At 32.6% G+C, this 58,478-nt stretch overlaps 3 protein-coding genes across 3 annotated transcripts; 2 read left to right on the forward strand and 1 right to left on the reverse strand.

The window, feature by feature from the left end:
• The first annotated feature begins 5,463 nt into the window (after window positions 1-5,463).
• LOC111050710 (protein takeout) lies at window positions 5,464-20,725 on the forward strand. The gene is made up of 7 exons (XM_039440005.1): window positions 5,464-5,607; window positions 6,235-6,455; window positions 14,609-14,701; window positions 15,716-15,854; window positions 17,145-17,278; window positions 18,210-18,359; window positions 20,365-20,725. Exons 2-7 carry the CDS (start codon window positions 6,326-6,328, stop codon window positions 20,514-20,516), a joined length of 798 nt encoding a protein of 265 aa, XP_039295939.1. The 5' UTR covers window positions 5,464-5,607; window positions 6,235-6,325; the 3' UTR covers window positions 20,517-20,725.
• A 1,355-nt stretch (window positions 20,726-22,080) lies between these two features.
• Window positions 22,081-39,867, reverse strand: LOC111050709. The gene is made up of 8 exons (XM_022337060.2): window positions 39,535-39,867; window positions 38,808-38,941; window positions 36,865-37,037; window positions 35,027-35,112; window positions 29,846-29,949; window positions 29,199-29,247; window positions 27,940-28,099; window positions 22,081-25,793 (listed from the first exon to the last, which is right to left on the reverse strand). Exons 1-8 carry the CDS (start codon window positions 39,802-39,804, stop codon window positions 25,459-25,461), a joined length of 1,311 nt encoding a protein of 436 aa, XP_022192752.2. The 5' UTR covers window positions 39,805-39,867; the 3' UTR covers window positions 22,081-25,458.
• Window positions 39,868-41,211: 1,344 nt separating this feature from the next.
• On the forward strand, window positions 41,212-54,491 carry LOC111050708 (transcription factor Ouib). Its single transcript, XM_022337058.2, has 7 exons — window positions 41,212-41,617; window positions 42,025-42,302; window positions 42,959-43,054; window positions 43,592-43,690; window positions 44,288-44,646; window positions 48,079-48,342; window positions 50,155-54,491. Exons 2-7 carry the CDS (start codon window positions 42,036-42,038, stop codon window positions 50,222-50,224), a joined length of 1,155 nt encoding a protein of 384 aa, XP_022192750.1. The 5' UTR covers window positions 41,212-41,617; window positions 42,025-42,035; the 3' UTR covers window positions 50,225-54,491.
• Window positions 54,492-58,478: the final 3,987 nt, after the last annotated feature.

A 58,478-nucleotide genomic window follows, 5' to 3' on the forward strand; every position in this document is an offset into this window, starting at 1 on the left:
TTTTTTCATGATCACTGATTTATTAAAACAATTTGAGATAGGCTACCAGTTTCGGTTGTTACACAATTGTCAATTTCCAGTAAACTAGAAGTTTAAATGTTGAGCAGCAGAATATCTAGTATAGGTGAAGCCCTACGATTGTCTATTAGTTGTCAACCAATTAAGGCTGAGCTCCACTGTCATTAGTCTAGACGTCAAATACTTGCGATCGTGTCTAGTCTCGGCCAATGACAGTGGAGCTCAACCTTCATTGGTCGATCAATAGCTGATGTAATGGCTAACACCCATACTAGATATTCTGCTGCTCAACATTTAAACTTTCAGTTTACTGGAAATTAACAATTGTGTAACAACCGAAACTGGTAGCCTATCTAAAATTGTTTTAATGAATCAGTGATTATGAAAGAATGAAGTAGTTTTTATTCAATATGAATACCAATAAAATCTACCTTAATTAAAAATAAATCGAAACAGTTTATTATCAAAAAATATAATACATTACCGGTACCCTATTACTGCTAAACATTTGAGCTTTAGTTTTGAGTTTACTAGAGATTTATAATGATGTAACAACCGAAACTAGGATCTCAAATTGTTTTAATAAATTGCTGGTTTTGAAAAAATTCGTACCAGTCGTATTCATCCAATATTTCATTCATATGGTTGTATTATTTTTAGAAGTGAATGAAATTTGCCCAAAAACTACACGTAGTGGAGTTCATGTATTTACAGTTTCCAAATCAAAGCCATATCTTTGAAGATTCTTACGTCAAGTTTACTGTTTAAAAGTAACGTACATCGATTTGCTACAATATTTGAAGGTCAATTTGTCAATGACCTCAATCTATATGGGATTAAGAACTCGCTAGCTTGTACTAAACTAAGGAAACTTGACCACTATTCTGTATTGTGAGAATACTTATAATGTGCTTAGCATTAAATTAATTGCAAAGTCACTCTTGACTTGTCATGCTGATTTGAATTACCGTTCATAAAAAAAAAAATAATCGTAATTTGAATTACCGTTCAAATTATAGGTACAGTTCGTGATAGCTATTATACCTTGAACTTAATGGTTGTGGATTAATTTGAATTTCTCTAATGAATCAATTGAAGCAAAATTTAATAACAAATTGAATTTTTTATCAATATAATAAATAATTGATCTATCAGTTAATTGGTCTTATCAGTGAATAGATTGAAATCCATACTTGGGAAACTTGGTGGGTTGATGGAATATTCTAAAGGTAATGTCAGGGAGCTTAAATGCAGATCTTACTTTGATAGCATACAACGTTAGTAGACAGAATTTCTACTAACTTTGGATAGCATAAACGTCGTCTTATAGGGCTAGAATAACATCAATGTTTCTTATTCAACCAATGCTTACTTGCTTATAATGAATTTTTCGCCACACTTGGATGTAATGAGCTGGTTTACGTGCGTCATATGGAGGCCGAAAGTGATTGTTTTCCGACCAGGCCGGTAAAACTTTACGGCCCTAGGGCTGTAAAATGACCTTGAATAACAGCTGATCGTGTCCGATCTCACAAAAATCATAGAGAGATAATCTCATAATGACTGTAATAATCTATATAATTATGTATCGTGAATCGCGGTATTATGTCTATAATAATATATTTTATAAATTTCTGTTTCTTAATTTAATATTTATTATTGTGTTTTTGATATCAAGCAATAGAATACGATGATATATCTCCATAGCCTCAACAATATAATGTTGGCTACATTGTCCATTGTCAGAAAGGTACGTATCGCAAGTATTTAAAAGTGAAGAATCGAATTTGAATTCAAAGTACAATAATTGTATCAATATTTAAAAGTGAGGTAGAGTAATAATTGTTTCTTTGTTATTATCGAATTCCACTTCTTAATGCAATACAATCAACAATAATAATAAGCAAATACAGCACAGATCTGAAGTTTAAGGTAAGCCTACTGGTGAAACTCAGCCTTGACTGAAAAATTCCTAGTAATTTTTCCGTAATTCATTATTAAAACTTTTAGATAATTTTTCTTCAATATTAAACCATAAAGAGAAAACATTAGGCCCACTCAAGATTGAATCTTCGAATGTTTTCTCTATGATTTAACTATTTTCAGAGCAATATTTTGTTGTGAAAATGCCAGCAAACCGGCTTCAAATTTGTGCTATACTCTATTATTATAGTAGCCTACATAGCCTACGTTATCTGACTTAATTCAGAGTGAAAATTTTATTGTGAGACAGATAATAATATTAATTTTAATAATATAAGTCATGAGTCATGAGCCAAAGTCTGTTGTACGGTACGCTTTTTAGGAGTGAAGTAAACTTTTTTAGAAGTCTAGTATTACAGTATTACGTGTATGCTAAGGGTTATCAGTCAGGCCGCATCGTTCAACAGTACGGAATGGCCGAGAGTGTAAAGGCGTAACACATCAGTCAGAACTCAAAGTTCAGTGAATAACATGATCTAGGTTCGAATCTCGGTCGATGACTTTTTTTTTGTCGATGAATTTCGACTTTTTTTACCTATTTTTTATATTAGTTACCGTAATTTAAATTTCAATCAATTTTTTAGATATATTTTGAGACAAAACTGTGAAATATGCAATTATATTAATTTTTTCATCACATTATTTCAAAATAGTAATGAAAATTCTATTCATCCATCTATCCATGATATTGCACCGGGCGCAAAGCTCGCGCCTAATATTAATAGTATAAAAATATGGTCATTATTGTAAATTATTAATTAATAATATTGAAATTAATTGACAGTAAAAGTTGTCATAACCAAGATTCAAACTATCAAAATAGGCTGTTTGAATTTTATTTATTTTTTAATTTCTTATATATTGGGAAGTTTTTTTTGGGTGTGGCGAAAAATAGCGTTCGCACCATGGGCAAAAATGTATTTCCGGCTCTCAATCTTTTCTAGTCCTCGGCCTACGGCCTCGGACTTAAAAACCGATTTCGAGCCGGAAATATCTCATTTTCGGCCCTAGGTGCGAAATATACTATTACTATAAGTGGGAGAACGATTCTCCCACCTTTCTGTAGTGAGTATAGCAACTGTTTACCAACACTCATTAGCGTATTTTGGAAGCTTCGGATATTTTGGTTTATTTTTCATTTTTCATCAAATCATCGATTGCATACCAGAATCTCTTCAACAATCCTTAACTTTTCACTTATGTCAACGATTTCTCACTTTTTTTGCAACAAGTTTTGAATTTATTATGGTTGGACTACATGATTTTTTCAATATTGTTAGCGAATGCACAATATACTTCATGAATTTGAAACTGTCTGACAACCCGGAAATCTTGAAATCTTTGTTGATTTTCCTATTTTTAGGGAATGCATAATATACTTCATGAATTTGAAACTGTCTGACAACCCGGAAATCTTGAAATCTTTGTTGATTTTCCTCTCAATAACTGCCAATCAAAACATCAATCCAGTCACAAAATAACAGCTTCACCCTCAAAATTCTCAGATTTCCACATTCTGAGCTTTGCAGCAAATTTCGCAGCTTTTTGCAGCTAGTGTTTGACTAATTGTGCATCGACAACATTCCTTTATCAGTGAGCTGGGCCGGCATTCAAAGGCTTGCCTGGGTCAGGTCTGGCTCCTATAGTCAGATTCATGTTAAACTGTCTGCATTGGTTGGATGCCTAGCATTGCTATCAAATGATAAGGCAAGCTGTCAGTTGAAAGTGAATCTGGACTCCTAATAACTTGTTACTTTCTCTTCCTATAACTGCAATCGATACACAACAACCTCATCGATACTGCAGAGGATCGACTTCATATTTTTTGTACCCAACACTATTTGTTGAACATGAAATATACTTACGTTGAATGAGAATTTATATTGTGGAATTTTTTTATAATTGAAAAAACACAGTCTTATTTTTGTCACATCCACATTTATTATACTTTTACATCACTTTAGCATTATAATTCAGCATCACTACAGCTGAAGATGTGTTGGTTTCAACACGAAATTGCAGTCCTGTGAAAAAGTATAATAAATGTGGATGTGACAAAAATGAAACTGTGATTTTCGAGAAATTATACGTTTTCCATTATTCATTTCTCAAGTAATTGATTTTGTTTATACAGTGATAAAATTTCAAGAAATTAAGAAATCAAATCTATTTTTGTTCGGTATGTGTTATATGTCTGGATTAGGAAAAAAATAATATTTAAGGGTTCGTATGTTCTATCTCTCTCTATACGGTAGCTTTACAAGTTACCACAGTGCCTTCCAGGCTGGAGAACTCGGTAATAGACTATTGATTTTTACTAATTTTGAATACCGCAACTTGTAAATTTTTCAAGAGAGGTTTTGAAACTGGAAAGATGGTATTAAAAAAACATGCTCAAAGATATAGTTCGTCATATCTACTGAAAAAGTGCAACATCCAAATAAACTATGCAACTTAATGATGTATGCATAACCATCAAACAGATAGACAAGAAGAAGCATTCTACACTCATAAACGCAAACTCATTCACAAATTCAACCACAAACTAGTAAATTTATAACTACCAAGTTTCAATCGGTAGGTTCACAAGATTGATTTTAATGGATGAGTTTTGTAATGATAAATCAGTAGATCAGTACACATTTTTTTTCTTATGCACTCTCAATAGGCCTATTAACCTGTTATGTCCTCAAAAAGGATGAAGGGTTGAGACAATTTCGTTGGCCACCGAACACGATCAAAATAATGGTTCAAAGAATATGGGTTTGAAAATTTGAAGTTGATTGAGAGAGCAATCGAAAGTTATCCTTGAACATACTAACAAACACACCCACAAACAGACGACGATTCGAGCCTCTAGCCATCAGTAGGAGCTCGCTACGCTCGGTCAATTAAATGAATCATTATTTAATTGAATAAACGAATCAGTAAATGAATGAGTAATCCTCTACTAAACACAGGTTCAATTCTTTAAACTCTCCTCGACAATGGAATAGATTTCAATCAGGTACCATTATGAGAGCACGAATTCAGACCAGATGTGAGATGCGAGATTAGTTTCATTATCATCATGATCCATCAATGAAACTAGAATATGACTAAGCCACTTCCAGCGCAGGCCGAAAACAAAATACCAATTACGCAAATTTTATCCAAGTACAGGTTGAACGATTAAATGATTGGGGAACGATAGAATAACGTAACTCTGACGTCAGAGAGACAGAAGAAAGAAAGGAGATGTGAGAAACTGGAGAATGGAAAAGAAAGAGAAAGGGTGAGAGTGAAAGATAGTGAGAGAGTGTGATACTGAAAAACTAAGAGACTTCGGTTTTATTCCAGTGTTTACACCTTTACAGCTTTCAGCGTTTTTTGGAGAGAGATACCTTCTGAGAGAGATTGACTTATAAGTGATGAGGGAGAGAAGATATGAGAGAAGAGATGAAGAGAGAGAAAAGTTAAAGTAATCATCAAACAAGTCAAGAAACAACTCGGCATCCTGTGAGCCTCCAGTTACTTCTTTGCACTCTTGGCAGCTTGTGCACTCTCGGAGAGTCAGTCGTGGTGATCCGCTGATTGACTCTATCCTTAACACATCAAGTTCACACTGTAATCATTTGTTTCAATTCTCTAGCTATATCACACGTTTCATCCAAGATTGCCTACCTCTAGAATCCCTCAAACATATATGAAGATCACCCTCATCAACCAAAGTTTGAAAAAAAACTTTAATCTTCTTACAAATCTCGGGTTCATGGATTAACTTTCAGAACTATCAACAATAATTCATTCCTTTTGTTAGATTAACCTTGATTAAATCAACAAAATATTACTTGATTCTCGTGAAACCTTATGAAACCTTATAAAGAACCTCACCTTACACTAGATGCATTAGAACAAATACCTACCTCTCTATCATATTAAAAAGTTCTTGAACCTCTAAAATGTCTTCACATTGAAATTTCCATCTGAAGATATACCTTCTGTACGTTGAAATTTCTTTTCCATACAAACATAGATTACTCTTCCCGTATAATCTTCTAATAAATTTTCCAAATTCCTCCCCAAAAACATAGAACTATTTGAAAACACATTCATTCCTAAATTTCCCCAGAAAAATATCGCCACCTAAGCAAAATTTCATTCATCTTTTGAAAAATCACTCTTATTTTGTCTATAACTTGTGGCAATCTCCTGAAACCCAAAATCTCAATTCAACTTCAAAACATTTTGCAGGGATCGTTGGAAATCTTCAAGGACCTCCAGAGAATCTTCTCCATGAAAGTTTCTATCTTTGATACGAATTTGTGTTGAACATTCAGTGACAATGAGTTATTTTTCGAGTCGTGATTTGTTAACGAACTGTTTGTTCTCGTTATGTTTGATGGTAACTTGGATTTCAACAGAAAGTGAAGCCAATGATGCAAAGGATACAAGACCCGATGACTTGAGAATACGTAAGTAAATTCTTTTTGAACGATACATTTGAGGCAATTCATTCCAATATTATTCATTTGTTGATTTGATTTGTTAATGAGCTTTGTCAGAGCTATTTCCAAGAGGAATGTCAATTTGTGACTTATTAGGTTGAAGCATTATCTTTTAGACTTTAAAACTAAATACTAGGGAATACGTTAGTAAATTCATTCGAATTGGAAACAATTATATCCATTCATATTAATATTGATCATTTGCAAATGGGATGGTTATCTGTTAGAACTATTATCGAGATGTCAATTTGTGGTTTTTTGTTTCTAAGAAAGATGATAATAATATTATTAATAGAATAATATAATAATTATATTATAGTTATTATTATACATAAGTATAATAGAAGATATAATAATAATTATTATTATATCCTAAGAATGATATATTGCAGACTTTAAACCTGAAAGCTTCAAAATACGTAAGTCCGTTTCAGTCCATCCATTTCAATTCTAATTAACTGTTAGATGATTCTTTGTCAAAACTTCTCAATTTGTGATTCATCGGTTGATTATAATTATCTTGAAGACTTTGAACCTGAAGTGTTCATTTTTATTTGACAGCTAATACAAGAATTGCGGTAAATAGAGCTTTGAGAATTGAGGTAATTTGCAAGATGCCTTATAAAACGAATATCAATGGAATGTCCTGAATAAGGAACGATAATCTTTCAAGTCATACGTAATTATTTGCATTTCGATTCAGTTTTCAACATTCTAAGCTTTATGTTATTGAGGCTGTCTCAGTTATTATTTGATAGATTAACATCTTGCGAGGCCAAACTCCATGTTTTTAATTTGATTCTTCAAAGAACTATTATGAGAGAAGATTCCATTTTGTAATATATCAGCTTAAACAATCTATATTCATAGTGAACTACTCTGCAAAAATCAAATCTTGATTTGGAGTTTTCGCGAAAAATTGAAAAAGACCTTCAAATTGAATAAAGAAGCGTATAAAAAGTGGGATACTTGTGTTCGTATTTGTGAAAATAGTCTATTTCAATTGAAGCATTTAATTTGACAAGATTTGGAAGAATAGGTCCAAAAGTCAAGTAGGATTCCAACACGCAAGAAACTTCAAATCTGCAGGTATCATTGATAATAATGTGGGAAAGCGATCCATTGTTATTTGATAAAATGACAAAAATTGTTCGACATAAAGCCGGGTCCAGACGCTCAAGTTTGCCATCAGTCTTTTGCTCAAGCAAAAGACGGATCGTTTGGTTAAAGAAAAAAAATTGCGTCCACACGCATCCGTCTTATGTCGCCCGTTTTCCTATTTTTGTGCTCACAAGCTCGGTTCGTCATCAATATCTACCATGTATCTGGTAGATGAGTAATAATTATATCGTATTTTTTCGCTTATTCATTCAACTGGATAATGCTATTTAACAACACATTGACAAAAATATTACTGTTAATCGCTAAATGGCTTTGTTTTAGATGACTCATATCTCGAGACACTGTCTTACAATGATCCATTGTAAATGGATTGAAATTTTGTAGATAGTATTCTTATCAACAATATAGTACATCTTAATATATCATGATAGTAAATCATAATATCAACATCAAATTCTGAGAGTATCATGAGAATCAAGAAAGAAAAAAAAGGTTAAATGACGTTATATACAATCGATAAAAAAACTTGCTTATTTTCAAGTACTCGCGAGGCATTTTATTAATTTGAGGGCGCTGAATCGGAATCTGGGATCACAATTTCTCCATCACCATTTTTACGCGAATCAGGTTTTGGTGGATAGGCAAAAGACGGACGGTTTGTTGGAAAAAGATTCCCGGCCGATACATGTTAAGTTTGACGACTTAAGCTTGAAGACCCATCCGTTTTACCGTCCAGACCGTCGGACTTACAAGTTCCGACTTTTGCTTGAGCAAGATACTGAAGCTAAACTTGAACGTCTGGACGGGCTTAAGACATAAAAAGCATTCTGTGAGAGAATTAAAGTAATAGAAAAGATGTTGAATATCCAATATCCATCACCAATAAAGGTTTTGATATAGTGTTACAAAAGATTATGATATATACTTGATATCATAGTGAACGTTTCAATTAATTACAGTTTTGATAATAATAAACCTGAATAAGTTGTTCACAATGGATAAGTTGACTATGGTGATTAATAAAATGAACATGAAAACACTGCCACTTCTATTTGATAATTCATATAATATTCAATTTGAATTGATAATTGAATCATATTTATATTGCATTAATGATGGATTTGAACTTTTACACATAAGGCACATAAGGAATATGATTCATCTATTCACTTATTTATGACACATCATTATATGAGAGTGCTACAGGCTAACCCCCAAACCCACTCAAAGGAATTAAACTACGCTGGATTTCTGGATTTCCCTTTTATACATTGAAGCTAATACGTTTTCCGAAAGGTCTGTAATTTTACATGAATTATTAATAAAATCAATTGAGAAATAGAATAATCAAAGCTATCCATATCTTAGAGAAATAAATACTATTTATATTATGTTTGCTTATAAGTAGGCTAATGAAGGCGTAAAGTAGGCTAACTGCCGAACACACTCTTGAAATGACCTTGAAATAGTTAATGACCCTGACTGAACGTGGAGAGTATTCGTCGAGTCTTGTTCTTCCGTAGCATCGTAGCCTATATTGTCAATTATTAGCTGCATCGGATGGATGATAAACTTCATTGTATTTGCCATTCTATTTCATATTTCATAGATTCATAGACTTTTCCAAAAAGTGTACGTTTGATTTGAAAAAGTTGGAGAATCTGTATCTGATAATAACTTGAAAATTCGAGCAAACTAACCGATTCAGTGGGAGGTTCACGATTCAAATAATTAACCAATAACAATTATTCATCTTACATGCAATTTGAGAAGTTTTTGAGAAAGGATTATGGAGCTTGACAAGTAATAAATTCAACATCTTATGGTTTTCTGAATTACGTACTGTTCAAATCCTAGATTCGAATATTTCACAATTCTCTTTTCAATTTGCATTGAATTGGAACAAATTGTATTGAGAATTGTTCTGTTTATACAAAACAAACTTGTATTGTTCGAGACAAATTGTATTGTAAAAAACAAAAATTTGGGACGGATTTTGCATCAATGAAGGGAGAAAAAATAATGGTGGTTGAAAACAATATTGATTGAAGAATTTGAAATGATGAGATCAAGAAGTAATTTCATTCCAAGGGTAGCAATAATTTCTAATAATTATTTTGTTTTCCGGAAAAAAGAAATACTGTAATCAACAGACAATTCCTTTGATTATAGTCATTATTCAGGGTTCTTCAATTAAAATAAATCCATGATTCATCCACTCAATTAATTATTTGTGATTCATTCTTCTGAAGATTATCGATTATGCGATAGGCTTATGATTTCATTCAGTTCATATTCTATTGAAGGACGCGTACGGTTCACCTTGTCTTCAAGATTATACATATATGTTCATTACTTCAAATGTGGTAATGATGTTAAAATATTCTCTGTGCGATAATTGTATCACAATTTCCATGAAATGCTCTCAAATGTAGTCCAATGACCCATGATTACCAAATGGCAATTCGTTCACATCAATGATACATCATTTCGAACAACTATACCGACTCTTATAAGCTGCAAATAGTCACATTAAGATTTATTTATCGTTTCCCTTTGTCTCTCTAGTATGAACTAACAGCAGAGGGAGATGTTAAGACACCAGAGAAAAGGAAAATCCAAGAATAAAACAATATATTATTTTTAATTTGAAGAAGGCTATTATTTCGAGAAAGACCAAAAATTCATTTATGAAATTATTCCTGAAATTTTTACAGATATGGGACTTGTGGCAGTTGATAGAGCTTATCAATGACTATTTTAGGTATGAATTTGATCAAAATCGTTGGAGCCGTTTTCGAGAAAATTGCGAAAAACCCTGTTTTTGACAACATTTTCTCCGTTTTAGCCGCCATCTTGAATTGCATTTGATCGAAATTGTACGTGTCGGATCCTTTTATTGTAAGGACCTTAAGTTCCAAATTTCAAGTCATTCCGTTAATTGGGAGATAAGATATCGTGTACACAGACGCACATACACTCATATACACACACACTATATAGACCAATATATAGTGTACACATACAACGCACTATACAGACCAATACCCAAAAACCACTTTTTTGGACTCAGAAGACCTTGAAACGTATAGAAATTGGGGTACCTTAATTTTTTTTGGAAAGCAATACTTTCCTTACCTATGGTAATAGGGCAAGGAAAGTAAAATAATTATGTAAATCAATACGGTACTCAAATAATTTGTTACGGCCAGTTTTGTTATGTGAATTCAAAAGAAATGAAGGCTGCACTTTAGTATATGGAATGAACTTACACGCATTTGAAAAGTATTATAACAATTTATAAAGATGAAGAAAATCATATCCATACGTTACAAGAAACAGAACTTGACTTGACATAGTATTAATGTCAACACACTTCCGTATTTTGCTGAAAATAATATTGTAACAGTGGTTGTAGTGATTAAAACTACTTGTTTAATTGTAATTGTTAGTATTATTAAATTAAAAAAACCATCATTAATTTAAAAAACGATGACAACTAGATCCTTTAAATACAGAATAACAGAATAGAGTATATGTAAACAACATTTCACCAATGATTTATTCGCATTAATGTCAACACATCATATAAGTTCAGCACGATTGGATTCAGTCCACAAGAATAGTCTACGGAGAGATCCACTTTACACGATCAGCATTCCTTATGAACGAGATCAATGCTTCCCATTCCCCTAATGCTGATAGTCCAACTGTTCAAAGTGAAGTTCTCCATATCACTGCACGTGTTTTGCTTATTTGAATACAGTGCACAACCAGATTTCAACAGCATGCTAACAATGGGACAAGAGCTGATTACAACTTACAACCTGAAGCTTAATGTTGCAATATTGCAGTAAGAATGGTGGGTTACCAACAACAGTTAACCAAATCGAACAGACATCTTCAAGTTATTTGGTTACATAACTTAAAATTGCATTACTGATACTTTTGCTTATTCATTACCTCTTTACATGTCGCTAAAACAAAAGATTCAACTTATTAAATACTAAATTATGGTTGTGGAAGAGGTAGTAGGTATTGTATATTATTATCTTATTATTATTCAATTAAAAACACACAAAACAAAACAAAATAACAAAGAATTACAAAACAAATAAAATACAATACAATGTTACAAATATAAAAAACCATGGGCTTTGTGGTTGGGTGTGTTGGAGAAGAGAAAAAAAAGAGAAGAAGATACCTAGCCAACCATGGTTTCCCATGAAATAGGCAGGCAAAGAAGAGAAGAGAGAAGTGATGAGGAAAAAAGGGAAGGGAAAAATGGGGGAACGAAGAAAACAGATTTGTTTTCGAGGAATAGGGACTCAAAATAAAGGTAAGCGAGTCCACTGAAAAATGAAAAAAAAACTAATGAAAAACCAATGCTGGAGCAGAAATCTCGAGTCATATATCTAAATGGAAGAAGAAATTACTGTATGTCCAGTTTAATTTTTCCGATCTTATTGTCCATGAGAAAGTGATTTGGAATGAGGTTTATTATTTTAGTACCTATGTAAATTAACTGCCTCCTTATACATTCAATATTAGTGTTATAGGTTACATATTTGTTAGCAGACATTTGTTATTTATATGCAGAGTAAAACTGCACTTTTTATTATGCACTTGATGTACAGATGTGCAGAACATATTATACATTCAATATATACGAGTGGGTAGTGCTATATCAATATTCATTCATTGGTATAATCTATAATTAAATGTAATAAAGGAAAGAACTGGCTTATACACGTACGGGATAGGAAAATTATGTTTGACGCATCATCACGTCTCAACTATTGGACTGATAAACTTGCATATAGATTCTTAATTTACCGAGGATTGTTGTAGGCCTATTTTAAATTCTTCAAGATTTCATCACGTCAAGTTTTCAGTTTGTCAAGTTTTTAATTAGACCCTAGCGGAGTTCGGGTTACCTGCTAGTCTATAATTAAATAATAAATGAAATAATCGACTTATACACGTACGGGATAGGAAATTTATGAATGACGCATCATCACGTCTGAACTATTGGACTGATTAACTTGACATTTTGCATATAGATTTTCAATTAACTGAGGATTGTTATAGACCTATTATTTTTTAATTCACCAAGATTTCAGTTTGTCAAGTTTTCAAGTAGACCCTTGAGGAGCAAGCGTTACCTGCTAGTAAGTAAATCCAGTGAAGTACAATAGTTTGTATTTTTACAAGCCGCTAAAGTCTAAAGATATATAATTTATTCAAAAACTAATTACAGTAAAATCTTTAGAATTTTACAATATATGTGTATTTTTATTTCATTAATCACAGTACATAATAAGAACTTGTTGCAAACAATGTTCCATAAAACAAAAACAAAAAATATAACTTGTTTGATATAGTATTTGAGAAGTAGTAATATACATAGTATTCACAATATAGGTATAAGCTGTGGCGATTTGTGCAAGGATAAATATATTATTCATATAGCTCCTAGCAGAGAAAGTTGATAGTGGAATGATTTTGTAACTGCGATAAAATTCTCTTTACAAACGTTACAGTTACTTTCAAGTGGAATGGAGTGAGAGAGGTGATAAAGAAAGAATGAAATGAGGAAGAGAGATAGATGAGATAAAAATGAGATAGAGAGAGAGAGTGTGTGTGTGTGAGAGAGAGAGAAAGAGGGAGAAAAATAGGAGATAAGGGAGAACGAAAGATAGAAAGAAGGAGGACATGTTTTGAGAAGAAGACGAAGAGTGAAGAAAAAGAGGGAAATGAGTATTCATTCATCAGAAACAAAAATAGAATCGAATCAATAGAATATTATAAAAGAATAGCTTAAGCGATGTAATTTACTAAGAGGAATAAATATCATGTAATATTAGAATTGGAAAAATTTAGTATAGTAATTCAAGAGCAAGGCCGGATTGAACATTTGTTGACCCTTGGGCAGATTTGTGTTGCGGGCCCCCCAATAAATATTGCGCCTTCTCTGGAGCGTATCCACAATAATATTTCTTTGGTAGGGGTGTCACAATTTCCATGCAAAGACTCTTCACCCTTGACAAAGTACATAGCTTCCGTTCAATAAAAAGTTGTAAATGAAAATTTGATTAGTCATTAATTTATCCATTTACAAATAGGTTGAGTTTGGATTCAGGTTAAGGATTTAAGAGGTTTGAAGTGAATAATAAAGAATTTCGTTTCTGTTTTTCTTCAATGATCCCGGAATAATACGGAGGCATTTATTTTTCATGGGGGCTCAAATATTAATGTTTCTATCGGGAACGATACTTTTACTTATTTGTTCTTTGATAATTGAACGTGCCTTGTCGATTCTTTAGAGAGCAGTTTGAACGTGTATCGAAACAGGACTTTTATCCATTTATTTATTCCGTTGATAAGACTTGAACATGCTTTGTCAATTATTGAGAGGTACAAAAGTGAATTGAGCTTAAAATCTTGCAACTACACTGTTAGGTACTACGGCCACTGCAGACAAATGTACACCCAACTCCACCTACGGTACCTAATCTATCCTGATTAGTCGATAGTGTGAGAATACACGACTCGTTGTTTTGTCTATAGATGGCAGCACTTGTTGGATGACATTATTTTACTCTCACTCCACCTACTCTCTCCTGATTGGACAGCTTATAATATTATAATCTAACTCGGAATTCTGCCAGTACCTAGACGGCAGCATATACTAGATAATATTTTAAACCTCGTCATCTCTTTCCAACGTCGGTCTTATGAATAAATAAACAAATTACAAAATTATTACAAATTTTGATTTACAAAATTTGATTTAATAAAAATTATTACAAAATTTTTATTTACAAATGTATCAACTCTAGAATGTGACAATTGGTGGCGGCATTTTTACTGGGTGATGAATTATTCAGAAAGAAGAGTTGTAATCATGGATGATGATATAATGTATATAATATTGATATATTTATTATTGACTCATCTTAATCAATATTGACTCATTTTCTCTTCCACTTTTCCAGCTGACTTTCTTCACGTTTGCAAAAGGAATGATGCAAAACTCGAAGACTGCATACAGAACTCAATAGAGGAGCTGAAACCTTATTTAAGAAAAGGTAAGCTTCAGTTTTTCTACACTAAAATAGTTTTTGAGAGTCAACCAATGATTTTTTAGGAACAACAACCAGATTTTACTGAAATAGACTCTAAATAATTGAACATAAAAGATGAAACAGGTAATTTGAAATAAAACCAAAACTTGAGAATACAAGAGTACCGGTAACAGTTGATTTTTAATTCTCATCAAATCATGCTCTTCAGCGAATTCTACTCTGCTGGGCAGAAAGACAATAATTATTATTGATTCTTATAGGATTGTTCACACATTGTCAGACTACAAAAGTGTGACTCCTATATGAACCAATGTTTTTCCGTTTCTTCTTCCTAGTAGGCCGATATTATACGAATGGAGAAACTTTAATTACTGGGATTCTTACTGAGAGAGTGTCTTATTCGTTCTCGAAATAAACATATTTGAACAGAACAGAATTACAATTGAACGAAAGTACACAACTGTCATTACTTTTGGGATCCTTACTGAGAGAGAGTCATATTCTTCCACGGATTACACACATTTGTATCTGAACTGAATGCTACAATTGAATGAAAGTACATGAAATAGTCACTACTAGCCTTATTCAAGAAAAGTCCATAGTTTGACGATGTAAAAAACGGGTCAGGTGAGTGAATCTTGAAGAGCAGGTTCGATTCACAAGCAGTAGCCACCATATCAAACATCAAAGATCATAGGTAAACCACCTGAGATCTCTCAAAGATCCATCTAATGTTGAACTGAATAATTCCAGTACGTTATCAGTGTGAAAGAAATTATTGTAAACTGGTATTTACCATTTTGAGACCAGCGATTAGGCTGATATGAAAACGCCTGAAACCGCTTAGTATGGCTTGGCCTACACCATTATCAAACTCTAGTAAATATTATATTCTCGTTATTTTAATGAATAAGTGATTGTAACAACCAATTCAAATATCGTGTATTACTCAATATCACCTTCACCGCTACATATCAAGTCAATTTAATTTTTTTTTCAATTCTCAAATTATTCCAGGTATACCAGAGATGAAAGTTCCACCTTTGGAGCCCTTATTGATTAAACAGCTGGTTGCCGCTCAAGGTCAAGGGCTCAAGGTCACCACGGAAGACCTCAAAGTTTACGGATGCAGTAACTTCACAATCAAGAAATTAGTGTTTGTATTACAATCATTTCCATAGAAATAATGCTGTGCATGTGGTTAACAAAATTTCTATATACATTGAGTTTTAGATCGTGGTGCCTTCAGTAACGTTAATATTGCTTTTACACTGTAGATCAGTTGAGGAGTCCTTCCCTAATAGGGCTTAATGGGAAGATACAAAGTTTTGTTCATTGCAAATTATCACTAACTAGCTATAGAGGTAAGATGCGGTTGAAAATAATATTATTCCAGTGAGATTCTCTTGAACTAGCATTATTGGTCCAATGAAAAAAGTTGATGTTATTGAACGAGCGTTAGCGAGATCTCACTTTTGATAACGATTTGATATACCTAAGTAAGGTTCATTTTATTCATGCAAATTCCCCCACCTTCCAGAGAGTTATATATTTCTGGAATGTGTTCTCCTTTGATTTCGATTAATGGATTTGTCAATAGGGGTACCTATAAAAATTTAGTTGAGCCTTAACAACTTTCATTTGCAATCTAATACAGAATTTTAACTAATAAATATCTTTTGCTAAGGATTTTGACCATGCTATACTTTACTTGTTCGTCGTAATTATGAAACTGCATTAAGGGAGCAACGCTCCCGCAGTATATGACACGTCAAAGTTTAATCTAATATAATAGTCTACTACCATCCTTCATATTTCAACACAACAGTCAATAGAGCACAACAGATTTCACATAACATTCATTAATCAAACATTAACCAACAAGGAAGTCTGCTAATCTGTAACGAAACAATACAATAAGGAATTTCCTGAGTGTTATTTTGAACTCCTTCAAGACCTCAATTTGTCTCATGTGAGATGGAATTGAATTGACTATTTTCATTCCCATATAAAACGGGCCGGGCCACTCTCCAGCAGACTAAGTCAATGAGGTGGGTAAACAGTAACAGTTGGTATTTTAATCGAATGGATGGATCGAATTAATACTACAAGACCCGGTGAATGGACCTATTTTACCGGGGTTCCGAACCACTTTGGATTCATTTTTAAACTCATAATAGTTGGTGGAGCTGACCTCAAGCAACCACCCTTCCAACTAGAGAACTGAGGACGCTCATCTGAGCTGTGCGATTAGATATTATATTATTACTTCCGGTACCTCCACTTCCGTAGATTATACAGTCAGACTCATTTAAACTGTCAGCAGTAAATAAATAACACCAAACTCAATATCACTATTTAGATAGCTTAGCCTTAGAATTTTTAGTGAATAAAATGGTTTTTCATATTACTTTCAAGCTTAAATTTTATGATTTTTCCAATTCAGTGCCAACCTGAAGGAAAACAAATTCTTTTTCACCCTGGATCTACCTCATCTAATACTTGATGGACGTTATGTTGTTGATGGAAGAGTAATTCTGATACCAGTGAAAGGAAACGGTCCTCTATCTGGAGATATATGTAAGTAAAAATTAGTTATTTGTCAATAATAATTACCATAGACTTCAATGGATATTCTACGGGTTGTTGAGAAAACTCAGGTGAATAAAAATATAAAGTTCACTAAAAACCAATATCGTTACATTGAATTTTGAATGGACATAGAGTATTTGAGAACAAAATGTTACAAACAATTTCCCATAAACGTTTCTTTAATAAAGCATCCTTATAATGCATACTAACGGAAATTATTTTAGTCAAAAGTTGCAGAGCATCTAAGGGCCAAGCCACATGAAGCTTTTTTCAGGAGTTTTTACACTGGCGGCGGACGAGTCAGCCGGGCAGGAAGCTCTCTGATTGGCTGAATAACAGCGGACTGGCGTTCAGGAATCAACTGATAATCAACCAATCGGAGAGCTTCTGCCTTGCCGACTCGTGTGCTGCCAGTGCAAAAACGCCTGGAAAAAGCTTCATGTGGCTTGACCCTTATTGTCAATAAAATGTTATCCTTACGTGTTTTTGATTGGGACACGCGTTATGCACAAAATCAGAAGTTAATAATATACAGTACCACAAATAAAGGAGAATCTACTATCTACTTCTATTATTATTGATAGTCCATTACCATTATCTGTGCTAAACAGTGGCACCGACTTTGGTCGGGGTAAGGCACTTACCCCCCCCCCCCCAATAATCGCTCTTGACAATGCATGCATTATAAGTTCTGTTCAGATTTTGTACAAATCTGTATTCATTGACTAGAATTGTTTAATCATGTTCACCCTATTCTCATGTAGCTTTAACCCTATTTAAACTACAGTGGGTAATCAATCAATGAACCCTCCTTTCCCCCCGGTCATCAACATATCACCTTTGCCTCCCCATCCGCCAAATAATTTATACAGTGGAGTGCACATTTCTATGCAATGCATTAATTTTTTCTCTCTTTCAGATAAAACCAAAGCGAATGTAACACTGGAAGGAGAACTAATAAAAAAGCATGGAGAAGACTACATTCATTACACAGATTTAAATATAAGATTCAAAGTTGGAAGTGGACGTCTAAAATTGGACAACCTCTTCAATGGAGAGCGCGTCTTAGGTATGTTAAATATTTTTTCTAACCCTTTTAAATAATAGACTTATCAAACATTAATTATTAGAATAAATAGGCCAAATCAACAATCTGTGAATAGGTTACATGAGACTTCACTTTTAATTTTTTCGGTTGCGTCCCCAGACTGCTCCGAAATAATTATTAGAATCATAAATCTAAGGTGATTCGGACAATCTTCTTACTCAATTCAAATACATTTTCATATCTATTTATTTCTTGGACTGTAATTTATTACTTTTTGGATTACAAACACACTCGGTACTTTGTATTTCCCAAGCAACAAGTCTCCATTTTTTACTTAGCATCTTGTGTAAACTCCAATTTTATTGATGTACATTTTTCAACAATGCTATCAATCAAATGTAGTGAATATTCAATTTTTTAAATAATCTAATTTGTACAATAAATAATGGCCTTGAATGAGCCTACAACCATGTCAAAAATTTTTTTACACACAAGTAAATAATTATTTAGTAAAAAACAACAATAATTCTGCTGTATATTTCTAGTCGCATTGTTATTACTTTCCTTGCCCTATTACCATAGGTAAGGAAAGTATTGCTTTCCAAAAAAAATTAAGGTACCCTAATTTCAAGTTTTCTATATGTTTCACGGTCCCCGAGTCCAAAAACATGATTTTTGGGTGTTGGTCTGTGTGTGTGTATGTATGTGAACACGATTACTCCATTCATAATTGACCGATTGACTTGAAATTTTAAACTTAAGGTCCTTATACAATGAGGATCCGACAATAAGAAATTCTATTCAAGATGGCGGAAAATCACTAAAAAACCATGTTTTTCACGGTTTTCTCGAAAACGGCTCTAACGATTTTCTTTAAATTCACACCATGGATAGCTATTTATAAGCCCTATCAACTGACATGAGTCTCATTTCTGGGAAAATTATTGCAGGAGCTCCGTAATATTCTTGAGAAAAATGGCGGATAATCACTAAAACCATGTTTTTCACGATTTTCTCAAAAATGACTTGACCATTTTTTTCCAAATTCATACCCTGTATATATCAGCTCTATTAACTAGCATGAGTCTCCTCCCTGAGAAACTAACAGGGGGTCCACCCCATCCTTGATAAATGGACTTAGTAACCTCCTTCTCGTGCATGAGGTAGGTAGGTAGCGCAGTTCATAAAAAGAACACAATAGTCGAGATATTTCATCTGTAGAACAGCTGTTTTGACGACTTTTAAAAAAATCATCGAATTTCACAATTTACACAAAGGAAAAAGTACTCTGAAAACAATTATATAATTATACACATATACAGTAGTCTGATCGTAGTTTCAAATATGTTGCCGCCAATCGTCATTAGGTTATTCCCCTAAATTATTCTCGTTCAAGAATGAGGCTTACAGTTCAATGAGCAAGGAAAGTTGTGTGAGTGTACCAAACCAGATTTTTTTCTCAATAAACTGATCCTTTTTATTTATATGGTATTTAGATACAAACCTTAAATTCACCGTATGGTTTATATATCAATGTTGAGTTTCTTTTCAAGTTTTAAAATTTCCATTTATTAATACAGTACCTATTTTTCAGTTATCAGTGACGATTTAGTGAAGTATTCTTATTTAATTTGGTTTTCAACTTTTCTAAATTCCTAGTTTATAAATATACTTTAAACTCAAAATTGGACACAAATCATTAAGTTTAAACATAATCAATTTTGAACTTTCTATCTAAATTTGGGAAGGGAACAGTTTTGGGCTTTAAGCCTGTTGTTCCTTTCCCCAATCATTAATAATTGAGAATGTTATTGTATCTATCAATGTATAAATAAATATGGTCCCATATTGAGCGTTGATGGTGTAAAAGGTAATCTTTTATTAAATATTCTTTGACTATCTATTATGATTTAATGCTTTTGGTTGATCAATTCCATTTCATCAGTATAGGACAGTAAAGTCCGTAATGAAGTTTTACCAGCCCATGATCCTATTTATATGCTCAACTATGTTCACATTTTTACAGGTGAAATCATCAACACAGCAATCAACCTCAACTTTGACCAGTTTATTGCCGAACTGCGACCAATCATCGAAAGTGTGCTTGGAAAATTCATGTTGGAAAGTGCAAACAAAATTGTGGAAAACTTCCCCTACCGTGTGCTTTTCCCAGAATGATTCGGAAAATTCGAGAAAAGAAAATTGTGAAAATTTACGCTCCTATCCATATAATATAAACACTATTGTTCCAAGGCGTAGAAATTCATACAAGTCATATCATTACCATGTGATCATCATGTAGTATTATTAATTGCTGTATATAGTTGAGTGCAAAATTATAGATTAAGACAAATTAAGATTATATTAAAATGAATATTGATGTAAAATTATTGAGTTTTAATTCATCATGTGTATAGCTAGAGATATGATGTAAATATCAAATTATCATTAGACTGAGGCAAGAGTGAAGTCCGGGCCCCACTTATCATGCAGCTTTCCGATCCCTCTCTGATCCGATTGCGAATGACAACGGCCTGGAATGATGCATGCCACACATGTCCGTCATGTGATCTGTCCCACCAACCACAGTAATATCGGACATGATTAGGATCGGAAAGCTATATGATAAGTTTTGAAGTAATAAAGTGCATGATGGTGAACAAAATGCCAATCTAGATCGGGAATCAAACCTCAGATTGACAGAAAGCAATTAATTTATAAAAGAGTTTGACATCTAATTAGAATTGAACTAAAAATGCGTTTACAACAAAGTTATTAACAAAATGTTCATTTCTCCGTCGTTATAGATTCTATTAGATTGAACAAAACTTATCATGCACATAATGAACATATGTGTTTGTCAAGTTCCGTTTAATCTAATAGAATCTATAAGGACGGAGAAAGAAACATTTTGTTAATAACTTTGGTGTAAACGCAGCTTAAGACTAACTAACGTTTATATCTTATTTCAAATGTGGTTTAAACTGTTATTACACCAACTTTTTACCACATTTTCAAAAGGTTTTATCCATTTTAGAACTATAAAGGCCTTTTCAAAAATAAATTGATACGCTGTAATACAAATCTCCTCCAAGGGTCGCTTTCTCCAAAGTTGGTTCAACTATTAAGCCCGTTCAATCAATGTATGGTCGCATTTATAATTATGTGTTTTGAATTGAATCAGCTTATGGTTTAAACTGGAATTTTAGTTCAATGTTTTTGTAGAAAGTGAACCTAAAGGTTGAATAAATTCGAATCTCACGAATATCAAATCAACTGGACACTGAAGGATAAACATAAAACTAGAGTAGACACAAAATAAAAGCCAGATTTCTAGTAACTATTATCCTTTTTGAAAAATAGGGGTTTGGATAGATACAGTACTAACTAAATAAAATAATAACATTTTTCAACTAAAATACTAACTCTATAATCTCAAATATAATTTCCATACATAACATTCATTCACTGATACATTGCTGATAGATTGCTAATTTAAAATTCCGTTTAAAAACAATTATTATAAACATTTCAACAGATTACAATATTATAACAAATTTTTCAACAGTAATTATGATTTAAATTTGATCCTAAACGTGTAATTCTTTATAATATTTATATTCGCTAAGATTAGCCTAAAATTGCATGAATATTGCATTAATTTCTGATAAAATTTGAACATTTCTCAAATAGAAATGAAATAAAAGGGCATAAAAATACATATACAATAGAATATTATCTCTGATCATAATATCAATTAACAGCAAGCAAACTTAACTGTTTCAATTTAAAAATTATAATTAATAAGATTATTTGTAAATAATCTCTTTCTAGTCTAAATGGCAGTATATATATGGAAATCATTCTCAAAAAGTATAATAACGCTAGAAGTGATGTAAGAATTCCAATATTGGCAAATAATAAAATATTAACACAAAGTGGGTGTTTCATCTAACTATTATTAGTATTTTCAAGGCAATTACTGAATTTTTCAAGGAAAAAACTGCTTTCAAAATTTTTTCAAAAATGTCAAGCCTACAAAAATGTCTAGTCAAATTGACTGAAATTGAAAGCGTCCTTGAATAGAATACACTTCTACAAGCACAAAACTATTGAGCTAATTATAATTAAACTAAAATAAATAATAAATAGACTACAATTAGCTGATCAACACTAGTTCCACAGACTCACACACAAATAAACAATAGAAGGCGAAATAAACGTTAAACATGTACAAATTCAACTACAATCCCATTAAACAATAATAAAACTACTGTACAGTTTATACACACTTTTAACAATAATTATGAATAGCCTAATTCATCTATATAAACAAATAATGCCCAATGAAAATTTATAAAATGTTTCTCTCCATGTTAAAATATTAACTCATCCTACACTGGCAGTAAGTTCTATGGCACATAGCATCTAATAGAATACAATTAAAAGCTCAATAATTCCTAAAATGTCAAAATATTATATTTACAAAAAGTCATTAGCCTATCAAATTGAAACATTAATTTAGCAAAACATTATTATTGTAAGGCAGTTGAATAACAAGTGAGACCAGCTCAAACTTATTATTTTATCACATACTTACTTATTAATAGATAAAAAAATTAAGTGGTGGAAATTGAAGTGAGAAATTTAATAGTCATTAAAAAAAAGTAAAGAGAAATGAAACCAGCTCACACTTCACCTATTATCACAATGTAATATGTCATATTAAACAATGAATAAGAAATGAAAGTAAAAAAATAATAATTCAAGTGAGAAATAAAACATGGTGACAGGAAATCATGAATTTAAAATAACAATTTTTCACCATATGAAAAATTAATATTACAATAAGAACTGGAAACCCACATGCAAATAGTATAATACATAAAATAATAGCAAGCCAATTATGCTACCATTAAAAACACTTAAAATTGAGACCAATTTGAAAATGAAACCTAATATAGGTAATAGGATCAGTCTCTTGTCATCACAATTTTTTCAAACATTTCAAGCCTACAAAAAGTCCAGTCAATTTGAAAGACTGAAATTGTAAGTGTGTCAATCATAGGTCGAACTTAAACATAGAAAAATATACTCTTTGAAGTTAGTCAAATTGTAAGACAGAAATTTTATAGGGTTTCTATCATTTGATAGAACTTAATCATATTAGTGATATTTATATGTATACTCCTACACGTGCAATTGGAGTAACACTTTGCTTCAATAAGATATAAAAATATCAGTGAGTTGAAAACTGGAGCGAAAAATTAACTTTCATTCATACACTTACGATTTACCGATACATAAATAATATTAATGATTGAGAAAGGAACAGGAAAGATATTCATATTGAAGCACTCAATAAATGATCAGCTTCATATTGATTATGTAACACGTTGTTGCAAAAACTCGATCACCGTTAAAAAGCTAAAACTATTAGCAGTGATTGCTTATTACACTAATTCGCAATCTGATATTAATTTCCCAAAAATTGTCAGCAAGTTATATTGTGACAAATTGCACGAAATTTATCTCTCTCTCTCTCTCTCTCTCTCCAATGAAACATCTAGCACAAAATTCCTAGTCAAAAAAATTACTGACTCCAGCAGCAAATGTGATGTATACCGTAGTGACTGTATATTACAAAACTGTGTGGTCAAGCTTAGTCTAGAATTATTATTTTTTTCTAATCCGAGAAAATCCACCAGAATCTAATCCGAGAATCCAGATTCTAATTAATTTAGACCACCGTTTTTCGATTGAAAATATGAAACATAAAGCAGCTTATCATCAACAAAGTTTCAACAAAAAATGTGATCAACACGCTAAAACTCTTGAAATTATTGACTTTCATAAAGCGATTGACACTGATTGTTTTCTACTTGATAGAAGCCTTTCTGAATATTTTGAAACGGCAAACACCTTGAGATTATCAGCTATACACAAGCTTCCAGAAGATTCAAAAAGCTTATAATTGACAAATGAAAAATCAGTAGTGGTAGAGCAAAACGCAGATGTAGCATAATTATCCTCTAACTGTTGTATTTATTTGACTATTCATTTATTTGTTAATACTATCATATGAATATTATTGGGATTGAACAACAGACTTGGTCAACAACTATATTTTCCACCAGAATTCTACGGTTGTAATGAGTCTCACAACAAATAGCCTAGTAAATAAAAATTTAAAGATAATAATTTTACCAAACCTTTACTTGATACCGGTATTACTTGTTTGATTGAAGTGTGGCGTATAACATCGATAATTGCAATTGATTTGTTCAAATATCCTATATTGTGGGCTAGTCTTTTCAAAAGATTCAATTGCACTGCAATATTAGTAAATAACAATTATTATATTGTTATTCTGTGACTTGATGCAAGAGCTAAGAGTGTGGATTAACACTAAGCAACATTATTCAAATAAATATATTATATATTTAAAAGTTGAGTAGCCTTCTCAAAGCTATGAACAGATCAGTAGTAGGTAAGTCTAATACCCACATTTCCCTGATCCAATATCAAAGTCTATTCAAATTTAAAATGGTTCTACTCACTACTTGCTCAATTTATTAACCCTGACATTCAAATTGTAGTCATACTAGCCTTAAATCTGTTATAAAAGTGAGGTTAGGTAACATACTTGAAGCAAGCTGTAAACAGAGCAGCTTAATTACCAACTAGCTTAGCCTGTTATGTTTTAATACCAAAACCTAATGATTTATAATGTATCAACTTATGGGTAATAAATATCAACAATTCAATTATAGGCTACTGGTATTTACTTTGGTTAGGTTAGTTACTTGACCTGTAAACAGAGGAGCATATCTGCTGGCACCTGTATATCTGTATTTTATCAACCAATTTGGACTTTTCTAGTATGGAAACAACATTATTTCACATGTATCAACTCACATTGAGTTGATATTGAACTTGTTTTAGTTAGGTTAGGTTAGTTTACTTCAGTTAGGTTAGGTACTTGGAGCTGTAGATGGGACAGAATATTTATCAACCAACTAAGCCTATCAAAACCTAATCATATCTAGTGTTTCAACTAAAACAACAAGAGTAACAAATCTTAACAATTGAATTAGTAATGTACTAAAACTTACATTCGTTATAGGTTATGTTTGCTTGATTTTGTTGGCGTGGACACAGCAGTTGCATGGCGTTTATCCAATTGCGCCTTTTCCAAATGATGCGTAAATCCCGACCACCCATAAGTCACGTCGTTACTTTCCTTAGATACCAGTTCCTGACTGTTGTTACCCTGAGAACAGGAACCGCTCATACCTGTTACATCGGTATGGTAGCCGGTATCCTGGCTGGGTAGTTCTGCGGTAACAGTTAATGGTAACGGACAAAGGAACTCGTCGTTATTTTCATCCGCTCGCTGCGAGCAGAGTATCAGTGACATTTCTGAGGTGTCTGCTTCGGATTTTCCACTTACATCTGTAAGAAAAAAACAGGACTTGAAATAATAGAAGGCTATTCCTAAAGAATTGCTCGGTGGATCATAGTCAATCAGAAATGAGGAGCTGCAAAACACAAAGTAATTTGTAATTCTATTATATTAAGCTAGCAATTTCTGTATATCTGTTTATATTTTTATATCTGGTTATTTATGTTCAACGGTTCTCGATTTTCACGAAAGTTGGAACATAGAACATAGATCTATTGCACTAGAACGGTCTCATCCTTGGGAAAACTCGCTGAACGACATTAAAAGGATAACAATAATTATTCATCCTTGGCTGAAACAGCTGAGACTTTCGTCGTCTGTGGATAGTTAAAAGTGAGCAAGTGATTCTGTGGAAAATCAAAATATCGCATCCCTGAAATTCATAAGCTGACGTATAGCCAGCTGTAAAATATAAACATGATCATTTTAGAGAATTGTGTTCTGTTTACCATTAAAAAAATAACTAGCGAAGCTTGGTGCCCCAATATTACTACTATTAATTTGATATACTACTACTATACTAGTAATACAACATTTAATTTGTAATACTACTATTTAAAACTTACATCCTATAAGAAAACAGAATCGAACTTGAAATAATAGTATTTCTACAGAATTTCTCGGTAGTTCTTAGTCAGTTAGAAATGAGGAGTTGCAAAAACATAAACTGAATTAATGAAGCAGTATAATATTCATAACTATTACCGTACATTTATTTACTTTGAAATACATCATTTTTTCACTAACGTTGTAAATCATTGTAATTGTAATTGAAATGAAATCTAACCACATCAGAAACAGTGTCATAACTGTTTAAAATTTAAATGTAATAAAATTTGGACGATCTGAGACAAAATTAGGAAATAGAAGAAGTTTTGGAATTAATGAATGACGTGAATGTTTAAAATTTAAATGTAATAAAATTTGGACGATCTGAGACAAAATTAGGAAATAGAAGTTTTGGAATTAATGAATGACGTGAAAGCTCTCAGAGTCTTCACTCTGAAACGAAAAATCATATGGAGAATATGGGGACCCATAAGAGCAGCTGAAGGTTGGGGCATTCGAAGTAATGAAGAGATGAATAATATACTTTGAAGGGAAAATATTGTACGTTTCATTAAGTCGCAACAGATATGCTGGCTTGGACATCTTGAGAGGATGAATAGAGAAAGGTTGCCAAAGGCCATATTGGAGGCAAGAATTGAAGGCACAAGAAGAAGAGGGCGACCAAAGAGAAGGTGGCTGGAAGATGTGGAGAGAGATCTGCGAGTGTTGGGAAATAGGGGATGGAAGAGAGTTGCTGGTGATAGAGACAGATGGAAAGGAATTGTCATGGAAGCCAAGGTCCACATAGGACTGTAGTGCTAAAGGAAGAAGAAGTTTTGGGCAATAGCCTATCTTTTCTTTTCCGACAATTGTATTGTTTGCTATATCCAATAAATAAATAACTGAAGCTAATTACCAATCTCTATTAAGATTGATAGGTGGAAGGAATTTGATGGGTTGAAGGAATTCATGATTCACTTTTATAATTAATCAATTCACACATAATTTTAAACAACTCATGCTCTATTTCACCAAGCTCGGGAATATGAATCAAACCACGAAGCTCACCAAGAAATTCTAATATGGTAGAACCGGATATGCTAGAGTGCACTGGAATTATCAATAAGAGCTATCTTCATAGAAATCATATGTTCAGTGCACTCGTTGTGAAGCATAGGCGATTTGACCATGTTCAAATATCTTGACCGAGCTTGGTGAAACCAGGCACTATTATGGTAAAAGTACTATCAAGATCAAGTTCAGATTAAATGAATGATGAATATGATGACACTATCAAGTGAATCAAGCCCTCGACCCTTAGCTAATGCTTGAACAAAAATAACGGCACAATGAATTGAACAAGAAAGAAGTAAACATACGATAATTAGGAGGAAAAGTGATTACACAAATATTGTCAAATGATGCCAAGTATGGCGTTGAAACTCGAGTCTGGTTTTAAATAAACTGATTTTTGTGGATTTGGCAATATTTGTACATAATTTTTTCACCTCATCATGGAGAAGTTCCTCATCATTTCTGAAGACAGTGTGAAATACGATAAAATTAAAGGAAATGATAAGTACTTACCATCAGATTCAGCGGGCAATGTAGACACATTCATGTCTTGTGTGAAATTGAGCCTGCTACATGAGCTGCGACTTGAGTCACTTTTCCTAATCTTGGAACTATGAATCGGAGATACATCAGGGGATGAAACCATAGGTAATGGCGTACCAAGATATCTGTCCTGCAATTTAAACATAGACAAGTTTATGAAACATTCACAAACAATTTTCAAGAATATTATTAACAGCCCAAGGACAGAATAGAATACTAAAATAATATAACAATCCTATACTATTAAACGAGCAACTTCTGTTTATATGTTTGTATTTCACCGGATCTCGAAAACGGCTCTAACGATTCCCACGAAATTCAGAACATAGTAGGTTTATAATATAAAGATTCGATTGCACTAGGTCTTATCCCTGGGAAAACTCGCTGAAGGACATTAAAAGTATAATTATTATTCATCCTTGGAAAAACAGATGATAATTATTTCGTCGTCTGTTGGTGATGGAAGTGAGTGAGCGAGTTCATGTGTGTGGGACTGTGTCAAAATTATGACTCAGCTGTTGAACTTTTATAATTCAGTCAGGTGCTTAGTGCCGGTTGCAAAAAAGCCGGGTTATTTTCAATCCTGATTAATTCCAGTAGATCCATCTTTTCGAAACGGTCTTCTCTGATTTAGTTCACGTGAAGTTATCAGGATTAAAATTTAACCGGCTTTTCTGCAACTGGGCCTTTGTGAGGGAAATTTTTGCATTCCTCTGGGAATTAATCTCAATTTACTGTGATTAGATAGAACATTTCTGTATGAATGTTATTATAATTTCTTCTTTCGTAATAAATTTTTTAAGCTTTTTTACTCCAGAACGAAGCTCGGTCCCCGATACTAGATAATAATAAATTAGTATTGATAAATAATAAGTAAACAAAATAATAAAAATTATTTTTTGTGCTTGTGCGGCCACAGGATACCTCTTCGAAATTACTCATTGGCCGTTCTTCTTGCCCTTGTTTAATTATATATTTATAGTACGAAATGAATTATTACTATTTAGCATAATTTATAGAGACGAAAAAATTCATTCAGCTCCCAATCGAAATTGACAATGAGAATAATGTTAAAAAAATGCAATTAAATTAAAAATGACAAGGTTAATTTAACACCAATCGTTTTCAAGTAATAATATATCCACTTAATAAATATAATAAAGTTTATAATAGTTACTGGAATAATATTTTAGAATAGATTATAGGTAGAAAAATATAAATTAACTTACAACTTCATCCAAACTAGTGTTACTTCCCATACTGTCGTCAGTATCAAACCTGAATGATAGGAAAAAACAAACAAATTAAGAATAGAATTTTCAATAGCTTGTAATAATTGTTGACGTGGCGAAGTTTGGTCATACATACCCACTATACTTGAAAGTGTAATCACGTTGAAATAATTCAGAAGTAATTGAATTAAACGACTTCAAATTTTTACATGTTTAATATGAAATATGAAATCAAGTCGTTTAATATGGAATTAATATATAAATCCTTGAATTGTCAATTTAAAATAAATATCTAAATCACCTTCACTACAACAAAGAGAAAAAATAATATTACAGTTTACAGAAATCAGTGCGAATGAGGGTGATAGATTTTAAAAAAACATAAGACCAAAAATTGATGAGAATAAATGGTGTAATAAGGATAAGAACAAGGGTCATGAATGGAAAAGTCAACGTAATCATACGTTTTAGTATGTCTGTTAAATATCCTTGTGCTCCAATTAAGAGAAACCACAAACTTTCAAGTATTTTGATTGTTGTGTGAGTTGAGGATTCAAACTTTCTTTCTTACATCTAATAAATCAGATCCTAATTTTAGCAGATGAGGAAGAAACTAATTCTTTTAACAATGAGGCATTACTTACCGATGAGGAGAAATGTGATTCCTGGTGAAATCTAGTTTTCGTCTCAAGTTGGATATGCTCATTATACTACTATCTTCTTCGTCTGCTTCTACCATATCATCGTCCTAGAAAAATTTACATATTAAGAACAATGTTGAACTGCAGGAAAACAGAATGTAAAATAATTTCAGATCACAAGCAAGCACAATGCAGTAAAGACACTATAAATGCAATAATAAATCCAGAGTCAGTATTGTAGTTCCATAATGATATAAAAACAAAAAGAATTTGTGAATTCTACATTTATTTATGGGACACGACCATGTGTGGGCCACACATATCACAGACGAAGATCAATTCTCACTTTTTAGTCAGCTTAATGATGTGACCTGTGTGGCCATGTAACCATAGTTCTGTACCATAAATAAATGTGGAATTGACTAGATCTGTGTGTATCTATTTCATAATTGACCGAGCGAAGTGAGGTCTAAGATTCAAGTCGACGGTTTTGAATTTCTCTTAATGTTTTAATGTTTATATGTTGCGCATTTACGGCGAATCGCGGTAATAGATCTTCATGAAATTTGACAGGTATGTTCCTTTTGAAATTGCGCGTCGACGTATATACAAGGTTTTTGGAAATTTTGCATTTCAAGGATAATATAAAAGAAAAAAGGAGCCTCCTTCATAAATCAGCTGTCGAGTGGATTAAAAACGCATGCCATGACACATGCAATTCAATATCTCAATGCAACTTAAAAAATCAGCAGCTGTGTAGACTATAAATCGCATGCCTCATTGAATGCATTTTTATGCACTATTAAATAGGATGCAAATAATTTATCTTCTCTATACTTATAAAAGGCTAAGCCCCGAAAGACTGAAATCACACCACAGCCCAAACTACTGAACCTAAAAACTTGAAATTTTGCACGATTGTTTATGGTAGCCTGAAAACATCCACTAAGGAAGGATTTTCAGAAATTTGCCCCCCTGAGGGAGCTGGAGCCCCCCCCCAAAATTTTGTACTTTTTAACCGCTGATTGCACAGCAAAGTCATGAGGAACTTTTTTGTTCAGCTACAAAAAAAAATTAGATGTATGCAGAAAAATTTCAATCAGGAGCACAGGGGGGTCCAGGAGAGGGTATTTTTCGAAAATTTCGATGTAAAATCACACTACAGCTCAAACTAATTATCCTACAGACTTGAAACTTTGCACAAATATTCTTCAAACATGCTAGACGCGCACTAAGAACGGATTTTGAGATATTTTGCCTCTAAGGGTTTCAAAGGATGAAAAAGGATTCTATTAAGTAAAGCTATGAACATGGTAAGGTGAGTGCCATATGGAAATGAGATAATATTTATTTATTGACATGTGATATTCTAACATATGTTTTAATCAATGGAAATAATAGAATAATTATGATAGAAATTCAAAAAAGAACATCTGTTCTATTATTGCTTTCTACCTGATTCCACTCAACCTCAATAATATTGTTCTGATAGTTGATAAATATGTTTAATAATAATATTATTATTGATATACAAGTATTGTTTTAATAATTAACTATTATCATTAATATAATAATAGTATTGTTTTGGTAATCAATAAATATTTTTATTTTCACAAACTCTGTATAATTTAATTATAATGGTGAATGTGAAACAGCTGCATCAAAGAAATTATCTCAAAAACTTATGTTTAGGAAAACCATAGTTTTGAACTTCGTTTTCCTGATGCAATGTATAAGCCTACATGTGGCATGTATGATTAATTTTTCAGCTAGAACAGTTTTTTGAGACTGCTAAATAAACGTCTACAGTTTTATCAATGATGTATCGGCAATATGAAAACGCATGCAGTTAATATGTCTTTAAATAAAGGTGTTGATATCTACATGATAATTATTCTCTACCATTTTCATTTAATTAAAATTTCAAAATTATTCACGCCTTGATAGAATGATTGACTCACTGTTCAGTCAGTCGAAAATTTTAATATTGAAATGAGGGGAATTTTGGCAAGCTGAACAAAAAAGTAAGGTCCTATGCACCTTTTTGATATTATTTCTTTGAATGAAAAATGAGTTTTGTGGGTTGTCAAAACTCCCCCTGAAAGAGAACTATTCATTTTATCCTATCTTTTAGTAAAATAACAATGATTTCTGCATTGAATATCTTGCTAACAAGAATCGAACTCTTTGTGAATTTAGATATGACCTACACTTTAGATTTATATAATTCTATTAATAAATTCATGGAAATTAAAGTACTTTTTTCAGTTAGTTGATGAAATTGATTATCAATAGAGAAAACGATTATAATTTTATCAATACAGAATTAGTTGAATGAATTGTCGATGTACTGAGTTCTTGGTCAACAATAATTCAATATTGGTATTTATCAAATCATTATTTTTTTCAGAAGTTATTTCATTTGAATTAGAAAATATTTATAAGCTCCTATCAATTTATCATTCGTAACAATGAATTCTTCAAAACATGAATTTAATCAAATAAAAAATTGCCCATACTTCTGTATTCATGTTCGCATGTTTTCCACTTGTGATGGATAGCCAAAATATTGTGGAGCGAGCTGCACGGCGAATTGTAATTGAGGGCTCTGATTGGCTGAAAAGTTCAGCGTTCGGAGTGAGGTGAGGCAAGCAGTTAGAACAGAGGCAAGCGGCACGGCGAATGGTTCCGAGTGCGGTACGGCGAATGATTAACAGCTGATTTTTAACATTATGAAACATATATGCTCATGTTCGTTGAAAGGCAAGATGTTCGGAGGAATGCACGGTTTGCTGCTCGGTTCGAGGTTCGGTTCGGCATGTGTGGACGCACCTTTAGTTGTTACAGGACATTTATACAGATCACAGGCCAAAGCAACATAATAATCTATCTTCTTCTTTTTCTTCTTTTTCTTCTTCTTCTTACTCCTCTTCTCCTTCTTTCTCTTCTTCTTCTTCTTCTTCCTCTTCTTCTTCTACCTATATCTAAAAGGCTAAGCCCCGACAAACTGAAATCACGCCACAGCCCAAACTACTAAGCCTAAAAACATGAAATTTCACACAATTGTTTATTGTAGCCTCAAAACATCCACTACGAAAGGATTTTCAGAAATCTGGTCCGATATATGGTCCAGGAAATATGCGATGTACGATGAATCACACAGAATTCCATATTCTTTCCATTTTAGGATGAATATAAGCTAAGCTAAATTCAAAAAATGGTAAATTATTCTTTCATTCTCCAGTAATTAAAGAATGCAATATGAATACTATACATATATACTATACAATATATACTCTCTTTCATTAGGTGAATAATTTTTTTCAACATTTTCCAGTTTCTCAATGATAAGGGAGTGATAATTATTTGTATAGGTCTTCTAAGGAACCATTATCAACAGCTGGTACCAATCAACTACACTTCAACTCCAAACTACCGTTTTAATACCAGTACACAATAATTTATCACAGGGTGATATGTTTATTACAGCTGGTAACTTTAGATGCTAAATCATATTATCACAATATGATCTTGAATCATGATCATCTTTTCGTTCTTCAGTAGCCGCTCGGCCGAAAATTTCGAAAACATATGTCTGTAAAATGGATTAATAAATAATTATTATTAGCCCCCCTATTAAAATTTCTGTTCAGAAACCATCCCCAATATTCACACAACATATTCTCAAAGTTTCATGCCGTTATGTCAAGTAGTTTTCAAGTCTACAGGGAACAAACAAACATACAAACAAACACACAAACAGACATTCATTTTTTATAAATAGATTTCCATTCGGCTCAAACAAAAGCCTCTCTGAATGAAGGTAGAATGATAAGGATTCAGTTCTGTTGTTTTAACATTTTTTCAAATCACTTTCAAAAAGCTCATGTAGTACCTACTATTGTGTTTGAGACACTTCTGGCGCTATCATAGTTTCACCACTATTCTGTTCCACAGTCCTATCTCTTGCAGACGTTAACTATATCTATACTAATTATATAAAGTAAAAAGCTGGCTTATGCACGTACGGGATAGGAAAATTATGTTTGACGCATCATCACGTCTGAACTACTGGACTAATTAACTTGAAATTTTGCTTATAGATTTTAAATTAACCAAGGATGGTTATAGGCCTATTCTCAATTCTTCAAAATTTCATTACGTCAAGTTTTCATTTTATCAAGTTTTAAAGTAGATCCTTGCGAAGCACGGGTTCTTGCTAGTAACGTATAAAAGGAGAAAGGAGCCTCCTTCATAGCCAATATTAGAGTAAAAATCAGACTATAGAATAATTATTCATCATAAATCAGCTGTCTAGTAGACTATAATTCTACCCGTTCAAGAACATCGAACATCTTGAAAATGTATCTTTCCATCAACGTTGTAGACAGTTGCAGCCAGACCTGATAACAGCGCTCACACTCACATTCCGGGACGACACGTCACGGTACGATAGGACAGAAAGCTCTATGTTTATTAAGGATTTTTTCTAGACATTTTAAAATGATAAATTATTTATTAATTTTTGAGAAAACATAACAACAGGTCAATGTAACTTACTGAGCGCGAGGTCTTCTGTTCACAGAACTACTAGTAATATTAAATGTGAGATATCACACGGGAAATTGAAACAAACTGAAATAGAGGAACAGTTTGCTATCCAAATAGCTTCAATAACTACTACAACACTCAAATCTACTCCTAGTTGGCTCGATACTCAACTACCATGTCATTCATTAAATAACGTTCACATTAGATTGGTATCACATTTTTTTTAATCGTTTTGAATAATTCATATTGAAATAATTAATTAGTAGGACCCCTTTTTTGAAACTTTTTTATATAAATGTTTACATCCTATCTTCCCTTCTCTCAGCCATGCCTATCTACCTACCTTCTTCCACTTCCCTATCACACACCCTTCCCTTCCAGTTATACCCTACCTGCCTATTACATGGGAAACTATAGTTGGCAAGGTATTTCCCCCTCTTCCTTCCAGCACACATCATTTTATTGTCTTTTAATGTGTTAATATCATTGTTATTGATTTGTTGTATAGTGCTTTTACTCATTGTATTTTTGTGTGTTGTGAATAAATTGAAATTGAATTGAAAAAACAACTAGTTTTGGCTTTCAAGCCATTTTCAAGTTTTTTTCTTAAATGAATAAAAATCAAATTATTACCTTGACTACGTTGAAATACGGCTTCAGAATCTCTTCTATATGATCGGGTAGTTTTGGTGGTAGGCTCCACGTTGTTTGAGTGCATGCTGCAAAACAGAGTAACAATACGGAGTTGAGCTGAAGATAATAGAGGATAAGCTAAATTTAATCTTAACTGAATATACAATGTATGGAATTTAGAAATTTACAAAATGTAAAGCTAATTATAACTATGCAAGCTGATATAATTGTAGTTATTTTAATTAGTAGTTGTAATAGTGTGAATATTGAGTGGGCATTATTGTAGTTGTTTTTGTGTATCTTATATTGTTTTTCAGGTTTTTGAACTGAAATGAACTTTGATTCTAACTGTATGTTGAACCCTGCGTTTTTAGTGTGAGAATTGACTCTGCCTTGTTTGAATTTGCAAACTTGTTGCTTAGTTGTCAAAATTAAAGCAATTTTCGTGCATTTTTCAAATACAGTTTCAATTTCATGTCGAAAAAGCCACTGTATTTGAAGATTGTAGAGCATTGACCTTTTTGCAGCTTTGGCTTTTCCACTGGAAGTTATGCTCAACGCTCGTGGAGGGGGAATAATTTTCAGTGAAAGGGCCACAGTTCGAATTGAGACGTAACTGGGAAAACATGTAACGGTGTGCGAGCCTCGGTCCTATGAATGGGCCCATTTCCCATTCAGAGGGACAAATTGTTATGTTTTCAGTTATCAGTAATTTTTATCTAGTTGAATAGGAAACCAAATTTTATAGAGTTAGTAGGAGTAGAATCAGGAAATAATTTGTGCGTGTGAGTTCAAGTATAGTGGGTTTTATTAAAGCGTATGTGAGTGTTTCTGAAGAGTCCAAGTTTGAATATTGTTAAAATGGTGAGTGCCGAACTTTTGTTGTTTTTCTTAAGCTCATAATTTAGTTTCATAGAATGACCGAGGCCCAAATTTAAATGCAGCAAGTTAGCAGGTTCCCAAAATGTATAGATTAAAAATTGAGTATGTCTTATTGACCTGAATCGATTGTTGAATAACTTTGTTCTGTTTGAAAATTTGACATGTTACCTGACTTTTATTAATTCGTTTTATTTATTTAGAGTTCAATAAACCTGAAGTTGAATTTTATTAGTATTTTTCATTGAATTTCCTGGCTCGTAGTTGCTAGTTGCTATAATAGGTGACAATTTATGATAATGATGATAATCTGTGCATTTGAATGAACGAATCCACTAAAAGCTCCCAACCAATCAAGGATTCAACTAGAGATTTGATAGCATAATTTTGGTAAATATTATAGAAGAGAAGAAACAACCCCCCTCCGTTCACATAGTGTTTCACATAAAAAATTGCACTGTTTTCTTCGTCATATCTGGCAGTGAACTGTAGTTTTAAATTACGTTTACTAAAATTTAAAAACACAGTTTTTTGTCACATCTACGAAACTGCAGTCTTGTACGAAAATATAATAAATGTGTATTGTTTGCTTGTAAAATAAATGAACAATATAATTCCAAAGTGAAAATTAAGAGCATACTGATTGAAAATATTTGATGAGTTCTACTCTACACTGTAGTATCATAGATGAATTCTAGTAGTTGATGAGATCTATAAATGCATTAATGGAATTGATCAATGAATAATTTGGATTGGACATTAACAATATTCAATTATTATTCTACTGTTACTCTTGGTATGATCTATACTTTACTGTTTGATTAATAGAAAAGTCATATACTCACTTTTCCTTTTAAACAATATTGTTAGAATGAAATAAAAATTCTCAAGTACAATATTCTATAAAACCTTGTACTACAGATTGAATTCAACCAGGATTTTATTGAAATTCAACTTACCATTGGTGACAAATTTGATCCTCTGTTCAGATCCTGACTTTTTCGGAGTTGATGACATCATGCTATCTTTTTTCGGAGCATTACAAACCGAGCCTGGAGTGCCTGTCATTGGCGAACTGAAATCCCTCGGCACTACATTCCATGGACTGGGCATGTTCGTTTGAGAAAAATATCTGCCAAAAACGATTACAAATATTCAGATTTACACAAAAAGCATCTAAAAAACCTCTCTAGCTTCCGGTTGCACGTACGACTATTAAATTTAACCGTGATAGGTCTATAAGTAAGTACAACTTCATAGATGATTGTTCTTATAAACTCCCTCATTAAAAACAATAATGGAGCAAGAGAAAAACAATACTGTTCTATTAAATTCTGTAGAAGTGTAAATAGTTTTTAGTTGTGACTGGCAGATAACCCGTGCTCCGCTAGGGTCTGTTTGAAGCACAAATAGATTGAGTTTAATAGTTCCATGTCGATATTGAAAGTATTATCAACTGTAATAGTTGATCAACTTATTTGATTGATCTTTTATCTTACGTAATCTTTGTATCACAAACTGAATTTTTCTTCTTCTTCTCAGCCTTTTCCGACTCAGGTGGGGTCGGCGTCTCGGGTCAGTCGATCCAGGAGTCTCGGTCATGGGCTTCGTTTGGTGTTAGTCTCTTACTGCCTTCTCTACAAAATCTTGAGCAGAGAAGGGACTAACACCAAACGAAGCCCATGACCGAGACTCCTGGAAGCGATTGACCAGAAACGCCGACTCTACCTGAGTGGGAAAAAGCTGAGAAGAAAAATGCATTTACACAGTAATATGCCTTGTGACACAGCAGCTTCCGGGCGGTTCTCCTGAAGGCGATCTCATCCAACTGCTTCACACCAGGAGACAGTTTGTTAAAGAATTTCATGGCAGAAATCATATAACTGGATTGTGATCGGTGGAGGCGTCTCCTGGGGACATCCAGCAGCTCACGGCGCCTGGTATTTTGGTAGTGGATGTCACTACAGACAGCCAGAGTATTCTGTATCCTCTTGACATACACCAAGCAGAGGAGGATGTAATGTCTGACGTCAGTACACCAAGTAGAGCAGAGATGGGCTTACAGTGCGCAAGATGGTCGCTGCCTCTTATGATTCTTACAGCCCTATTTTGCAGCTTCGGGACATCAACAGCCCCTGCCGAATGACCCCACAGGAGCAATCCATAGGTGATGTGGCAATGGAAGAGAGCTTGATACATCATTACAAGATACCTCTAAGTTACCAGGCCCTTCATCTTGAGCAAATACGGGAGAGTCGGGTGGTTACCTTCTGTATATGACTGTTCCAGCTGAGTTTGGCAGTCCAAGACAAAACCCAGCAGCTTCACTGGATCCTGAGGCTCACGCAGTTCTCGTGATAAGCTGCAGATGATCCTTTGAGTCTTGTCCTCATTCAGCTGGAATCGATTAGCCAGGAACCACGAAGTGGCAGATCAAAGATGCTCTGCAGATGCCTCCAAAACCTGTTGAAGTACAGCACCCGATGACTGTTAAGAGCATCATCCGCAAACATCAGAGTGGAACCATGGTCGTCAAGATCATTTATCATGACTATGAACAGTGTAGGCCCCAGTACCGGATCCCTGAGGAACACCAAAAGTCACTGGAAGAGTCTGGGAGTTTGCACCATCGTGGGAGAAAAGCTGAGTCCTTCCAGAAAGGTATGAGCCCAAGATGGAAAAGGCCGAGTCACTTAGACCATAGAAACTCAGCTTTCTGAGTAGAATGTGATGGTCCACACAGTCGAAGGCTTTTTTCAGATCACACAGAGCCATATCAAGGAGACTCACCATCCTCGACTCACGTTGACATTCACCAATTTTACAAAATTCAATTCGTATTGAATAGAGTGAATCACTTTTTGTAAATAAATTTCAATTAAATTACAATTTCAATACTCACTTATCTATAGCTTCCTGTACATCCTCTCTAGTTTCTTCATTATCAATGCCATCAACATGGGATTCTTCATCAATATTGGCCGGATTACACTTTGATATATCATCTATGTTCCACCTTAGCTCTGTTTTTGACACCTGTATGAAAAAACAAAATTATTCATAAAATTGGTTTTTACATTGAGGTTTTAAATTATGAAGAAATAGTTACTAGAATGTGATAATTTTTATGGTAATCCAATACTTTACTTTTTCAAAACTAATAGGCTCTAAAGATCTGACTCAGACATCAACCTCTAATATTCTTCAAGAAACTTGTTATTCGCAAATTTGAATGAAATTGTCGAGCCGCCGATTTTCTGTTATGCTAACCGCAGCCTCAGTGCATGAATGAGGCATTACAGTTAGCTTACAATAGTAGTATGATAAATTAATGTGAATAAGTCTCTACATTACCAACATACGTGTTTTATGATTTTTACAAGTTTAGTTTTAGAGATCTTGATTTGGAGTTTAATTTTTTAGATTTAAATACTGTACCTCAACAACATTTTAAGATTTGTAGAAACGAGACATTACTGAATGCAAAAATATGAACTTATACTTTCATTCTCAATATAAGGCCTAGGCCTAACTAACCAAATAGACTTTCATCAACCTGACTTATTAAAAAATAGTTCAAGTAAAAATCGTATCCTAAATACAAATAATAGAAAATCTATTCTACCCACCTCTCTTGGACTAAGAACTCTCTCGAAAACCGTTGGGCTGAATGTTGCATTTTCAAGCCGCTCCTTCAGATTCTGATTGAAAGGATTGAATGGTCTCGTATTTCGTACTGAGGACGGTGGCGGTGTTTTATGAGATGGCATGCAAGAGAATGTGTTGGAAAAATACATTTTCACATCATAGTTCTCTCTGATGAAAGTACGCAACGCCATATTACTCTGTGGATCCTGCTTATGATCATGAGACTCTGGTGTACTGATTTTCCTTTCCATGATTAATGTAAATATTTACATTAATTATATACAGTTATCAGTTTAAAAGTCCACTATTTCATATTTTACTAGAATGAAAAAACAAAATGTTTTTATATGGAACTGATTTGTCATATTGTTGAAAATCAATGAATAGTTGAACGATAAAATGACTAGGTTAAATCAACAAAAAAGAGGAGGCCAGCATTGAGTAGTACAGTACTCATTAGTACTCAGTACTCAGTGTCTATTACACTAGACATAATAATGATATAACTAGACGTAAGTTACAGTTAGATTGACTAAAACTCTAAAAAAGTCATAAGTATCCACAAATTCGCATGTTTAATTTACTAACAGATAATGTTAAGCAGTTACCATTGAAAACGTTTTGTATTGCTGTTCATAAATGGCTCAAGTCTGAAGCTTTCTATTCTGTTAATGAGTACCTGGAATATTTCAATGTGTATGTGTAAATCGTGTAATATAGCCTACCTTGTAATATTTTACATATTATTGACTAAACCTATTGCTTACATTTTGTAATCTTGTTTTATAGCCAGTAAAATTTTTGATTCTAGTACGGTACGGTACTGTTTAAGTTAATTTTTCATAGGGTAGGCCTACAGATTACAACATTGTAAAAATCAATTTTTCAAATATTAAATTGGAAAAACAAATCCAAAATAGATAAATTTATTAGCAATATGATGATGAAATGAATTTCTAATCATATAAAGATATGAATTAGATAAAAAAAACTCTTACCAATCTCAACAAGTTTTACAGCAGACGCTGTCAACGCTGATGACTAGATGAAGTTAAAATAGAAGTACAAGAATACTTGGGAATATAAGAGATATATTTGATGGAATTCCGATATTATAAACTACTTCATTTGACTAGAGAGAATAGAATATCTTAATTCTAAATAACAAAACTAGCTAAAATACCAGACCATTTTTAGTCTGCATGTCAACGGTTTTCATCTTCGAAATTTTGCACTGCCTTCAAAATAACTATATTACAATCAAACTGCCAAAATTAAAAGGTTAAATGCAGGAAAGCCAACTGTTCCAGAATGAGTTTTTTCTCTCTCCAAATGAGTTTTTTCTCTCTCTCCAATGAGTTTAAAATATAAGAAAAATATTACAAAAATCAATAAATTGGGAAGAGAATAGTCAGAATAACAATAATAAATATCTCATAAATCGTAATGCCATTCTACTGTATGAGGAGGAAACTTGCAATATTTTGCTTCAGTGATGAATTTGTAATGTGTAAATTTTGACCAGAAAATCAACCTTTATTGGAAAAATATTTAAAAAATAATTTAGTGAATATTCATCATTGATATCCATTTGATAGAAAAGGGAAATTTGAGCTCCATGGAACCTACGTTTTTCAAAAATACAGTACTCAAATGAAGGGTAGGCTGGAAAGTATTGTCATTTTCAAACCGCTCTACTATAATTTCGATTTTTTAATTGTGATATGGCCAACCTGACCAATATTTTATAAAATGGCGTTCATTTTGTAAGCCAAGTTTTTAAGTAATTAACAGTAATTAGTATGATTGATATGAATTAAACACCTTTCCAATACGATCAGAATCGGTTTGTGATGTGATATAAATGTGTCATTCATTTTTAAAAGTGTAATTTATGATATACATGCAGTTGAATTTGAATTCAATCAAATTCTTTCAATCGTCAAGGTCTAACCTAATCGTTAAAAAAATCACTTTGCTCTTCAATCAGAAGCCGGTTTCTCAATGAGCACATTTCTTACATTTATAAATATTCTTGGATTAGAGAACAGTAATTTCATTTTGGTAAGTCCTTATCAATTCTAATTGTTAATCTGTTATCAGTTTACTGACTGTCTGTCAGTTGTCACAGTATGCTCGATGGATTAGACAATCAATTGAATCTTTTGTTTTATTAGAAAATTATTATTTATTCGTCCATAATTCTTTTTCTGTTGTTTCTATAAAACTTTATTATTAGACTAAGCTTATTTAGGTTATATTTACCGGCATTTAAGTTATTCATATAATTTATTCTTTTTAACTTGATGTTTTTGGTATTCTAAACAGTAGACTCAATTTGTTGGAAAAAAACTAAAATTAAGTGCTGTTTCATGTCTGCACTACAATTCATCTTGTCTTGATATAAGCATCTTCTGATGGAATTACTTATGACATTTTTGAATCACTGGGTTTTAATTTATATTTTTCAGACTACTCAATCATGAGCAACCAAAACGTATGCAGGTTGTGCTTGAATGAAACCAATGATGTGTGCCCCATGTTCGATGATGCCAAGGATGCCACAGCTAGTCCAAAACTTTCGTTATCTGAGAGGATAATGAGTTTTGCTCATATTAAAATTGCCAAAGGCGATGGACTTCCTGAATCGGTGTGTGTGGAATGCATGACTCAGGTGGAAATCGCCTATCACTTCAAATTGCTATGTGAGAAATCAGATTCTACTCTAAGAAAGTCGCTTAAAAGTAAAGTAAGTTGATCTCTACAATCTTTCAAAATAAGTTATTTGGTTAGCAATTATTACTATAATTTTAGCATATTTCATTATATTAATTTGATACGGTTCAAAGCAGTTAATGATTTGGAGGTGGCATGAGGCTTAGCCTTCAAATTTTCCTCTTCCTAATTTTCATAACAATTACTTTCTATTTCTCACTCTATCACATAGAAATGAAATCCAAGAAAAAACAGTTTTGGGCTCTAAATCTATTGCTCCTTTTCCAATCATTCATGTAATGATTGTGTTATGATATAATGAATGTGTGCTACAAATGAATGATTCTACTGTATTCCGTTTGTCATTTTCAACTGAATTTTGATTGGAGACATTATTTAACTTGGGTACTTGAGATACTAATATTTGGAATATGCTCTCTGCTAATAATTTTTTTTTAATTTTGTAACACAGTAATTTTATAATTATTTTATTTTAAAATAACAATTACTCAACAATAACTAAAAAAATAGTCTAGCCTATATATTTATTCTGAAATAGGCCTATAGAATTGCCATTTTCTTCATGATAATATCTCATTTAGCTGCTTCATGCATCATCAAACAATTCAATCACTTCTAATATTTAAAAAAAAATGAAGAAAAATCTGATCATAATAACATTTTTTCCAGGAAAAATCAGGTGGTTTGCTGTCTGTGAGAAAAGACCTGATGGAAACTGACAGACCAGACACAGAAGCTAATTCTGATGCGGAAACAGAAGAAAGGGTGAGTAAAATTGAGGAAAGTTAATCATATTTTGTTGGGAACATTTTCCAAATGTGGATTGTGTTCTTCAGTATCTAATTGATGCGAAACAGCAATAACACAATGTTTGGTAGAACAATTGATTTTTTAATATAATATAGGTAGCCTGGTGCAGTCTAGGAAAAAAGTTGAATTTGCAGTGGCGTGAGAAGAGATTGTTTACGGCGCATGTGTACTATTTCTCTCTCAAAATGTCAAGTTCTAAATTTTGAAGCCAACCTGATGTCTTTTTCACTAGCCGGTCTTTTCTCGTTGATTTGTGTGAATATTTGCTATAAGCTTGTAATGCAAAATACAATATCAAATTTCGCGATTAATGGCCAGGACATTCTGGATAGATTGTGTCAAATAGTTCATAAATTATAAATAGACAAAAACTGTAGACAGCAACATAGCTCAGCAAAGTTTCCATATTTGCAAAATTTGTTTGCAGTTTGAGCTCAATCTTTACTTTGGAATGCTTTAATGATTTGGATTGATTTTTCATTGCATTTTCAGGAGAGACATGCAGCGAATGATACGGAATCAGTGGATTGCTGGGAAATGATGAACTTCACTCCCGAAGTCATTATTAACGAGGAAGACAGTCGAGACTCAGTAAGTATAATTCCATCATTCAATGAATATAATCATTATTATTGAACGAAAATCTAAATTGAATGCTGTTAATCACCCAGAAGACTTCTACTGCAAATATTGACAACAGGGTGAACAGTTTTGGAACCGTTTTGGGCGTAAGTTAGCTAGATGAACAGTAACAGCTAGATGAAAATTCGATGAGCGCTAATATTCAAAAAATTTTTGCCAGCCCGGGAATCGAACCCGGTACCTCCTAATTGCTAGTCAGGAATGCTTACCCTTACCACCAAACTGACAATGTCTGGATAGCATCGCTCATTTTATATGAAGCCATAGCGGCCAGTCAGTCTATTGATGGAAATTACTGAGAAATTGCATTTATTCACATGCTAATGAATTAATAAATATTATTGAATGAAAATCCAATTTAAATGCTGTAATTCACCCCAAAGACTTCTGCTAGTGCAAATATTGACAACAGGGTGAACAGCTAGATGGAAATTCGATGAGCGCCACTATTCAAAGTAAAAAATCAATCCGTCTCCAAAATTTAAGTCTATTAGGCTATTCGGTTTGATCTAATTTTTTTTACTATTTATCTTATAAAATTTTCAGACAGCCGATACCAGCGCCGATTTCAGCCAATACAAAGGCAGCAACGGCAAGCACCACGAGATGGCCTCACCGGCCGCCATGATGGACCAACAGTTGTACCAACTGTCGCAGGTGGAGGCCATCCTGCGAAACCACGGCACCGAGATCAAAGTGCAGGGCAGCATGCCCCCAGAGCGCAGGAAGTCGACCGGTGCAAGTGTGCCGGCACTGCACCGGTTGCATGCTCCCAAAACGTCGCTATCGTTGCAGGCCACCGCTATGCTGGCTAATGGCGCCAGGGAGAATGGGGCCGAGGGATATGTGCCCATGTACGGAGTGGAGGCGATACTCAGTAACGGCGAGGTGGCTACTAACGGAAGGTTAGTTTTAAATTATTCAATTTTCCATTTATAAGTTATTGAAATTTGTAGATTAGTTTACTATAGTGAGATCCTCGTTATATGTGATGATGCCGGTCTCACTCTTGGGGAACACTAGGCGGTTTAGTGGGTATCCATCCAAATAAATTAATAAATAATGGCAGAGGAGATAGATAGGAGAACAGCGTAGCCGATTCTATGTCTTGCAACCAACCTATATATCTGATTTAATATCAACTCTTCATGCTTGTTAAAAAAGTAATAAATTATTATTATTATTGATTTTTTTCTTGTGTATTATTATTTGCGATAAGCAACAACTGAAATCCCATTTGTTTTATTCTACTCATTGCTACATAATACAATTAAATGAATTATTATCAATGTATCAATAAATTATTTTTCTACTTAAGATTTACAACTATTTTTCTTTTGATATGATTTTAATTAAAAATAATTATTTTTGAGATCAGTATCACTGATTGATTATATCAATGTATGTTTTTTTTATTAAAATATAATGTAAAATATAAACTTGACTCCTCCAGTCAAACCTTCTTTAGAAGGTTTTGGAGAATTTATTTTTCGTCTGGTAAGATATAATTTTTTGAAATTTTCCACTGAAAAGGAAATTGCTTTGTTTATTATTCTTCATTGTTTGTTTGTAAGATTTCTTTTTATAAGTGTATTTCTCATATTTTTTTGTTATATTTTCTGTGATAAACTCCATTCTTCTGGGGGTACCAGGACGAAGAAAAAAGGAAAGGAAAGGATATTATAATAATTATATTTCATTCTTCAAGAAAATATATTTTACAAAGATTGAATAATAGGCTACCTTTTTATAATTGAGATAAAATATTTTGTTAATTAATTATGTTTCTACATTGTTAAAAAACCGATCTGGCAACGTTTCATAACTAGAAAAGGATTACGCTATCTGCCTAGTCGAATGATAGACAATGATAGCATCACCAATGTCAATCCATCATTATAACGTGGACCTCACTATAAGGGTTGGGGAGGGTCACTGGTGGAAGGTGCTGACAGCCTCTGGGGGAGGAAAGACACTCTTCTCCATGGTGACTCACTAAGGTGGGAGGATGCTGGCTATCTGTACTCCAGATACCTCTAGAGCTGAGTTGACTGATGCAAGTATCTCTCTGTGAGGATGCCAGTCTTACTCTTGAGGAACACTAAAGTGGGAGAGAAATTACTTTTAACACGGCTCTTTCTCGAAGACGGAGAGGTCCGATGCTCTATCCTCCACTTATCACTCCCACTACCTAGCAGCATTCTCCTTCTTTTGTGTCTGTGTGAGAGAGCTTTCCAACGCGACGCACCAACACTCCCCTTCCAGCTATTGCTGGCAATGTTCCAAGTCATATACTGGTCAGCAGGTATATTATTGTTTTCATCACAAGAGCATGAAGCAAAATGACACTGCGCATCCAATTGTGCGCAGGATGTCTGTCTGTGTCTACGCTACAAACTGTGGAGGGAGAAATGAGTTTCTCCTCTTCATGTTAAAAGTCATATCTCAGACTTTAGGTGGTTTATTTATTTATACATTGATAGGGCCTACATATAATATCATTAAAAACTATGAATGATTGGGAAAGGAACAACAGGCTTAAAGCCCAAAACTGTTCCTTTCCCAAATTTAGAGAGAAATTGTCCAAAAATAGGTTATGTTTACACTTCATGATTTTTGTCTAATTTTGAGTCCAAAATATTCAAAAACTAGGAATATCTAGAAAAGTGAAAACCAAATTAAATAAGAATACCTCAATAAATCATCACTGATAACCGTAAAATACTGTATTAATAATTGAAAATTTTAAAACTTGGAAAGAAACTCAAACTTACTCCTAAAAGTTTAGTGGGTATATGCATCCAATGTTGAGAGTGTCAGGGACGCACCTCCTACATGGCTGGGCTCTCAACTCGGGAATAGAATCCCACACAAGGTGGGCTTAGCTTGCTAGGCTGTAACCTATTTCGGACTATGTGTAACCTTATCTAAATTTGGGAGAGGAATAGCACAAGGTTACCTTTTTTCCTCTCCCTGTCATTTTGATGGTGTTATTGTATGAATAAATACAGATTTTACTTTCAAGATTCAAGTTGAATCCGAAAGTTGAACATGTTCAACATCTACTTGAAAAAGGGTCTACATTGATTGTTATAGTGGATTCAAGTTTCTGTTCTTGTAAACTTTACTTCAAGTTTGCAATATAAATTCATTTTACAAAAACGTCAAGAAAACTTGAATTCAAGGAAACTTGACTAATGTATGTACGTCCAGTATAATGCGAAAAAAAATTGTTTTGTTCCGTCATGTAGGGATAACCATTTGTCGTACACCGTTTTAGCTGTGCTCATTAAAAAAATTATGAACTATTAATATTGTTTTGGAAAGGAAATAAAGCAGAGAATAAACAAGGGATGGAAGAAGTATTGGATCCTAAGGAAAATATTCAAAGGAGACTTCTCGAATGAATTAAAAGCGAAATGTGTCCATCCATCACTATTGTATGGGGCCCAAACTTGGACACTGACAGCTAAACTTGACAGAAGATTAGAGACAACTCAGTCAAAAATGTCAAGAAGTATACTCGGGCATCAACTGCAACAGAGAGTTAGAAACGCGAAAATTTTAAAAATGATCAATGTGAGGTATCTGCAACGGGGAGCTCATCTAATCAAGTGGAGAAGGGCCGGTCACGTGGCAAGGATGGAAGATGACAGATGGGCGAAAAATGGATACCACGGGACAGGACCAGAGGAAGGGGACGCCCGTCCAGCACTCCGGTGGAGGGAGATTTGTGGCTGACCGAAGCTAGAGACAGGGGAAGATGGGCAAAAATTATTGACAGACTCTGAATTGAAAAGTGGAAAATGTTATAATTTAAATTGATGTGAAATTGTATTTGTAGCCAACCACATATGTACCTCATAAGAGAGGTTTTTGTTCTTTTAAGAATGCAAATAAAGCTATATTATTACTAGTAGTTCTGTGAACAGTAGACCTCACGCAGTATTCTCATCCACAAGTACCTGATTGAAACTATAGACCTTATGGAAATACAGCAATAGACTGGCTTCTCCACACATCTGTGTAATCACTTGTCAGCTGATTTATGATGAATAATTCTATAGTCTGATTTTTACTCTAATATTGGCGTATGAAGGAGGCTCCTTTTTCCTCTTATATTATCCTTGAAATGCAAAATTCCCAAAAACCTTGTATATACGTCGACGCGCTATTAAAAAAGGAACTTACCTGTCAAATTTCATAAAAATCTATTACCACGTTTCGCCGTAAATGCGCAACATATAAACATTTAAACATTAAGAGAAATGCCAAACCGTCGACTTGAATCTTAGACCTCACTTCGCTCGGTCAATTATTTTATTGTTTTGTTGTAGATCATCGAGACGGTCCCGCGACGGTGAGAAGCTGTTCAAGTGCCGCCTCTGCCCCAAGTCGTACTCGTTCTCATCGGCGCTGAGCCGCCACAAGGCCGTTCACAACAAGTCGCTGCGGCCGCACATCTGCGCCATCTGCAACAAGGGCTTTGCCGAGCCCGAGAAGCTGGAGCGTCACAACAGGACGCACATTATCGACCGCCAGTACCGCTGCGAGCACTGTGGACGCGTTTTCAAGGCGCTCAACACCTACGAGAGGCACATGTGAGTTGTTCAATTCAATAAAGTGGTTCAATTTCATGTTATCGTCAATTTGAAACATAAAGTTGATGAAGTGATGCTAAATTGATATATTGATTAATTTTAATATTCTACTCATCTATTATTAGTTATTTATTCATATACACATACAATGCAGGTAAAAACAACAGGCATTCACCCAAAACTGCTTCAAACCTTAATTTGGAATACACAGTCTTCAACCTTCAATTGATATATTGATTTATTTTAATATTCTACTCATATATTATTAGTTATTTATTCATATACAAATACAATGCAGGTAAACACAACAGCCATTCACCCATAACTGCTTTAAACCTTAATTTGGAATACACAGTCTAGAGGTTATGTAAAAATGATAACTTAATTCACACATGATTTTGCGTCCAAAAGAATGTATCTACTACAATTTTAAATTTATCAGATTAATTAATTCAAAAATACAAATCCAAACAAAAATCTTCCTTTACAATCGCCAAAAATATTAAAAATTTTAAATTATTATTTCATTTTAAAATTATGTTCTTTATTATATACAGGATGATTATAAAATGACTTTACAACTTTGAAAGCACATAAATATTGATTGAAATTACTTTCAGAATTGAGAAAGGTGTAATTTTGTTACAAAACACTTCAGGTTTAAGGTGTGGGTGTTATTTTGGTTCGATGTGACAGCCGTTGGTAATGCGACTACATCCCACCGATAATCGATTTCTAGTCACACTCGTACCAGCATATCAGGCGTAACTTGTGCAACCGCAGCGATCCGAATGTGATCCGGTTTCGGAGGTCATTTAGATTGTCTGGTTGAGCCTTATCCTTAACGAAACCCCACAGGAAGAAATCAATCGGTGTTAAATCACTACCTCCGTAAACAAAGCCGTAGTGCGTTCGTGTGACGTCAGCACAAGTAGGGCTCCTAGACCAATAGAAACTCTAGCTGATATAGATCAGCTGAAATCAACGAATTTTTATTGGTGTAGGAGCCCTACCTGTGCTGACGTCACACGAACGCACTACGGCTTTGTTTACGGAGGTAGTGGTTAAATCCGGTGAGCGAGGTGGCCATGGAATTGGCCCTGCTTGGTAAATCCAGCGAAGTTGAGAGCATTTGTCTAGAAAATCCCGAACTTCTCCGTGGAAATTAGCTGGTGCACCGTCATGCTGAAAGTAAAAGGGCACTTGTTCATCTTGTTCAGCACCAGCTTATTTCCACGGAGAAGTTCTGAATTTTCCATGACACACATCAAATTATTTCATACTTTTACTTATTTCAGCTATAAATACCTCATATGAGTCATTAATTTTATACTTACACCAGCACGAACTTTATGTTTAGTCTCTCCTTACGATGAACAAACTATAGTTCTATTTAAACTCGGGATACACCTGAGTTGGATTCTCACTTATCAGTATCAGTTTACGTGTCAAAATGAAAGATATTTCCCAAACCTTTGAGCTTTATTTTTTCTGAAGGATAATTAATTAATTATTTTGTAAACTTTTTCATGTTATGTAAACTTATGGGACAATAAAGAAGCTTCAAAATAAATAAAAATCTATGTGATGCCTGCTTTGCATCATTTCACTGATCTCTACAGTTGTTTTTTACCCAGTATTTTTTGTCTTTCATTGTCGTTGGTATACATGGTTTTAATGGTATAAAGAATGGCCCAAAAGTCACTAACTGTGAGGTTGGATAACCCAATACTTTTTTATGGAAAGTAACTTTGAGGCACTCTATGTATCTTTCGTATAATTTTGCTTATCATTTGTTTTTGTTTTTTACAGAAACACAATCTGCTCCTACCGTAATAGCAAGGAGAACTCGATGCTTTACGGCAAATTCGTCAGCAGTTGAGATGTTGTTGGGAGACTCAAATTCAATATGGCGGACTCCGAGAGACACAAAATGGTGATTTCTGGTGACTTCACACGCCGTAGCAGACATACACATATACACACTCACTCACGCACACCAAACTGACGAAACGCACGCGCCAAAAAGGAAAGTATTTCCATGAAATAATTTTTTTATAATCGTGTTTTAAGTTGAGTTGATGTGTTGAGTGTGGATTGATTCATATATAAAACATATTGATCATCGTATAATATTTTTTGATTTTACGATACTATAATTATTTTGATAGTATCAGTGATCATAAATAATATTTGATATTAAGTCGGAATTTAACTTTGTTTTATTATTATGCCTGGTTTCCACCAGTAGACGTACTAGCTACTGAAAGCAGGTTATCATTATTTATTTGAATGATTATTTATAACGTGATACAACATCTTCAGTATTATTCACATTATCAATATAAATTAGTACATGAAAACTCCATTAGTGAAGATGATATTGAGATAGACGTTCATATTGAATGATAAAACAAGATTTTAACCATTACTCTATTTAAAAAAAAAATTGGTAAATGAACTGTAATCGCCTAAGCTGTCACATTTACTTTTTTGTGTTGCCTTTGCTCTTTGATGGTGATATTGTGGTAAGGATTTATATACAATTAAAAGCATTGAATTGCTACAAACAATTATTGTTTAATCAATCAAAATTACGAAAAACTAGCTAACTATTATCATAATAGTTAATCTCTCTAATAATCTTCGAACTAGTGTATTGGAAGTTGATGATGCTGCAAAAACTGAACTAGTTTCGTGTTAATCTAATGAAGTAGTGTCTGTGCGTTTATGTATTTTCATGTCATGAACACTTTTCCTGAAAGGGAAATTCGCTAACGGGAATGCAGGGTTCTTGTAATGTATTACAAAAAAGTTTTTCAACATTTCTTGTCCATTTAAATTCAAACTATTTCAACATTCACTTTTTTTTCTATTTTTCTTTCACAATCTTCATTATTTTCATCAGAGTGGTTCGTGAGGCTCTTTGTTGGTGGGGAGTCTCTTGCGGGAAGGTCCCACCTCGTCTATATATAATTATAATTTAAAGATTCAGTGGACCTCACGACTGCCATACTTCAGCCGGGACCGACAGTTTAACACTTATAATTACCCTTTAGTATGATGCACATGCTTCACCTGGGTTGAGCATCATTCAATAGAATTAAATCGGGTTGAGATTACTGAAACGTGATAAAATGCTTCCAAAACATTTTGTTAGTGATATTACTCTATTGAGATCTTCCAGTATTTTCAATCAATGTATTAATCTCTCTCAATGTTTACTTTCTTGTTAGGGTTACTTGTATGTACATAAAATAAAATCAATGTATCCTTTTTAACATTTATTTATTTTTAATAAGGCTACTTTGATTTTTTATTTTATGTATATCTCTCAAGTCTGAGAGAATTTCTTAAAGTTTGAAGAAGAACTATTTGTTTTAAATTCTAAACGAATCAATCCACATTCAACCAGCAATCAACTTTATTGAGCTTTCCAAACTTTCAAATTGCATTTGGAGTATATTTTTTAACAGTTATTATGTGACCCTAGCTGATAAGTTTCATGATCAAACATAGTATTAGATCTCAATTTACTGCTGAATGTAATTATAATAATTGTTCTAATTCAGTCCAGTCCCTTGCTAATTTTATTGCGTTTATTTATATTTTCTCCTATTTTGAACCTTAGCTCTTATTGACATAACGCTCATTTTTGTTTAGATTTAGTCGTAGCTCTAACATCACTATAATTTTAATATTTAAACTACGGTTAGTTTTTGATCAACGATCATTCTAGTTGATATGAGCTACTAGGTACTCTATTTTGGGTATTCTATTTGTCAGTATTTATCTTTGTGTTGTGCTTTAAAATTTAGTTTTACATTTTACAAGGTAAAATAACGGTTTACCTCAAAACAAACACTAAATACCTTACACAAGGTTCACATTTTTACAAAAAAAATGTTTATATAATTTGTTCTTCAATTAATTCTCCCCTGTGAAACTATTTCTAATGGTGAAAACATTAGAATATTCCCCTGTGAAACTTTATTTCTAATGTTTTCAATTAGAAGAGATGATACTCTATAAATATTATTATTTCTTGGTTCTATAAAAACCATGTGCCATATTATTATCATATTAAGTTTTCTTTGTCAGTTTAGAAAAATAGTATTATAATCTCAATTGAAAACTTATTTCATCAGCAATATATGGCATCATATGATGCTGGCAACACTTTCAACGGAATATTAAAATTGTAAGGATAAAATTAAAAATCAAAAACTTTTAAAATCCAGCCTCCATTTTTCAGCTATTTCAATCAATAAATTTGTTTGCACGTTCAGTTGCATATACATGAATATTATGATATTATAAAATACATCCTTATAGTCGCTACCCATAACTATTAACATGATTGATATATTCATACTCGTACGAAGGATAAAACCATTTTAATTCATGATTATTGGAAAGCAAACTTTGTTTATCAATAACATGTGGAGATAATTTATTGAGGTATTTACAAATTTACATGATGATAACTCAAATATACAAGTTTTTATGGCCTCAATAAATGTTTATATTTACTATTTTTATTGTTATAACAAGCAAACTAAGAAACTGTTTACATGTTTTTATTTAATGTACAAGTTTTATGTTACAACATCTATATATATTAAATAATGTAACTCCCTCTGCAGGTATACACGACTCAGGATATTAATCTTTACATATATTAAACAATGCCTATATAGAAGTAAGCTTTTTGTAACAGCATGCATGTGTATTTTGATTTTTATAAATGTGAAATCATTTACTCCTTGAAAACTGAATTTCTTCAGTTACAATTTAAGCAATAATACAATAGTATTATTTTATTGTTGTGATTGTCTCTGTAACTATGTTTTTATAACAAATAAGACGAGAATGAACTGGGGTTTTACTGTATACAATAATAATTAATATGGAACTAGAATTAAATTACAGTATCTATTGTGTATTATCATAGAGAAAGCATAAGGTTTTCTGATTGCTTATTCTATGGTATCATCTCCAGATTATACAAAGAAATAAGTATTTCTTTATTATTGCCTATGTACATTTATACTATTGCATAGTATTTATTAATGAGTGTTTAACAAACATTCTGATATAATATCCTTGAATTACCAGCATTATTAGAGCTTAATAATGAAATTGTTGATATATTTAAACAATTTTATACATTCAAATGTTTAGTTTTGAAACACTTTATGCCACTTTTGGTTTTAATGTGTGTTACTTTTGTGAATTCAAGTTATTAACTTGATGAAATTTGAAAGAGAATTCTTACAATTCAAACGATTTTGCAAGGCTGTGAAATACTTTGTTGTATTTACTGTACAGTACAATACTTTGTATTTTACTTTACATTACAATAATTTGTATTGTATCTATCAGGCTACCTTTGTATCATGATACTGGCTTCAATGTTTAATTACAATTTTTCATTGATTCGTTAAAATTATGTTATTCATTAATAAATCGGTTGAATCTAAAAACTAAGTGGTTCTGTGAACATGATTAATGCCGTACTGTAGATAAAATAATCCTAAAATGATTACTCACCAAATTACTTGAACATCCATTGTTCTCATAATGCCTCCAATAAAGACTGCATAAGTGTTTTTGTAACGTAATTATCAATCACTTATGTTGATAATATTGTGTAATAATTGTGAATCTTTTCACCCAGGAAATTGGGTCATTTTTCCCACTTGAACATCACCAGAAATTGAATGATTTATTTTGATAGCCAAATATGGCTTCCACAGATTCTATTCATTTATTATGAACTATCTTTAAATATTTGAAGCTATCAATCATGCTTCATGCATGAACTATTTTGCCTCTATGAAAATCACATCACACGTTTATAACAAAGCTGTTATTATTGATAATATATTTCAAATATAGAGTTGAAATATTATCAAGGAATTATATTATATTAATTGTACTTGTTTAGTTATAGCAGCATGAAAAAAGACCACACTCGTCAACCAATATCAATTTCTAGTCTAAACTAAATTTATTTTGCTCTGTGCCATACTCAAATTCTGAAAAGATGTAAATGAAGTTACAACACTTGGAGATTGTAAATTGTATTCCTCATTTCTAGATTTAGTTCTCAACTGAACCAAATTGAACTGATTCCCTTCCTTGCACAATTATTTCAAACATCACAAATTTAAATTTGAGTTCCAATTCAACCCACATAAGTGATTAGTGATATGACAATTATTATATTACTCGAAATATTTTATAGTCGCTTAGGCTAGAATAGTTATTAGTAATAAAATAATATCTAGTTTGTTCCACAGGTATAGTTTATAAGATCTACAAGCTGATAAATATACAATTACTAGCCATTATCTAAGACGTATTATATACAATAATATTATTATACACAATAATTAACAAGCAATTTATGAATTGAAGAAATGTATGGTTGATTAAAATGTGCTTCTGTATCATTTCAAGGTTTACAATTCCCAGGAATAATGTATTCGTCAATAAGGTGTTATATTGAGAAGTTTTGTTAAATTGAATTTCTCTAGTTTGGTCAATTTTTTTCCAAGGTGAATATTGTTGATAAAACTATTATTTGTATCAAAAATTGAATTCAGCATGTTATAGAAATTTGTTATTGAAAACATATTTATTTATTTATTCTACATTGAATGATAATATGTAAATTGTACTAATGATTGGAAATGGTTTTCTATCAATGAAGTAATAGGCCTACAGTATTCTGTTAATGTTCATTTTACAAAAACAAGTTGCTGAATTGCGTTTGTATTAATGAACTTTATCTGTGAATGCAACCTGTTATTATTATTTAATCTGGATATAAAATAATAATTTTCCATGACATATCATCCAATCAAATCACTCAAGTCTTCTATTTTTTGTAGAGTTTTTGTAACTTCTGATTTAAACTTCCATGTCAAGTCTCTCTATTAAGTGTATTTTCTCCCGGTGTTAAATTGCTATATTAGAAAGTTAATCTTTTAACTTTGTTGTATATTTGTAAAAACTATGACTGACCATAAATTTGCATGGCTTTATCGGTTCACATTTTGAAAAATGTACGATTTTGTGTGATTTTCATTTCGTATTTTTACTGTGATTTTTTAGTCTTTTTTTATTTGTCTGCATGTCGATTTAGTTTTAAATTTAGTATTGTGATGATAGAATTAACGCTAGATTAAACGAGCCAGAATGCTAAACTGTAGCGATGTAGAATGAAATCCAGAATTTGTTCGGAAATAAACCAATATTGCATACTAAAACTGTCTACTTTTATTCAAATCCAAACCTTCCTGGAGGTATCTACAACAAACTAGATCTTAATCCAAAATCAGGCTCAATGATGGTAATTTATCAAAATTGTTACTTATTAGGGTAACAATAACAATGGTATTTATAAGATTTTTTATTAAGTTGAAGGTATTTGAGAAAATAATTTTTTCTTTCATCACATTCCTCTCTGGAAACTTCAGGAACAAAAATAATTATCAAAAGAAATCTATAATTCTATAATATATAAATCTAAAATCAATCTATAATTTTGTCCATAGTTGAGGAACAGGAGTAACATACTACTTGCTTTTTCAGAAAATTATTACATTTATCATCAGGTCATAATTATTTGGCTCCATGTCTACGATATTTATGAATAAAATTATTACATTATACACTTGACAAATGTTGTCAAACTTCTTCGTATTTAGATGAATTAATCAAAATAATGTAAATTCGATCCGAAATTGAAAGTTCATATTTGTTTCATTCATTAATCAATCCATCAGACCTGAGAGAGAAAATGCCTTTAATTAAGAAAATGATTTGAATCTGGTTCTGCTCATTTTTCTATTTATTGGCTCGTAAAATGTCTTCCAATTCTCTCAATAATTTTTTTAATTGTTTGTATTCCTTGGTTTTTGTTTGTTCTCATTGACAATATTACAGAAATTATTCAGGTGTATTATATTTTTATTTTCTAGCGAATATTAGAGTGCTGTATCGGACTTCTACAGCGTAAAACGTACCCGAGAGAAGTTCATCATAGAAAAATGTATTCGGAAACTAAATTACCAAAGATAATGGATATTACATCTCCAATTTTATGAACAGTGAGTAACGTTATTCTCAAACGAGAGAAGTCTCGTTTCTTAAGCATGGGGCACTGCAAGAGAAATTGCATGACATTCTACTCCACTTGAGACTTGTATTCAACTTTGTGATACTTCATCATAATTTATCATCAATCGAATTCTAAATTTCCGATCAGTTAGAAAATATTGCACTTTATGAATAAATCAAATAATCATTTAAATGATTACTTACAACCTTACTCCGTGGTCCAGATGTCTAGAGCTTATTCCTGTTTTATAAATATTTTTTTTAATAGGTTCTTATTTGAAAAAACACAGTTTTTTCAATAATGGAAAAATTCCACTTTATCAATACTTATTCAACAAATTCTATCAGGTCCTTATTTATCATCTAGTTTATTGTTATCTTATGAAGTAGGAAATTTCAATTGATTAAAGTTTTGAAGTATTTATTAATTAATACACAAATTGCATATTGGAAATCGAGCGCTGATTGATATTCATTTATAACAGAAACTCTGAATTTCCTGATTCATGATGAAATCCCTGTTACAAAAATTAGGAAAATTGATTATCAATTTATTATTGATCTGAATCTTGATTCCCAATAAATATAAGTTTTGAAGCTTTATGATTGAATGAGAATATTCAAATATTGATAATATCGTAGGTCGCAAGTTTATTCTTATAACAAAAGACTCATATTTTCATGAGATAGATCACCTCTATTCCAAAATATGATTTAGATTCAATTTTCCCTAAACAAATTCTATCTAATGAAAGTTTTCTTCCTCAAGGAGTTACGTGTTGACCTTACACTTTTCAAGACGTAAGTGATACCTTACAAGTTTTTTAGGGGAAAGAAGATGAAACACTTGTAGGCTTCACTATCTCCCCCATGTTTAATATACTCTACTCATTAGATTTATAGATATAATTATGTGTCAAAAGGGCCGTAAAACTGACCGATCTCAAGAATATTAGGTATAATTTCGTTTTATATGTCCAAATATTAAGAAATGATACGGTAATCATTTCATTAAAGTTTTGTTTCATGTATCATCTACATGTACAAATATTATGAAATTATACGGTGCTTATTACATTAAATTTTCAATTATAACATTTAGCAAGTAACACGAACATTACATTTAGCATTTAACCAATTCAAATTGTTTAAAGTAAAACTATGCAAACATGAGTCAAAACCTTAATGCCTTAATTAATTTTATCTTATTATAAGTCTCATCATTTCATAATTGTCTTGAAGTTTTTATTATGTTAGTTGAACATGAATGTTACATGTACGTGAGCCAACTCAACGATATCTACAATAAACAATAAAGCTGTATATTATAATAGTATAGCAAAATCAGTCACATAATTAACAACACATAGGGTAACAGGCTAATATCAATAATACAACAGATAGGATTACTGAAATCATAAGAAAGGTACTGACTACTATTCATTGAGAATTCGTTTGTCTTAAAAAACTTGAAGAATTGCAAGCTTTCAAAAGTAACAGTATAATAGCACAACGGTTATTTTTTATAATACAACTGATAAGCTTCCTGAACTTATAAGAGAGAATTACTATCACTACAATAATATTTTCCATTATAATACTATTGTTGATTGGCAGGAGACACTTTCAGGATACCTTCAATTTTCTTCTTCAGTTTTAGAACAGATGCATCTTGTTTTTTGCATCGGTGAATATCGTAAGCTTTTTCCTCCTGATCATAAGGAAGACAGACATCCATGGTCAAGTCGAAAAATTATTCCTGTGTGATGAGCAATGCCCATAATGAAAATTGCTTTTTCATGTTGATATATGCCCAAAATATTTGGGCATTGCCCATCACACATGAATAATTTTTCTACTTAACGATGGATGTCTTTCTTATGATCAGGAGGTAAAAGCTTACGATATTCGCCGATGCAAAAGGCACGATAGTATTTTAAGTAAAGTAATAGAAACTCTATTGTTAGATTAGAATATTTGTCAAGAAATGATAAATATTTTATTAA

The sequence above is a fragment of the Nilaparvata lugens genome, chromosome 13 (assembly GCF_014356525.2).
Source record: "Nilaparvata lugens isolate BPH chromosome 13, ASM1435652v1, whole genome shotgun sequence".
NCBI classification, from domain to species: domain Eukaryota; kingdom Metazoa; phylum Arthropoda; class Insecta; order Hemiptera; family Delphacidae; genus Nilaparvata; species Nilaparvata lugens.

Excerpts from the sequence above, each read along its gene's own strand:
- LOC111050708 (XM_022337058.2), top strand. The coding sequence starts at position 42,036 with ATGAGCAACCAAAACGTATGCAGGTTGTGCTTGAATGAAACCAATGAT. Across the intron at positions 42,303-42,958 it reads GAAAGTCGCTTAAAAGTAAA|GAAAAATCAGGTGGTTTGCT; the intron begins GTAAGTTGATCT and ends CATTTTTTCCAG. Across the intron at positions 44,647-48,078 it reads GAGGTGGCTACTAACGGAAG|ATCATCGAGACGGTCCCGCG; the intron begins GTTAGTTTTAAA and ends GTTTTGTTGTAG.
- LOC111050709 (XM_022337060.2), bottom strand. The coding sequence starts at position 39,804 with ATGGAAAGGAAAATCAGTACACCAGAGTCTCATGATCATAAGCAGGAT. Across the intron at positions 28,100-29,198 it reads ACACTAGTTTGGATGAAGTT|GACAGATATCTTGGTACGCC; the intron begins GTAAGTTAATTT and ends TTTAAATTGCAG. Across the intron at positions 25,794-27,939 it reads ATTGCCCGCTGAATCTGATG|ATGTAAGTGGAAAATCCGAA; the intron begins GTAAGTACTTAT and ends TTTTTCTTACAG.
- LOC111050710 (XM_039440005.1), top strand. The coding sequence starts at position 6,326 with ATGAGTTATTTTTCGAGTCGTGATTTGTTAACGAACTGTTTGTTCTCG. Across the intron at positions 14,702-15,715 it reads GAAACCTTATTTAAGAAAAG|GTATACCAGAGATGAAAGTT; the intron begins GTAAGCTTCAGT and ends AAATTATTCCAG. Across the intron at positions 15,855-17,144 it reads TTCACAATCAAGAAATTAGT|TGCCAACCTGAAGGAAAACA; the intron begins GTTTGTATTACA and ends TTTCCAATTCAG.